This window comes from Salmo salar, chromosome ssa22, assembly GCF_905237065.1.
Source record: "Salmo salar chromosome ssa22, Ssal_v3.1, whole genome shotgun sequence".
In the NCBI taxonomy this organism is placed as follows: Eukaryota; Metazoa; Chordata; class Actinopteri; order Salmoniformes; family Salmonidae; genus Salmo; species Salmo salar.
The window spans coordinates 58,047,253-58,119,341 of record NC_059463.1 but is presented as its reverse complement, the minus strand read 5'-3'; the positions used below and the strand labels follow the sequence as shown (position 1 = coordinate 58,119,341).

The 72,089-nt window shown below is 43.3% G+C and overlaps 1 protein-coding gene across 3 annotated transcripts; it reads right to left on the bottom strand.

Annotated features, from left to right (window-relative positions):
• Positions 1–13,436: 13,436 nt before the first annotated feature.
• LOC106583767 (homeodomain-interacting protein kinase 1) lies at positions 13,437–71,213 on the bottom strand. 3 transcript variants are annotated; one of them, XM_014168326.2, is made up of 18 exons: positions 70,856–71,213; positions 66,325–67,085; positions 55,597–55,788; positions 53,975–54,156; positions 47,107–47,230; positions 46,826–46,945; positions 45,281–45,367; positions 43,319–43,503; positions 43,002–43,158; positions 42,451–42,637; positions 39,256–39,374; positions 38,557–38,700; positions 31,287–31,444; positions 30,888–31,031; positions 28,281–28,454; positions 23,874–24,070; positions 17,861–17,979; positions 13,437–17,631 (listed from the first exon to the last, which is right to left on the bottom strand). In XM_014168326.2, the coding sequence occupies exons 2-18, from the start codon at positions 67,081–67,083 to the stop codon at positions 17,179–17,181; spliced, it is 3,501 nt and encodes a 1,166-aa protein (XP_014023801.1). In that variant the 5' UTR covers positions 67,084–67,085; positions 70,856–71,213; the 3' UTR covers positions 13,437–17,178. The 3 variants fall into 3 exon arrangements, with proteins under 3 accessions (XP_014023801.1, XP_014023803.1, XP_014023804.1); XM_014168328.2 differs by lacking the exon at positions 38,557–38,700; XM_014168329.2 differs by lacking the exon at positions 38,557–38,700 and having other exon boundaries at positions 31,287–31,441.
• Between the last annotated feature and the right edge of the window lie 876 nt (positions 71,214–72,089).

Genomic DNA, 72,089 nt, shown 5'->3' with positions numbered 1-72,089 from the left:
AACTCCTGATAGAAAACGCCAATCTCGTGTGTGCCACATTAACATGTTGAAAGCATACCACACCCGACCCATCACCCAGGTAGATGGTTCAACCACAGCGGAAGTTACTGCTATTTCTGCTGCTTCTACTGCTATGATAGTGGACTGTCATATTGATGATGTTGATGGAGATGGATTAGAGTTGCGCAATACTCAGCAGCAGTGTGTTAGATTGCCCAACTCAGAAATGCTGATGTCTCTCCAGTCAGGTCTGGTTCATTTAACGGACGGACAGGCCGACGATATTGTGAGGTTACTCCACAGTTTTCCATGTCTCTTTAATGACGTTCCTACTCGCACAAATGTGTTGGAACATGACATTAATGTTGGAAATGCTGCCCCTATCAAGCAACACCCATATCGTGTCAATGCTTCTAAGAGGAAGATAATGAGGGATGAAGTGAGATATTTGTTGGAAAATGACCTGGCTACGCCAAGTTCAAGCCCTTGGAGTTCTCCTTGCCTTCTGGTTCCTAAACCTGATGGTACGTCCAGGTTATGTACGGATTATCGAAAGGTAAATTCTGTCACATTGCCAGATTCGTTCCCGTTACCCAGACTGGACGACTGTATTGACACTGTTGGTGCTGCTACTTATGTAACTAAGTTGACCTCTTAAAAGGTTACTGGCAGGTTCCGTTAACCTCACGTGCTTCTGAAATTTCTGCTTTTGACACCAGACAACTTCCTCCAATACTCTGTCATGGCTTTTGGGATGCGAAATGCACCAGCCACTTTTCAACGACTGGTTAACACCGTATTAGCTGGCGTTCCCAATTGTAGTGCATATCTTGATGATCTAGTGATTTATTCATCTGAGTGGACAGAGCAGGCTCTGGCTGAAAAAAAGTAGCGCGTTTGGGTAGTGGCTGGTTACAGTACTGTGAGACTCAAGCGCGTGCCTGCGTCGACCGAATGCTTTGTTTTCTTTCCTCTGTTTACCTAAACGCAGATTCCCGGTCGGAATATTATCGCTTTTTTACGAGAAAAATGGCATAAAAATGGATTTTAAACAGCGGTTGACATGCTTCGAAGTACGGTAATGGAATATTTAGATTTTTTTTGTCACGAATTGCGCCATGCTCGTGACCCTTATTTACACTTCAGATAGTGTCTTGAACGCACGAACAAAATGCCGCTATTTGGATATAACGATGTATTATTTTGGACCAAACCAACATTTGTTATTGAAGAAGCAGTCCTGGGAGTGCATTCTGACGAAGAACATCAAAGGTAATCAAACTTTTGTAATAGTAAATCTGACTTTGGTCAGGGCTAAACTTGGTGGGTGTCTAAATAGCTAGCCGTGATGGCTGGGCTATCTACTGAGAATATTGCAAAATGTGCTTTCACCGAAAAGCTATTTTAAAATCGGACACCTCGATTGCACAAAGGAGTTCTGTATCTATAATTCTTAAAATAATTGTTATGTTTTTTGTGAACGTTTATCGTGAGTAATTTAGTAAATTCACCGGAGGTTTGCGGGGGGTATGCTAGTTCTGAACATCACATGCTAATGTAAAAAGCAGTTTTTTGATATAAATATGAACTTGATGAACAAAACATGCATGTATTGTATAACAGAATGTCCTAGGTGTGTCATCTGATGAAGATCATCAAAGGTTAGTGCTGCATTTAGCTGTCTTCTGGGTTTTTGTGACATTATATGCTAGCTTGAAAAATGGGTGTCTGATTATTTCTGGCTGGGTACTCTGCTGACATAATCTAATATTTTGCTTTCGTTGTAAAGCCTTTTTGAAATCGGACAGTGTGGTTAGATTAACGAGAGTATTGTCTTTAAAATGGTGTAAAATAGTCATATGTTTGAGAAATTGAAGTAATAGCATTTCTAAGGTATTTGAAAATCGCGCCACGGGATTACACTGGCTGTTGCGTAGGTGGGACGATTTCGTCCCGCCTAGCCCAGAGAGGTTAAGGCTTTACTCACCACCGGAGCTGTAATCCTTCTCAGAGGAATGGCTTCGGGGTATCTTGTTGCCATACACATTATCGTTAACAGAAACTGGTTACCCGATTTTGTCTTCGGTAACGGTCCAACACAATCAACCACCACATGTTCAAATGGTTCACCTATGACAGGTATAGGACAAAGAGGAGCGGGAGGAATAACCTGATTTGGTTTTCCTGTAACCTGACATGTGTGACATGTCCGACAGAACTGAGCCACATCTTGTTTTAAACCTGGCCAAAAGAAATGTCGAAGGAACCGATCATAAGTCTTTGTGATTCCTAAATGACCAGACCACTGGTGATCATGAGCAAGGGATAACACATTGTGTCGAAAGGCTGTAGGAATCACTATTTGGTAAACAGCATTCCAATCTCCCTCCGCGTCACCATGGGATGTCCATTTACGCATGAGGAGATTACCATCAAGAAAGTAAGCTACGTTCTTCTTCTTTACCTCTTCCAATGAGACAACACTATAAAAACATTTAGCAAGCTTGTTGTCAACCTTCTGGTTAGCAATCAGCTGCTCACGAGTGACTGGTAACTATTGCCTCAGCAATAAGTTCAACATACTTCGATTCTTCCCTTGTCTGTTTGTCAGAGGTGATCAGCTTCTCAGAGGTAGCACACAACCCATCCTCTTGATCATCTTCTTTGAACAGAACAGTGCTCGACAAATCTATCACGCCACCCACTTGTCTTGCCTGAGCACGAGTGACAGCACAAGCGGGGAACACATGGGGATAACTCTGTGCCAACTCATTGGAGAGAGAGTGGTCACTTTTATCCAACACTTCCAATACGGGTACTACCTTTCCTCCAGCAATATCGTTACCCATTATAAAGGTCACACCTTTTACTGGCAACATAGGATGTACCCCCACTCTGAATATTCCACTGATTAACTCAGAGTGTACATTCACAAAGTGCAACGGCACTGGGACAAAACCCATTTCAATACCCTGAACTAACACACTGGAACCACAGTATGTATTGTCGGATAAGGGCAACACATCAGACAATATAAACGACTGCGCCGCACCAGTATCTCTAAGGATTTTAACCGGGCGCTGAGATGCTTCGTCATTCGCTATGGACACAAACCCCTCGAAAATGAACGGTTCGTAACTGCGGTCGGGTACTGAGACTTTCAAACTACATTTACCCTGAGGCACTGGTTTTGTTTCAGACCTCACAACAGTACGAATTAGCCCAACACATGTTGGCGGCTTGGCACGAATAGGCATCCCTTGTTTGCGTTTCAGTAGGAAGCAATCATTAATCACATGTCCCACTTTATGACAATAGAAACAGGGACGCTCATTTTTCTGGCGTGCTTGATTTACTGCTGGCCGACTAGGACTAAAAGTAGGCAACTCAGTAGTTCTACTCTCAGATTGAGCTGAAAACACACTCTTGTGCGTCAACACAAACTCGTCTGCCAACACAGACACTTCTGATAGGGAGGATACTTTCTGTTCATTTAGGTATACTACAATGCGTTCAGGTAAACAATTTTTAAACTCTTCCAACAAGATTAACTCCCGGAGAGAGTTGAAATCAGTTACCTTACTAGCAGCATGCCATTTATCAAACAGATTTCCCTTGTCTCTAGCAAATTCCACATAAGTCTTATTAGAAGACTTTCTATGAGACCTAAATCTCTGTCGGTATGCCTCAGGCACAAGCTCATAAGCACGAAGAACGGTAGCTTTGACCACTTCATAGTTCAAACTATCTTCCAGAGGTAGCGCTGACAAAACCTCTTGGGCTTTACCAGTTAGTTTACACTGAAGTAATAAGCACCATACTTCTTCAGGCCATTTCAAGGCTACAGCTATACGTTCAAACACACAAAAATAGGAGTCAACCTCTGACTCTCTGAACAAAGGTACTAAGGCAATCTGCCTACTAATGTCAAACGTGTTGGAAGCTACAGCTGGTGAGGACGACTCACTAACAGGTACAGTAGGAACGAAGGCTAGCCTCGCTGTCTCTGCCTCCAGTTCCATCTGGCGCATTTTGAAATCCATCTGCCGCTGTTCTCTTTCTTTTTCTGCCTCAAGTTTACACATTTCTAACTGGAGATTTTCCCGCCTAATTTGGGCCCTCTCTTCCGCTTCCAGTTGAAACTGTATAGAACGGACATCCCTTCTGGCATCACCAGTTGACATTGGGGAGAGCGGATCAAAACGGGGCAATGTGGCTGGAGCTTTAGCCTCGCCCTCGGTCTCAGACACCGACGGGCTTACAGGAGGAGCAACATCCCCTACAGGGGTAGTAGGTTCAGGCAGCGGTAATACTAGCACTTGTTCTTCCAACAAAACATTTAACACCAGTTGTTTAACCTCCGCTTTAACTAAACTGTGCGAAATAGACAACGAATAATGGTCAGCCAAGGTCATTAAATCAACTCTTCGACACTTGTCAAAAAGCTCCCACGAAGGGTTATCCAAAAAGGAATTCAACTCAAAAGTAGCCATCTTGAACTACTACCAAACACAAGAGCCAACAAATAGCAAACACTAATGCTATGACGCTCAACACCGAACTAACCACACAATAACTTGCACGAGTGGCATGGGTGTCAGTAATGACAGATCCCGGATGAGCCCCCACTTATGTTACGAATCCCTTTGGCCCAGCAGTCTAGGGGGGATGGATACGAGACCCGTAACATAAATCATGCAAATTATTATAGTGATAAAGAACAGAGAGAACCAAAAACCACAGACAACTGAAATCTACCGTCAAACTCAAAAGGTTTATTTTAAGCACACGGTAATGGGGTGTGAGAAAAGGGGCTGAGCTGGACCCAAGCAAAGAAACAATAATCGAAAACACCCCTAAGCTAGACTAGCCTATTTCCACAACAGCTAGCTAACTAACCAAAAATACAGAGGGTGGTCCGCCCAGTTCTAACTAGGGTACTTGACAAAGTATTCCTACGGGTAATGTATGCCCATGGGCGACTTGTCTTGGTACCCCCTTTTCTCACCAAACAAACAAACAGTCAACACTTTAACAAAAACAATACTCACAGGTGGGATGGACAAAGTGACATGTAGTTTCAAAACAAAAGAGATCAACACAGAGATGTAGAGCTAGGGACAGAGAGAGCTTGAACACAGAGAGAATGAACACAAAGATTGATCTACACAACTCTGCCAGGACCTAGGATCAAGGGAGATACTAAAGTGTTTTAGTACTATATCTCTTGACACAATGATGAAAATAATCATGGCCTCCAAACCCTCAAGCTGCATACTGGACCCTATTCCAACTAAACTACTGAAAGAGCTGCTTCCTGTGCTTGGCCCTCCTATGTTGAACATAATAAACGGCTCTCTATCCACCGGATGTGTACCAAGCTCACTAAAAGTGGCAGTAATAAAGCCTCTCTTGAAAAAGCCGAATCTTGATCCAGAAATTATAAAAAACTATGGGCCTATATCGAATCTTCCATTCCTCTCAAAAAAATTTGAAAAAGCTGTTGCACAGCAACTCACTGCCTTCCTGAAGACAAACAATGTATACGAAACGCTTCAGTCTGGTTTTAGACCCCATCATAGCACTGAGACTGCACTTGTGAAGGTGGTAAATGACCTTTTAATGACGTCAGACCGAGGCTCTGCATCTGTCCTCGTGCTCCTAGATCTTAGTGCCGCTTTTGATACCATCGATCACCACATTCTTTTGGAGAGATTGGAAACCCAAATTGGTCTACATGGACAAGTTCTGGCCTGGTTTAGATCTTATCTGTCGGAAAGATATCAGTTTGTCTCTGTGAATGGTTTGTCCTCTGACAAATCAATTGTAAATTTCGGTGTTCCTCAAGGTTCCGTTTTAGGACCACTATTGTTTTCACTATATATTTTACCTCTTGGGGATGTCATTCGAAAACATAATGTTAAATTTCACTGCTATGCGGACGACACACAGCTGTACATTTCAATGAAACATGGTGAAGCCCCAAAATTGCCCTCGCTAGAAGCCTGTGTTTCAGACAAAGAAGTGGATGGCTGCAAACTTTCTACTTTTAAACTCGGACAAAACAGAGATGCTTGTTCTAGGGTGCTTTTCACTTTACAATCCATGTGTGTGTGCTGTATTTTATGTCTCCTCTTCTCTATCTCTCTCAAAACTTTTTCTATAGAGTTGTCTTTTGATCAGACATTAGGTCGCATACGTATGCAACTATAAGCTATTTTCCAGGGGTCGTAAAGCCCTAGTTAACGGCCTATTTATCTGTTGCTCCTTGTAACTTTTGACTTTAATATCTCGTATCTCACTCCGCTATATTAGGTTTCTCTTCTTTAATGGCTAATCAGACCTATATGTGCGCCTCCTTAAGATCTGACCATCCCTTTCTATCGTCGTTATTTAGATAGGCGATCTATATTAATACAATCATGACTCTGATCTTCTCCCTCATAATTCTATTACTATATTTCGCCCTCCAATTTACGAATCTCTCCCTATGTCTTTCGACCTTTTTTTAACGTTTTCAGGTCTCACCATAAGCTAGTTTTGTTTTCTGCAGTGGCCACAGTTGCACAGGGTCATTTCGGACCCTGCCTCATCATTTTTGAATTTACAACTAATTCCTGTCTTCCATTTGCATAGAATACTTGGTTGCCTTTAAAACATTTTTCTCTACCCAAACTTATAAAGACAGGTCACCAGCAATAAACTCCGTCCGGATATTTCCAGCGTCTAACACCCAGAGTACATTAAAATCCTCCAATTGCTCCCGCCTTTCACTCTCACATCATTTCGCTGTCTCCCAGGACCGACAGGAGCAGATATTGAGATCCGAGCTCGAAGGACCAAGCTGTCGAAGGAATTGTATATCCTAATGATAATAATTAACAATCAATAAACCTTGACTAATCCCCAGGGTTTGTAAGACACTGGGTTAAGAATAATTAGGCAAGGACTCAGCTTTCTGCAAAAGGTTCATACGGCTTTATTCAGAGAACATTCTGCCCAACACGCACAAAGAACTTCATTTTATCCTCTCTCTCCGCTTACGCACACACCTCCACACCAACAGTAGATAACCTATGCACACAAAACAGTAGGTGAACAGTATCGCTCCCTTGACCTAATCACTATCCAGCACTGCCTATTCCTTTCCCCAGAGATTAGGAGAACCTTGAAGGCTACTTCCGGTATCTCACACACACATGTCTACTGCTCCCTTGGGGCCACTAAATACACACACACACACACACACATTTCTCTCCAGCCTCTACTAGACTTTATGGGACTAACGTTCAGTACATTGATTATTCATTATCCATGCTACATAACTACTAATTCATAATGGATTATTGATTCATTTACCTTTTATTAGATAATTCTCTTATCATATTTACAATGACGGCTTACCCCGGTCAAACCCGGACGACACTGGGCCAATTGTGCACTGCCCTATGGGACTCCCAATCACGGCCGGATGTGATACAGCCTGGAATCGAACCAGAGACTGTAGTGACGCCTTTTGCACTGAGATGCAGTGCCTTAGACCACTGCACCACTCGGGAGCCCCTTTGGAAACTACAACTCCCTACTACATTGCACAGTTCTGTCTGAATCTCCACAGTTTCTCTAGAGATAAATCAATGTGCGCATTGAGCTCACAGAAGAAAATAAACAGAACAAAATGAAATTCTAATAATTGAACCGACGTCAGTCAATTAGTTGTTTAAAAAAACGAAAAATAACAGACATTTCGGTTAATCTCTCGCCACTAACGTTTCTGAAAACAATCAATGTACATGTGAAAACACAGATATTGCAACAAACCATTTATTTTTTTTAATCAACCTGCAACAGACCATGCTGGGAAATATGACAGAGGCCCCTCCGATATCTGTGGATTATTCCGTAGATTTAACTCCCTGTTTCTGGTTACTCTTAATGGAGTTAAAAGTACTCCGTCATAATCAACACTAACTCCAGGGAGCGTATGTCACGTCCTGACCAGTATAAGGGTTATTTGTTATTGTAGTTTGGTCAGGACGTGGCAGAGGGTATTTTGTTTATGTGGTTCGGGGTGGTGTTTTATGTAGTAGGGTGTTTGATTTATTATTTCCGGGTTTTTGGGGTTATGTTCTAGGTTTGTATTTCTATGTGGTCTCTAGTCTTTTGTATTTCTATGTCTAGTTTATTGGGGTTGGACTCTCAATTGGAGGCAGGTGTTTTCTAGTTGCCTCTGATTGAGAGTGCTATATATGGGTATGTGTTTGGTTTGGTGTTTGTGGGAGATTGTTTCTTGTTTTGCCTGTGTGAGCATTACAAGACTGTTTTGTTGTTCGTGAGTTCTTCGTTTTGTTATTTTGGTGTTCTCTTTATTTAAAATAAATTACAAGATCAGCATCCACATTCCTGCTGCGTTTTGGTCCTCTATTCCCGACGACAACCGTTACAGCATATCACTTCCTTGACGGTTAAGATAACTCCCAATAAAAGTCAATTTAACCCTCATTTATTTTTAACACTGATTTCAACTATCCTTGATTTACTGTCTAGGTTAAAGGGCAACTACACCACTTTTCAACCTCATGTTTGTTATCTCCAGCTCAATACCATTGCCAACATATTAGAAAACTGGATTTCTACATTTTGTAGAAAAATATGTTAACTTTTTAACATTTATACAGTGATTTTCAAACACTGACATTCGCAGTGACATGGGGAGCGAGAAAATACCCTCCTTTGGGCTAGAAACTTGTAGCAGGTTGTTGAAAATCACTGTTTTTTACTTTTAATTCTACCCTGTGATGTCACAGAAGCATTTTTTTAGGACCTCCTTCTCTTTTTAACCACAGATCATAGAAACTTGCTGTTTTCACATATGTAGAAAGTGGCGAAATTGCCCATTTAATTCAATCGTGTTTATTACAAGTTTCAACAGGGAGAATGTTATTTTACTTGTTAGGTTGGTTGTTTTACAAGATGTCCGCTGAAGTTGCATGACTTTGACCTGATTTTAATAGAAATACTAATGACTTAATCAATCTGGCATAAAAAAAACATCTGCCAGAAACTCCCATGATGGTGAATGAATTAATCCATCCATACACTAATGTATCATTTGTATTTATTTAACCAGGATAGCCCACTCATTCAATAACAGCTGTTTTCCATGGAGTCCCGGGTGTCATGTAAAAATGTTCCCAGTGAAAATATACTGAGCAAAAATATAAACGCAACATGCAACAATTTCAAAGATTTTACTGAGTTACAATTCATAAAAGGAAATCAGTCGATTGAAAGAAATTTATTAGGCCCTAATTTATGGTTTTCACGTGACTGGGATTACAGATCTGCATCTGATGGTCACAGATACCTTAAAATAAATGGGTCTCAGGATCTCGTTTCACGGTATTTCTGTGCCTTCAGATTGCCATCGATAAAATGCAATTGTGTTCGTTGTCCATAGCTTATGCCTTCCCATACCATAACCCCAACGCCACCACGGGGCACTCTGTTCACAACGTTGACATCAGCAAACCTCTCGCCCAAACAACGCCATGCATGTGGTCTGCGGTTGTGAGGCCGGTTGGACGTACTGCCAAATGATCTAAAACAACGTTGGAGGCGGCTTATGGTAGAGAAATGAACATTCAATTCTCTGGTAACAGCTCTGTTGGACGTTCCTGCAGTCAGAATGCCAAATGCACACTCCCTCAAAGCTTGAGACATCTGTGGCATTGTGTTGTGTGACAAAACTGCACATTTTAGAGTGGCCTTTTATTGTCCCCAACACAATGTGCACCTGTATAATGATCATGCTGTTTAATCAATTTCTTGATATGCCACACCTGTCAGGTGGATGGATTATCTTGGCAAAAGATAAATACTCACGAACAGGGATGTAAACAAATTTGTACACAAAATTTGAGAGCAATAAGATTTTTGTGCGTATGGAAAATTTCTGGGATCTTTTATTTCAGCTCACGAACAAAGGGACCAACACTTCACATGTTGCGTTTATATTGCTAGTGACTATATTCACGTCACCAAATAATTGATTAAAACACATGGTTTTGCAATGGTCTACAATAGCCTCAACAGACCTCTGTAGGATAGCACCATGGTGTAGCCGGGGGACAGCTAGCTTCCATCCTCCTCTGGGTACATTGACTTCATGATAAGAGAATTATATAATAAAGGTAAATGAATAAAGAATCCGACCCTGTCACGTAACTAATTAGTAGTTATGTAGCATGGGTAATGAATAATTAAAGTACTGAACGGAAGTCCCATAAGGTCTAGTAGAGACCCTGAAGGGAGAGAAATGTGTATGTGTGTGTGTGTGATTATTGGGCCTAAGGGAACTGTAGACGTGTGTGTGAAGAAACAGGGAGTAGCCTTCAAGGTTCTCCTAATCTCGGGGGGAAAGGAACAGGCAGCGCTGGATAGTGATTAACAGTGGTGGGAAGTCCGGGGAGAGATACTATTCACCTACTGTTTGGGTGTATGGGTGTGTGTAGGATATCTATTGTTTGTGTGGAGGTATGTGCGTAAGCGGGGAGGGAGAATAAAATGAACTTCTTTGTGTAATGTTCGGCAGAACGTTCTCTGAATAAACCGTACAAACCTTTTGCAGATGCTGAGTCTTTGCCTAATTATTAACCCATTGTCTTACAAACCTTGGGAATTAGTCAAGGCTTATTGATTGTTAATTATTATCATGTGGATAAAATAATTCCCTCAACACTTCAATACAAAACCTAGGAGGCTCTTGGTTCTCACCCCCTCCATAGACTTACACTGTAATTATGACAACTTCCGGAGGACGTCCTCCAACCTATCAGAACTCTTGCAGCATGAACTGACATGTTGTCCACCCAATCAAAGGATCAGAGAATGAATCTAGTTCTGAAAGCATAAGCTACAGCTAGCTAGCACTGTAGTGTATACAATGTGGTGAGTAGCTGTGGTGAGAAAGACAGTAGTTGCGCAGTTTTAAACAAATTCATTTCTTCAGAAATTAAGAAGTGAGAGAGCTAGCTATATATTTTTTAATTTTTTATTTTTACTTTCACTTAGCTAGCAAACGGAGCTAGCTAGGTAAGCTTACTCAAACACCCGGCTCAAACAACAAGGGATTACATGTTTGCTAGCCTGCTATCTAACACTGGAACTTTTCCAAGTCAAGGTAAGCTTTTATTCATTTATTGGTGAGAGAGTGCCAAGAGTGTGCAAAGCTGTCATCAAGGCAAAGATTTGAAGAATCTCAAATATAGAATATATTTTGATTTAACACTTTTTGGGGGATTCCATATGTGTTATTTCATAGTTTTGTTGTCTTCACTATTATTCTACAATGTAGAAAATAATAAAAATTAAGAAAAACCCTTGAATGAGTTGTTCTAAAACTTTCGACCGGTAGTGTATAATAATACCAAATACCCCACCGAAGACATTCTTTAAAAAAATATACTTTATATGGGCAAATAAAACTGATAGAATAAAGGAAAGTTTTACATCTCCCTAAGAGGAAACAATGGGTACATATTGAAGATACACAAACCCGACAATCTTTTCACGTGTCTATTTCCAAAGGATAAAGCGAAGACCATTAACAACTTAATAGTTTAGAACACGATAACAATATGGAAGAAAATGAAATGGATTCTACAAGAACCAATATCCCTCCCTAAAAAACACACCCCTATGGAACAATCCTTGGATAGCTTTTTAGAATTCACATATAAATTGGTCCACATGGAAAAGGCATAGAAACTGTAAATTACTTGGTAAGGGAAAAATAAATCGACTTAAATGACAGAGTAAAAAAGCAATTTTGGACTGACGAATGTAGATATTTTCAAATACATGCAACTTAAAAGTTTCATATCCCAAAATTTTGATTTGAAATATTTTGGACATCAGAGCAATGTTGAGGGAATCCTTTTTGAGTCAGAAAAGGATACTAATATAATAGGTAAGGTATACAAAACACTGAAGAGTGCCTATCCAATTTACAATCTCTTAGATAAAAATATGAACTATTGGTACCAAAACGTAAAAATAACTGATATTGGCACAAGATGGAGGTGTTGGGACGTAACTAACGAAATTGTAAACTTAATCCACTAACGGAAATGTTAATTAATCCAGTCATGTTTTAAGTGTAAAACTAACAATGACTCAATAATTCATGCCTTCTGGGAATGCTATGAAGTCCAAAAGTTAGAAAGTTGGCTGTTAGACGGACTAAAAGTAATCTTTAAATTTCTATCTGCATATTTCAAGGCATGGCAAATGAGGGTGAGGTGAGATTCCCAATGGGTTGGACCATACTTTTCTAGTCAATCATTTTGAAAAAAAGTTTACATAAAAACTGGAAATCATTAAGACAGTGGATGAATCAAATGCATTATTATTGAAATTTTGCAAAAAAAATGTGGGCCCACATCGAGAAATAAAATAACACAATTTGAGGCCATGTGGCATAGAGTGTTAAACGAGCTGGAAACGCCCCAGGTATAAAAGATGAGAGGGAACGTTGGACTGAGACAAACGGAATAGATATGGGTGCGGTAGGAACATGGGTTTGAGCAGGTGTGATGTTATTGATTTTTTTTGGAATTTGTGTGCGTCTGTCTATTAGATTCCGACATGCATATATTATCTATATTCGTTTTTGCCACGTGTATTAACTTACAGACACCTTAATGCATACTTTTAAAATGTATTATGTTTTCCCCTTAATGTATAACTGTCCCCACTAGAACAACCAAAATACTTAAATTCATCCTTGAAACATTTAATTGAAATACTGTAGAATTCCATTCATTCTTATGGAGGACTGCTCCTGGCTTCAAAGTCCCTTAATGGCCGATACATAGCATCATCAATCCAGGGTTTATATACATCATTGGTTCAAATTCTCATTCTTAGTGGAAAGACTGAAGTGCCTTGTTCATTGAATAAAATCCTGAGACTGTGGCACTGATTATACAACACAGGAAGGAGTAGTGCTCACTAGTGCACAGCGGTAGAAAAAAACAAAAACGTTTTATTGGAGTTTCTTATTGGACAAGTTGAGGTAGTCCCTCCCCATTTACATCCATTTTGGTTTCTATTGAATATGGTTGACGGCAAGGTCTTGCTGGTAACAGGAGATCTGCTGTGGCAGGTTGGAGCTTCATGTTCACGTTGAGTTGTAGTGGAAACACTGTGACAGGATTAAGACCTGTGTGTAAAATTAATTCAAATATAAATAATCTAGTAAATTACTATATACTGTATGTAAAACATAGGTCTATTTCCTTTCAGTTTAAACTAAATGTTTGAGTTCACTATCAATATGAGAAGTTTAGCTAACTATTGAATGAATGTTAGTCTGACACCAAAGCCTGTTAACTATGATTAGCGTTGCTTAGAGTCAAGAGACAAGACACATGGACTTCTGGGTAATTTATTTGAAAACAGTGATTGGGTTGATTTGATGTTGACATTATCCTCACCAATAACCTGATTACTAAATGCATTGTGCTACATAATGACAAGACAAGACAGTACAGTATCAAGAAAAAGACCAGTGAGTGTTTTGAAAACAATAAACAACTCCACCCAGGTGAAAATATTCTGACGTTCTCTGCAGAACCGGTAAAATGATCCCTTTAACAGCAGTAGGAACCTTCCGTCACAATAGAACACCGGGAGAGTTCCGTCCGAGAGTTATAATGTACTTCTATCTAAAACCACAGGTGACAAAATGAACCAAATCGTTTTTCAGTAGGTCAGTTTAAGTTGTAAAGCAGTTTCCTGGCTGATCGATGAGCGATGTGACTTTCCATCGTTCAGCCTCATTATTACAGTCCAAACAAACATTAAAACGCTCAGTTTGTCATGTGAAAACCTGGGTTCAATTACTAATTGAAATCATTTCAAATATTTTAAACTGTGCTCAACTGAATGTGCCTGTTGCAATTGAATTAATAATAAGTCGCAATAGTATTTTAAACCAGGTCTGGCGGTGTGAAGACTAGAGCGTGACTGTCTCCCTACATCATTACCAGGCTGTGACAGAACAGCCTACGTACAACATACTCATGATTTAAATGAAATGATTCATCGCATCAGTGCCAAACAACCATACATTTCTGTCTCCCTCTCCTTCCATTCAAACGTCTTACCATCCATCCGGTGGGGCATGAGCCACCAACAAGACCGCCTTGTGTGACAGCTCACATTAACGACAAAACATCATTTAAACTCACAATAGAGAAGTTTAGAACTTAGAACATGTAGAACTAAAAACACAGGGGTTAGGCTATATGTAAAATAATATAATACAAATATCATCGGACCATATTATGGATGTCACTGGATTAGTTTGGGTTATATAAGGGTGCTAAAGACACAAGGATTACCGTTAGAAGTTATTTAGGTTAGCATATAGCTAGCATCTCTAGCTAGTTAGCCAGCCATGCTAAAGACACACAAATCACCTTTAGGTAAGCTAGAAGATTCCAACCTTATACGCTCTGCTATATGGTTGGAAAGGGCTTTTGTTTAGATTAAGACACACCGCTGAGACGTTTTCGCCCTCATGCTAGCCAGCATGTGGTTACTGCTAGCTAGCATGAGGACGAAAACGGAATCACCTTAAGTGCTTTGTTTAAATTAGCAAGTAGCTAGCATCTCTCTAGCTAGCCTGCCATGCTAAAGATACTTGAATCACCTTTAGACCGGCCTTGGGTTAGCTAAAAGCTAGCATCTCTCTAGCTAGCTGTGCTAGAGTTAGGCTACAAGGGTCTCCTGTAGGTTTTCTTTAGATTAGCTAGCATATCTAGCTAGCTAGCTAATTAGCTAGCAGTAGCATCTCCCTAGCTAGGTGTGCCGTCTCTCTAGCTACGCTTTTCTAGCCTCTCCTACATTGTCTGACGTCAGATAGCGCTGACGGCCGTCTGCACTCGGTTGAGGGACGAGCGTCGCGTAGGAGTGACACCATCTGACGTGAGACAATGGGCTCTCCTATTGCAAGGAGACACAGCTAGGACCTATTCAGGAGGCTGCAACGCTACAGATAGCTCACAGACCAGCATAGCTGTTATATACTGTACATTTCTGCCATGTAGAACACAGGCTCACGTCATATTCCTACATTTCATATGGAAGTGCATTTCATATGCATCCTGATCCTTACATTTCATATGGTATAGAAACACGTTTTGTATCTCCAGTATTCTGTGTTTTCAGCTCACTGACTGGACCCCTAGAGGAGACTAGTGTCCTTTAACACAAAGCCTTTTAAATAAACACAATTTATAATATATATGATATTAAAAAACCAGAACGCCTCAATCTACATCCAATTAAAACAGGGATAAAACAAAACAATTATACTTTTTCTGCTGGGAAAAATAACAGTACAATATCACATAATAATAATAATAATAATAATAATACTACAAAAGGTCAGAAAGCTGTTAAACCAGTTTGAGGTGAACCACTGCTTAACAGAAAGCTGTTAAACCAGTTTGAGGTGAACCACTGCTTAACAGGAAGCTGTTAAACCAGTTTGAGGTGAACCACTGCTTAACAGAAAGCTGTTAATAACCAGTTTGAGGTGAACCACTGCTTAACAGAAAGCTGTTAAACCAGTTTGAGGTGAACCACTGCTTAACAGAAAGCTGTTAAACCAGTTTGAGGTGAACCACTGCTTAACAGAAAGCTGTTAAACCAGTTTGAGGTGAACCACTGCTTAACAGGAAGCTGTTAAACCAGTTTGAGGTGAACCACTGCTTAACAGGAAGCTGTTAAACCAGTTTGAGGTGAACCACTGCTTAACAGAAAGCTGTTAATAAACCAGTTTGAGGTGAACCACTACTTAACAGAAAGCTGTTAAACCAGTTTGAGGTGAACCACTGCTTAACAGAAAGCTGTTAATAAACCAGTTTGAGGTGAACCACTGCTTAACAGAAAGCTGTTAAACCAGTTTGAGGTGAACCACTGCTTAACAGAAAGCTGTTAAACCAGTTTGAGGTGAACCACTGCTTAACAGTAAATAAAATGCAGTAGTGCAAAAATTCATAGTTACCCCCCCACCACCTTCCATAGCCCTCCCTGATTCATCCACAAGGTGAAGTGGGGGGGTTCTTATTGCCCCTTCAGAGTGTGTGTGTGAGGGCCATAGTCCTACACATTATCGCCCCCCCCTCCCCTCTAGCCCCAGTATCATGACATCATCAGTAGGTATACTGCTCTACCATAGCCACGTTCAGTTGCAAAACGTTGTCCAAACGTTGCAGATAAAAAAATGTCATGAATAGAGCTAGATCTAGAGCTGGGCGATAAGGACAACAACAAAAAATCCATATTGGGATAAATGACCTGAATTTATTTGATAACGATAAATAGAAAGGAGAGTATATAACAATCTGCACCACCATATGGTTTTAATATCCTTTAAAGGCCCAGTGTAGTTTAAAAAGGGTTTCCACCCCCCCCTGTGTGGTTGGAATAATACTGTGAAATTGTAAAAAAAAAAAAGATGATAATGCCCTTTAAGTGTAAAAACTGTTTGAAAAGACCGCCTGAAATGTCTGCCTGTTTTGGTGGGATGGAGTTTTGGGCGTGTCTGGTGACATCACCAGGTGGTGAATTAGTTAATAGACGAATAAGAAAGAGTTCCAAAACTCTCTGCCAATAACAGCTAGTTTTCAGTTTCCCCTCCCCACTCAGACCACTCCCAGACAGTCCTAGCAAAACTCTTGCTTGAGAAATTGCTCTTTGCTATTTAGCTTTCTGTTTATTTTAATTGAAAACAATCACAGTAAGGTACTTAATTGTTACCCAGAAATGACTTGATATTGAGATAAAAACGGCAGCACTGGGCCTTTAAACTACTACTAGTGTGATGGTTGTAGCCATCAGTTGTTCCATTAACAATCACCCATATTAGCAAACTTATTTCATTTAAAACTTCACATTTCTCTAGTACAGGCTACTTATTGTAATGAATGATATTAACAAAATGCCTGCGTTAAGTGATCGGTATAGTCGGTGTCGGATAATTTTTTGGTTTATCATCCCAGCTCTAATGTGATCTGCAATTCACAGACATGTTTGTTCTACATAGGATTTTTCTATCTGAACGTTCCAAAACGTTGCATGCTGCTGAAAGTGCCCCACGTCTCATCATAAGTAGGGATACTGTCCCAACCGTCGAGGGCTGAGCTGGTATGCGCTGTAGGCTTCAGCCCGGGGCCTCACACTAATGTATGGAGGCCCAGCAGTAAACTGGTGCTGATAGGTTGCAGGAAGCCCCACCCCATGGATCATTCCTGACCCCACCGAAGACTCCTTCCTGGTCCCTGCGTCACTCCGGGCCAACCCCGAAGCTCCGTAAGAGACGGTGGAAGGGGCGTAGGTGGAAGGGGTGGGGTGGCCACGCCCCAGGAACTGTTCCATGGCCTGAGAGGCGGAGGCTAGCGCGGCGGAGGCGGGGAAGGTGTAGAGGCTGGGGGCGGAGCTTAGGGAGGGCGCTTCCTGAAAGGTGTAGTGGGAAGCGGGGCTAGGGGGGTATGTTGCCTGGCGACGCAGGTTGCCGTGGGAACGGTCCTGAGATGAGGATGAGACTACAGGCTGTACCTGGAGAAAGAGAGGCAGGCAGACTGCATCAGAACATGTATTTTGCCAAATATCTCAATGAAAATAAACTGTATAAACAAAGGAAAAATCTTACATCACTGTTTAAAAATTAAAATAGACAATCAACTGTTCTGCACAATATATTTCTATCTGAAAGTTCTGTAACATGTCACAGTGGCCTGGGGCACACCTGCTAGTAAGAGAGGATACTATTGGCTGGCCGACTCACCTGGCTGAGGTTGAGAGGATGTGATTGGCTGGGGGCTAGCTTATGGCGGTCGCTGTTGTCACCACTACAGGGCTGTCGATTGGCCCGCTTGGGCTTGATGTATGAGCTCTGGAGTTGCCCTGGAAACCAACCAGGAAGAGACAGAGAGACATGGTTAGAAATACAGCCTTCAATGAAACACTCAAACTGGTTTTAAAGAATTCTGTGCTTCTGTATACTGTTTTTGTGATTCTAAACTGTACAGAGCTCTGTGGGTATGTCCTAGTGTTGTCAAGATACCAGAATTTTGACTTTGATACTGAAACCAGGTTTAGTATCACAATACTCGATACCAACAATACTAAGGCAAAAAAAGGCATTTGAGTTAGTGGAGCTAACATGATGCAGCCCAGACTCCCAGGCTAGCAGTGAGTTAGTGGAGCTAACATGATGCAGCCCAGACTCCCAGTACAGGCTAGCAGTGAGTTAGTGGAGCTAACATGATGCAGCCCAGACTCCCAGTACAGGCTAGCAGTGAGTTAGTGGAGCTAACATGATGCAGCCCAGACTCCCAGGCGCTAGCAGTGAGTTAGTGGAGCTAACATGGTGCAGCCCAGACTCCCAGTGCAGGCTAGCAGTGAGTTAGTGGAGCTAACATGATGCAGCCCAGACTCCCAGTACAGGCTAGCAGTGAGTTAGTGGAGCTAACATGGTGCAGCCCAGACTCCCAGTGCAGGCTAGCAGTGAGTTAGTGAAGCTAACATGGTGCAGCCCAGACTCCCAGGCAGGCTAGCAGTGAGTTAGTGGAGCTAACATGGTGCAGCCCAGACTCCCAGTACAGGCTAGCAGTGAGTTAGTGAAGCTAACATGGTGCAGCCCAGACTCCCAGTACAGGCTAGCAGTGAGTTAGTGGAGCTAACATGATGCAGCCCAGACTCCCAGCGCTAGCAGTGAGTTAGTGAAGCTAACATGGTGCAGCCCAGACTCCCAGTGCAGGCTAGCAGTGAGTTAGTGGAGCTAACATGGTGCAGCCCAGACTCCCAGTACAGGCTAGCAGTGAGTTAGTGGAGCTAACATGGTGCAGCCCAGACTCCCAGTGCAGGCTAGCAGTGAGTTAGTGGAGCTAACATGGTGCAGCCCAGACTCCCAGTGCAGGCTAGCAGTGAGTTAGTGAAGCTAACATGGTGCAGCCCAGACTCCCAGGCTAGCAGTGAGTTAGTGGAGCTAACATGGTGCAGCCCAGACTCCCAGTGCAGGCTAGCAGTGAGTTAGTGAAGCTAACATGATGCAGCCCAGACTCCCAGTACAGGCTAGCAGTGAGTTAGTGGAGCTAACATGGTGCAGCCCAGACTCCCAGTGCAGGCTAGCAGTGAGTTAGTGGAGCTAACATGATGCAGCCCAGACTCCCAGTACAGGCTAGCAGTGAGTTAGTGGAGCTAACATGGTGCAGCCCAGACTCCCAGCAGCTAGCAGTGAGTTAGTGGAGCTAACATGGTGCAGCCCAGACTCCCCAGGCTAGCAGTGAGTTAGTGGAGCTAACATGATGCAGCCCAGACTCCCAGGCTAGCAGTGAGTTAGTGGAGCTAACATGATGCAGCCCAGACTCCCAGTACAGGCTAGCAGTGAGTTAGTGGAGCTAACATGATGCAGCCCAGACTCCCAGTACAGGCTAGCAGTGAGTTAGTGGAGCTAACATGGTGCAGCCCAGACTCCCAGTGCAGGCTAGCAGTGAGTTAGTGGAGCTAACATGGTGCAGCCCAGACTCCCAGTGCAGGCTAGCAGTGAGTTAGTGGAGCTAACATGATGCAGCCCAGACTCCCAGTACAGGCTAGCAGTGAGTTAGTGGAGCTAACATGGTGCAGCCCAGACTCCCAGTACAGGCTAGCAGTGAGTTAGTGGAGCTAACATGGTGCAGCCCAGACTCCCAGTGCAGGCTAGCAGTGAGTTAGTGAAGCTAACATGGTGCAGCCCAGACTCCCAGGCTAGCAGTGAGTTAGTGGAGCTAACATGATGCAGCCCAGACTCCCAGTACAGGCTAGCAGTGAGTTAGTGGAGCTAACATGATGCAGCCCAGACTCCCAGGCTAGCAGTGAGTTAGTGGAGCTAACATGATGCAGCCCAGACTCCCAGGCTAGCAGTGAGTTAGTGGAGCTAACATGATGCAGCCCAGACTCCCAGGCTAGCAGTGAGTTAGTGGAGCTAACATGATGCAGCCCAGACTCCCAGTACAGGCTAGCAGTGAGTTAGTGGAGCTAACATGATGCAGCCCAGACTCCCAGTACAGGCTAGCAGTGAGTTAGTGGAGCTAACATGATGCAGCCCAGACTCCCAGTACAGGCTAGCAGTGAGTTAGTGGAGCTAACATGGTGCAGCCCAGACTCCCAGTACAGGCTAGCAGTGAGTTAGTGGAGCTAACATGGTGCAGCCCAGACTCCCAGTGCAGGCTAGCAGTGAGTTAGTGGAGCTAACATGATGCAGCCCAGACTCCCAGTACAGGCTAGCAGTGAGTTAGTGGAGCTAACATGGTGCAGCCCAGACTCCCAGTACAGGCTAGCAGTGAGTTAGTGGAGCTAACATGGTGCAGCCCAGACTCCCAGTACAGGCTAGCAGTGAGTTAGTGGAGCTAACATGGTGCAGCCCAGACTCCCAGTACAGGCTAGCAGTGAGTTAGTGGAGCTAACATGGTGCAGCCCAGACTCCCAGTGCAGGCTAGCAGTGAGTTAGTGAAGCTAACATGGTGCAGCCCAGACTCCCAGGCTAGCAGTGAGTTAGTGAAGCTAACATGATGCAGCCCAGACTCCCAGTACAGGCTAGCAGTGAGTTAGTGGAGCTAACATGGTGCAGCCCAGACTCCCAGGCTAGCAGTGAGTTAGTGGAGCTAACATGATGCAGCCCAGACTCCCAGGCTAGCAGTGAGTTAGTGGAGCTAACATGATGCAGCCCAGACTCCCAGGCTAGCAGTGAGTTAGTGGAGCTAACATGATGCAGCCCAGACTCCCAGCAGGCTAGCAGTGAGTTAGTGGAGCTAACATGATGCAGCCCAGACTCCCAGTACAGGCTAGCAGTGAGTTAGTGGAGCTAACATGGTGCAGCCCAGACTCCCAGTGCAGGCTAGCAGTGAGTTAGTGAAGCTAACATGATGCAGCCCAGACTCCCAGTACAGGCTAGCAGTGAGTTAGTGGAGCTAACATGGTGCAGCCCAGACTCCCAGGCTAGCAGTGAGTTAGTGGAGCTAACATGATGCAGCCCAGACTCCCAGGCTAGCAGTGAGTTAGTGGAGCTAACATGATGCAGCCCAGACTCCCAGTACAGGCTAGCAGTGAGTTAGTGGAGCTAACATGATGCAGCCCAGACTCCCAGGCTAGCAGTGAGTTAGTGAAGCTAACATGATGCAGCCCAGACTCCCAGTGCAGGCTAGCAGTGAGTTAGTGGAGCTAACATGATGCAGCCCAGACTCCCAGTACAGGCTAGCAGTGAGTTAGTGAAGCTAACATGGTGCAGCCCAGACTCCCAGTGCAGGCTAGCAGTGAGTTAGTGGAGCTAACATGGTGCAGCCCAGACTCCCAGTGCAGGCTAGCAGTGAGTTAGTGAAGCTAACATGATGCAGCCCAGACTCCCAGTACAGGCTAGCAGTGAGTTAGTGGAGCTAACATGGTGCAGCCCAGACTCCCAGTACAGGCTAGCAGTGAGTTAGTGGAGCTAACATGGTGCAGCCCAGACTCCCAGTGCAGGCTAGCAGTGAGTTAGTGAAGCTAACATGATGCAGCCCAGACTCCCAGTACAGGCTAGCAGTGAGTTAGTGGAGCTAACATGGTGCAGCCCAGACTCCCAGGCTAGCAGTGAGTTAGTGGAGCTAACATGATGCAGCCCAGACTCCCAGGCTAGCAGTGAGTTAGTGGAGCTAACATGATGCAGCCCAGACTCCCAGGCTAGCAGTGAGTTAGTGGAGCTAACATGATGCAGCCCAGACTCCCAGTACAGGCTAGCAGTGAGTTAGTGGAGCTAACATGATGCAGCCCAGACTCCCAGTACAGGCTAGCAGTGAGTTAGTGGAGCTAACATGGTGCAGCCCAGACTCCCAGGCTAGCAGTGAGTTAGTGAAGCTAACATGGTGCAGCCCAGACTCCCAGTGCAGGCTAGCAGTGAGTTAGTGGAGCTAACATGATGCAGCCCAGACTCCCAGTACAGGCTAGCAGTGAGTTAGTGGAGCTAACATGGTGCAGCCCAGACTCCCAGTACAGGCTAGCAGTGAGTTAGTGGAGCTAACATGTTGCAGCCCAGACTCCCAGTGCAGGCTAGCAGTGAGTTAGTGAAGCTAACATGATGCAGCCCAGACTCCCAGTACAGGCTAGCAGTGAGTTAGTGGAGCTAACATGGTGCAGCCCAGACTCCCAGTACAGGCTAGCAGTGAGTTAGTGAAGCTAACATGATGCAGCCCAGACTCCCAGCAGCTAGCAGTGAGTTAGTGGAGCTAACATGATGCAGCCCAGACTCCCAGCAGGCTAGCAGTGAGTTAGTGGAGCTAACATGATGCAGCCCAGACTCCCAGTACAGGCTAGCAGTGAGTTAGTGGAGCTAACATGGTGCAGCCCAGACTCCCAGTGCAGGCTAGCAGTGAGTTAGTGGAGCTAACATGGTGCAGCCCAGACTCCCAGTGCAGGCTAGCAGTGAGTTAGTGAAGCTAACATGATGCAGCCCAGACTCCCCAGTACAGGCTAGCAGTGAGTTAGTGGAGCTAACATGGTGCAGCCCAGACTCCCAGTCAGGCTAGCAGTGAGTTAGTGGAGCTAACATGATGCAGCCCAGACTCCCAGTACAGGCTAGCAGTGAGTTAGTGGAGCTAACATGATGCAGCCCAGACTCCCAGGCTAGCAGTGAGTTAGTGAAGCTAACATGATGCAGCCCAGACTCCCAGTACAGGCTAGCAGTGAGTTAGTGGAGCTAACATAATGCAGCCCAGACTCCCAGTACAGGCTAGCAGTGAGTTAGTGGAGCTAACATGATGCAGCCCAGACTCCCAGCAGGCTAGCAGTGAGTTAGTGAAGCTAACATGATGCAGCCCAGACTCCCAGCAGGCTAGCAGTGAGTTAGTGGAGCTAACATGGTGCAGCCCAGACTCCCAGTACAGGCTAGCAGTGAGTTAGTGGAGCTAACATGGTGCAGCCCAGACTCCCTCAGGCTAGCAGTGAGTTAGTGGAGCTAACATGATGCAGCCCAGACTCCCAGTACAGGCTAGCAGTGAGTTAGTGGAGCTAACATGATGCAGCCCAGACTCCCAGGCTAGCAGTGAGTTAGTGGAGCTAACATGATGCAGCCCAGACTCCCAGGCTAGCAGTGAGTTAGTGGAGCTAACATGATGCAGCCCAGACTCCCCAGGCTAGCAGTGAGTTAGTGGAGCTAACATGATGCAGCCCAGACTCCCAGTACAGGCTAGCAGTGAGTTAGTGGAGCTAACATGATGCAGCCCAGACTCCCAGTGCAGGCTAGCAGTGAGTTAGTGGAGCTAACATGATGCAGCCCAGACTCCCAGTGCGGCTAGCAGTGAGTTAGTGAAGCTAACATGATGCAGCCCAGACTCCCAGTGCAGGCTAGCAGTGAGTTAGTGGAGCTAACATGGTGCAGCCCAGACTCCCAGTGCAGGCTAGCAGTGAGTTAGTGGAGCTAACATGGTGCAGCCCAGACTCCCAGTACAGGCTAGCAGTGAGTTAGTGAAGCTAACATGGTGCAGCCCAGACTCCCAGTGCAGGCTAGCAGTGAGTTAGTGAAGCTAACATGATGCAGCCCAGACTCCCAGTGCAGGCTAGCAGTGAGTTAGTGGATCAGGCAGGTTGCACTTGATCCCTGAGAAACATCTACCGAAAGCAACACATTCTAGTACCGAAACATTTTTCATGATCTAGTATCAAAAAAAGTACATAACTTTCGGTATACCGTGTAACACTAATATGTCCTGTGGGTGTGTGTGTGTGTGTTTGAGAGTGTATTAGACATGTTTGCATGCATGCGTGTGTTAGACGAGTGTGAGCCACCTCACCCGTCTCAGTCGGCTGGGTCTTGACAGATGGTGCCACCACGGCCAGTGACCTGCCCACAGACGTCCCCCCTCCTCGGAGGTGTGTCAGAGTGCTGGAGCCGGCGATGAGGCGGGGGGTGAGGGGGCTGGCCGTGGAGGAGTCAGAGTCGTGGACCGTCAAACAGCTGATTACGTTAGTTCTCTGAGCCGGACCACAGCTGTTAAACAGACAAACACAGAGATTCATACATTAGAAACATACATTAACCTGTTATGGATAGGGGGCAGTATTTTCACGGCCGGATAAAAAACGTACCCGATTTAATCTGTTTATTACTCCTGCCCAGAAACTAGAATTATGCATATAATTGTTTGATTTGGATAGAAAACACCCTAAAGTTTCTAAAACTGTTTGAATGGTGTCTGTGAGTATAACAGAACTCATATTGCAGGCCAAAACCTGAGAAGATTCCAAACAGGAAGTGCCCTCTCTGACCATTTCTTGGCCTTCTTTAGCCTCTTTATTGAAAACAGAGGATCTCTGCTGTAACGTGACACTTTCGAAGGCTCCCATAGGCTCTCAGAAGGCGCCAGAACGTTGAATGATGACTTTGCAGTCCATGGCTGAAAAACAGTAGCGCATTTGGATAGTGATCGATCTGAGAACAATGAGACGGGTGCGCGCATGCACGTGAAGAGTCCATTTTACATTTTTAGTCTTTGAACGAAAACAACGACTCCCGGGCGGGAATATTATCGCTATTTTACGAGAAAAATCGCATAAAATTTGATTTTAAACAGCGTTTGACATGCTTCGAAGTACGGTAATGGAATATTTAGAAATTCTTTGTCACGATACGCGCGGGCGCGTCACCATTCCTTACCCTTCGGATAGTGTCTTGAACGCACGAACAAAACGCCGCTATTTGGATATAACTATGGATTATTTGGAACCAAACCAACATTTGTTGTTGAAGTAGAAGTCCTGGGAGTGCATTCTGACGAAGAACAGCAAAGGTAATCCAATTTTTCTTATAGTAAATCTGAGTTTGGTGAGTACCAAACTTGGTGGGTGTCAAAATAGCTAGCCTGTGATGGCCGGGCTATCTACTCAGAATATTGCAAAATGTGCTTTCACCGAAAAGCGATTTTAAAATCGGACACCGCGATTGCATAAAGGAGTTCTGTATCTATAATTCTTAAAATAATTGTTATGTTTTTTTGTGAACGTTTATCGTGAGTAATTTAGTAAATTCACCGGAAGTGGTCGGTGGGAATGCTAGTTCTGAACGTCACATGCTAATGTAAAAAGCAGTTTTTTGATATAAATATGAACTTGATTGAACAAAACATGCATGTATTGTTTAACATAATGTCCTAGGAGTGTCATCTGATGAAGATCATCAAAGGTTAGTGCTGCATTTAGCTGTGGTTTTGGTTTTTGTGACATTATATGCTAGCTTGAAAAATGGGTGTGTGATTATTTAATGTTTTGCTTTCGTTGTAAAGCCTTTTTGAAATCGAACAGTGTGGTTAGATAAAGGAGAGTCTTGTCTTTAAAATGGTGTAAAATAGTCATATGTTTGAAAAATCGAAGTTTTCGGATTTTCGAGGAGTTTGTATTTCGCGCCACGCCCTATCATTGGATATTGGAGCGGTGTTCCGCTAGCGGAACGTCTAGACGTAAGAAGTTAAGAGATGCAGTACCAGTCAAAAGTTTGGACACACCTACTAATTCAAGGGTTTTTCTTTATTTTACTATTTTCTACATTGTAGAATAATAGTGAAGACATTGAAACTATGAAATAACACATATGGAATCATGTAGTAACCACAAAATGTTTTAAACAAATCAAAATATATTTTATATTTGAGATTCTTCAAAGTAGCCACTCTTTGCCTTGATGACAGCTTTGCACACTCTTGGCATTCTCTCAACCAACTTCACCTGGAATACTTTTCCAACAGTCTTGAAGGAGTTCCCACAAATGCTGAGCACTTGTTGGCTGCTTTTCCTTCACTCTGCGGTCCAACTCATCCCAAACCATCTCAACTGGGTTGAGTTCGGGTGATTTGTGGAGGCCAGGTCATCTGATGCAGCACTCCATCTCTCTCCTTCTTAGTCAAATAGCTGTTACACAGCCTGGAGGTGTGCTGAGTCATTGTCCTGTTGAAAAACAAATGATAGTCCCACTAAGCGCAAACCAGATGGGATGGCGTATCGCAGCAGAATGCTGTGGTAGCCATGCTGGTTTAGTGTGCCTTGAAATCAAAATACATCACGGACAGTGCCACCAGCAAAGCACCCCCACTCCTCCTCCTCCATGCTTCATGGTGGGAACCACACACGCAGAGATCATCTGTTCACCTCCTCTGCGTCTCACAAAGACATGGCGGTTGGAACCATAAATCTCAAATTTGGACTCATCAGACCAAAGGACAGATTTCCACCGGTCTAATGTCCATTGCTTGTGTTTTTCGGCCCAAGCAAGTCTTTTCTTATTATTGGTGTCCTTTAGTAGTGGTTTCTTTGCAGCAATTCGTCCATGAAGGCCTGATTCACGCAGTCTCCTCTGAACAGTTGATGTTGAGATGTGTCTGTTAATTGAACTCCGTGAAGCATTTATTTGGGCTGCAATTTCTGAGGCTGTTAACTCTAATGAACTTATCCTCTGCAGCAGAGGTAACTCTGGGTCTTCCATTCCTGTGGCGGTCCTCATGAGAGCCAGTTTCATCATTGCGCTTGATGATTTTTGCAATTGCACTTGAAGAAACTTTCAAAGTTCTTGAAATGTTACGGATTGAATAACCTTCATGTCTTAAAGTATTGATGGACTGTCATTTCTCTTTGCTTATTTGAGCTGTTCTTGTCATAATATTTTTAAATGTTTATTTAACCTTTATTTAACTAGGCAAGTCAGTTAAGAACAAATTCTTATTTACAATGAAGGACTAACCCGGACAACGCTGGGCCAATTGTGCGCCGCCCTATTGGACTCCCAATCACGGCCGGTTGTGATACAGCCTGGATGGCTTTGGGGTAGAAGCTGTTGAGGAGCCTTTTGGTCCTAGACTTGGTGCGCCGGTACCGCTTGCCGTTCGGTAGCAGAGAAAACAGTCTATAACTTGGGTGACTGGAGTCTCTGACAATTTTATGGGCTTTCCTCTGACACCGCCTATTATATAGGTCCTGGATGGCAGGAAGCTTGGCCCCAGTGATGTACTGGGCCGTACGCACTACCCTCTGTAGCACCGTACGGTCAGATGCCGAGCAGTTGCCATACCAGGCAGTGATGCAACATGTCAGGATGCTCTCGATGATGCAGCTGTAGAACCTTTTGAGGATCTGGGGACCCATGCCATATCTTTTCAGTCTCCAGTGAGGGAAAAGGTTTTGTCGTGCCCTCTTCACGACTGTGTTGGTATGTTTGGACCATGATAGTTTGTTGGTGATGTGGACACCAAGGAACTTGAAACTCTCAACCCTCTCCACTACCGCCCCGTCGATGTTAATGAGGGCCTGTTCGGCCCGCTTTTTCTTGTAGTCCACGATCATCTCCTTTTGTCTTGATCACGTTGAGGGAGAGGTTGGTGTCCTGGCACTATGACCTCCTCCCTATAGGCCGTCTCATCGCTGTCGGTGATCAGGCCTACCACTGTTGTGTCGTCAGCAAACTTAATGATGGTGTCGGAGTCGTGTTTGGCCAAGCAGTCGTGGGTGAACAGGGAATACAGGAGGGGCCTAAGTACACACCCCTGAGGGGCCCCAGTGTTAAGGATCAGTGTGGCAGACGCGTTACCTCAATTACCTCGACTAACCGGTGCCCCGCACATTGACTCTGTACCGGTACCCGCTGTATATAGCCTTGCTATTGTTATTTTACTGCTGCTCTTTAATTACTTGTTACTTACATTTTTGGGGGGTATTTTTTCTTAACTGCATTGTTGGTTAAGGGCTAATAAGTAAGCCTTTCTCTGTAAGGTCTACACCTGTTTTATTCGGCGCATGTGACTAATACAATTTGATTTGATTTTACAATGTACAAAATAGTAAAAATAAAGAAAAACCCTGGAATGAGTAGGTGTGTCCAAACTTTTGACTGGTACTGTACATACATTAGATTCATAACAACAACAGAAATAAAGAATGGTAGATGGTGGTGGATAGGATGATCAGATTTTCATATGTTTTAGGAAAACTTTAATAATTGTTTTACCATCATTTGTGGATGACCTATGCTCCTCACTGAGTTAAAGGGTTTAATTCAAGTAAGTCAGTGAAATTGTTGCATATCAACGGAGATTAGTTAGGCTAGATGATAGTTTTGATAGGCTATCATCTGCAAACCATCTATAAAGGGACTGTCCACATAAAACCAACAGTCGTTTGTGATTGGAAAGGAGAACAGACACAGGAATTGACCTCACCTGGCGGGGTGGAACTTCCTCTCGTCTTCCTCGTCTGAGTCGCTGTGGATGGTGATGACGCTGACCGCCGGGCTGGGCGTGTCTGAGATGATGATTGGCTGAGAGAGAGCTGCCACACTGCAGGTGGGCGGAGTCAGCATGGCGTTGGTGAGCAGCGACACACCAGACACACCCCTGGATACACACACGCAGGGATAAGAAACGTACTTAGGTACACACTGGTTGATAACTGTTACTAGTTGATAACTGTTACTAATTAATAACTACCTATATAGTTGATAACAGTTACTAGTTAATAACTAACTATATAGTTGATAACTGTTACTATATAGTTGATAACTGTTACTATATAGTTGATAACTGTAACTAGTTGATAACTGTTACTATATAGTTGATAACTGTAACTAGTTGATAACTGTAACTATATAGTTGATACCTGTAACTAGTTGATAACTGTTACTAATTAATAACTAACTACATAGTTGATAACTGTTACTAATTAATAACTACCTATATACTTGATAACTGTTACTAGTTGATAACTGTTACTCTATAGTTGATAACTGTTCTTTAACTATATAGTTGATAACTGTTACTATATAGTTGATAACTGTTACTATATACTTGATAACTGTTACTATATACTTGATAACTGTTACTATATAGTTGATAACTGTTACTAGTTGATAACTGTAACTATATAGTTGATAACTGTTACTATATACTTGATAACTGTTACTAGTTGATAACTCTTACTATATACTTGATAACTGTTACTAGTTGATAACTGTTACTCTATAGTTGATAACTGTTACTATATAGTTGATAACTGTTACTAGTTGATAACTGTAACTATATAGTTGATAACTGTTACTATATACTTGATAACTGTTACTAGTTGATAACTGTTACTCTATAGTTGATAACTGTTACTATATAGTTGATAACTGTTACTAGTTGATAACTGTAACTATATAGTTGATAACTGTTACTATATACTTGATAACTGTTACTATATAGTTGATAACTGTTACTAGTTGATAACTGTTACTAGTTGATAACTGTTACTATATAGTTGATAACTGTTACTATATAGTTGATAACTGTAACTAGTTGATAACTGTTACTAGTTGATAACTGTAACTAGTTGATAACTGTAACTAGTTGATAACTGTTACTATATAGTTGATAACTGTAACTAGTTGATAACTGTTACTAGTTGATAACTGTAACTATATAGTTGATAACTGTAACTAGTTGATAACTGTTACTAGTTGATAACTGTTACTATATAGTTGATAACTGTAACTAGTTGATAACTGTTACTAGTTGATAACTGTTACTATATAGTTGATAACTGTAACTAGTTGATAACTGTAACTAGTTGATAACTGTAACTATATAGTTGATAACTGTAACTAGTTGATAACTGTAACTATATAGTTGATAACTGTAACTAGTTGATAACTGTTACTATATAGTTGATAACTGTAACTAGTTGATAACTGTAACTAGTTGATAACTGTAACTAGTTGATAACTGTAACTATATAGTTGATAACTGTAACTAGTTGATAACTGTAACTATATAGTTGATAACTGTAACTATATAGTTGATAACTGTAACTAGTTGATAACTGTAACTAGTTGATAACTGTAACTAGTTGATAACTGTTACTATATAGTTGATAACTGTAACTAGTTGATAACTGTAACTATATAGTTGATAACTGTTACTAATTAATAACTGTTACTATATAGTTGATAACTGTTACTCTATAGTTGATAACTGTAACTATATAGTTGATAACTGTTACTAGTTGATAACTGTTACTATATAGTTGATAACTGTTACTAATTAATAACTGTTACTATATAGTTGATAACTGTTACTCTATAGTTGATAACTGTAACTAGTTGATAACTGTTACTAGTTGATCACTGTAACTATATAGTTGCTAACTGTAACTAATTAATAACTGTTACTAGTTGATAACTGTTACTATATAGTTGATAACTGTTACTAATTAATAACTGTTACTATATAGTTGATAACTGTTACTCTATAGTTGATAACTGTAACTAGTTGATAACTGTTACTAGTTGATCACTGTTACTATATAGTTGATAACTGTAACTAGTTGATAACTGTAACTATATAGTTGATAACTGTTACTATATACTTGATAACTGTTACTATATAGTTGATAACTGTAACTATATAGTTGATAACTGTAACTAGTTGATAACTGTAACTAGTTGATAACTGTAACTATATAGTTGATAACTGTTACTAGTTGATAACTGTAACTATATAGTTGATAACTGTAACTAGTTGATAACTGTAACTAGTTGATAACTGTTACTAGTTGATAACTGTAACTATATAGTTGATAACTGTAACTAGTTGATAACTGTAACTAGTTGATGACTGTTACTATATAGTTGATAACTGTTACTAATTAATAACTGTTACTCTATAGTTGATAACTGTAACTATATAGTTGATAACTGTTACTATATAGTTGATAACTGTAACTAGTTAATAACTGTAATTAGTTGTTGTGCCACGATCTATCCATAGCCTTTCTCTTCCAGTCATTTGTACCTGGTGTTTCTGTTGTTGCCACGGCGACCCTTGGCCCTCTTCCCCGCGCCGCTCCTCTCCTGCTGTGACCTCTGGGTGGCCTGACCCCGGCTAGGGTCAAAGGTCGATTGACTCTGCTGCAGTACTCCCCTGTACTGAGACCCCCTACACACACCACACACATCTGAGTACCCCTGCTTTTCTTCAGACCTGGGGTTCAAATACTGTTTCTGTGCTTGTGAGCTTGCCTGGCTTAAATCAACCAATAGAAAAGTCCCAAAACCGCAAACCCCACCCATCTGGGATAGTTACACCCTGACATGATCTGGGTAATAATCCTATTGGTGGACTGACTTCTGTTCTCTTTTTTTAAGAGGTCTATTCTGACAGACAGCTATGTAACCATGGTGATAACCATACCTCCAGCTGTTTGTGTGCTGGGCTGTGTCCGGAAGGAGCGTCTCTACGGGAGACTCCGCGACAACCGTCTGGTGGGAGGAGCCGTGGATGGCCACACCAGGAACCTGCTGCCATGACGACGGGATGAGGATCTGCTGAGTGCCGGCGGGCCAAGCCTGCTACAGAGAACACACACACACACACACACACACATAAACACACACAAACCAGTTAGCATTCATTCCAGTGTATATCTGTAATATCACATGAAAGCAGTGCCAACCCTGGTCAGAAAGTCATTGTCCAGAAGAGCCAATGAGTCAACCTGGAGCTAGTAATCAATGTCAGGAATAGGGATGAATATTTTACAAATGTTTCATCCCGAGAATAAATCACTTTTCTCCCAGGTAACCCAGTATTTCCCGCCAAAACTGGAAGCGCCATTGAAAAGCATATAAATTGGCCTATATCTGGATTTGATTAGAGCTTTGATTGAAAATTCTAGCCTGATTTTATGATCTCTACAATAACAACATTTAAAGGAGATCCAAGACCAAAAAAGACCAAACAATTATGCCGTTATCTAAGACGTATATAATATATGTAGGCCGTCATTGTAAATAAGAATTTGTTCTTAACTCACTTGCTTAGTTAAATAAAGGTTAAATAAATAAAAAATATTTACAAAAATATATATAGGCTACTGCACATTACGCACAGCAGAAAACATAAAATCCAATAGAGATAGCTAGCTGGATGCTTTCTTGGGTAAAATACACCGAACAAAAATATAAAATGCAACATTTTCAAAGATTTTACTGAGTTACAGTTCATTATAAGGGAATCAGTCAATAGAGTTGACCAGGCTGTTGATTGTGGCCTGTGGAATGTTGGTCCCACTCCTCTTCAATGGCTGTGCCAAGTTGCTGGATATCGGTGGGAACTGCAACACGCTGTTGTACACGTAGACCCAGAGCATCCCAAACATGCTCAATGGGAGGACATGTCTGGTGACTACGCAGGCCATGGAAGAACTGGGACATTTTCGGCTTCCAGGAATTGTGTACAGATCCTTGCGACGTGGGGCTGTGCATTATCATGCTGAAACATGAGGTGATGGTGGTGGATGAATGGCACGATAATGGGCCTCAGGATCTCATCACGGTATCTCTGTGCATTCAAATTGCAATAGATAAACTGCAATTGTGTTCGTTGTCCGTAGAATATGCCTTCCCATACCAATAACCCCACCTCCACCATGGGGCACTCTTTTCACAACGTTGACATCAACAAACCGCTCACCCACACGATGCCATACACGGTTTCTGCCATCTGCCCGGTACAGTTTAAACCGGGATTCATCCGTGAAGAGCACTTTTCTCCAGCGTGCCAGTGGGGCATCGATGGTGAGCATTTTCCCACTGAAGTCAGTTACGACGCCGACCCTGGTGAGGAGGACAAGCACGCAGATGAGCTTCCCTGAGACGTTTCCGACAGTTTGTGGAGACATTTTTCAGTTGTGCAAACCCACAGTTTCATCAGCTGTCCAGGTGGCTGGTCTCAGACGATCCAGCAGGTGAAGAAGCTGGATACTAAAGCGCTGCTCAGCCTTCTTAACAACACTATCAACAAGGCAGGAGAGCTAACATTAATAATATGCATCTCAATCTCTCATGGCTCAAAGTAGAGGAGAGGTTGACTTCATCACTACTTGTATTTGTGAGAAGTATTGACATGTTGAATGCACCAAGCTGTCTGTTTAAACTACTAGCACACAGCTCAGACACCATGCATACCCCACAATACATGCCACCAAAGGTCTCTTCACAGTCCCCAAGTCCAGAACAGACTTGGGAGGTGCACAGTACTACATAGAGCCATGACTACATGGAACTCCATTCCACATCAAGTAACTGATACAAGCAGTAGAATCAGATTCATAAAACAGATAAAAAATACACCTTATGGCACAGTGGGGACTATGAAGAGACACACACGCACATAAGACACGCATTCTATACACATATGGATGTTGTATTGTAGATATGTGGTTGTAGAGTAGTGGTCTGAGGGAACACACAATGTGTTGTGAAAAGGGTTATGAAATGTAATATTTTAAATTATATATAACTACCTTAATGTTTATGGACCCCAGGAAGAGTAGCTGCTGCTTTGGCAGGAACTAATGGGGATCCATAATAAACCCCAGGAAGAGTAGCTGCTGCTTTGGCAGGAACTAATGGGGATCCATAATAAACCCCAGGAAGAGTAGCTGCTGCCTTGGCAGGAACTAATGGGGATCCATAATAAACCCCAGGAAGAGTAGCTGCTGCCTTGGCAGGAACTAATGGGGATCCATAATAAACCCCAGGAAGAGTACCTGCTGCCTTGGCAGGAACTAATGAGGATCCTTAATAAACCCCAGGAAGAGTAGCTGCTGCCTTGGCAGGAACTAATGGGGATCCATAATAAACCCCAGGAAGAGTAGCCGCTGCCTTGGCAGGAACTAATGGGGATCCATAATAAACCCCAGGAAGAGTAGCTGCTGCCTTGGCAGGAACTAATGGGGATCCATAATAAACCCCAGGAAGAGTAGCTGCTGCCTTGGCAGGAACTAATGGGGATCCATAATAAACCCCAGGAAGAGTACCTGCTGCCTTGGCAGGAACTAATGAGGATCCTTAATAAACCCCAGGATAATAAATTAATAATTAATAATAAATTCCAATACCAGACTCTTATGATTGCTAAATACTGCACAATTTAAACACCAATCCCCCCTTCCCAAAAACATGTGTAAATATTGGACTATAAACTGTGCCTTCCTGTATCATACTGATGATCATATGTTTATTCTATTCTTCTGAGACATTAACTTTGTTAGTATTCTTATCTTTATTATTATAATTGTTGCATCGTCCAGAAGGAATCTGTATGTAAGCATTTGGTTGGACGATGCATACCATGCCTATCCTGTGCATACGACTAATAAAACTTAGATGTGAGTTAGTTACTGATGAGGAAAAGAGACAGAGAGAGAGATAAGCATGATTTATCGACTTCCAAAAAGCATTTGATTCTATTTGGCATGCAGGACTGTTCTACAAAGTTATTGAAAGTGGTGTAGGGGGTAAAACATATGACATAATTAAATCAATGTATACTGGCAATACGTGCAGCATTAAAATTGGAAATAAAAGAACAGAATTCTTTAACCAGGGGCAGGGCCGTCGCCAGGGTTGCAATCTGAGCCCTGCACTCTTCAATATTTACATCAATGAATTGGCCACTATTCTAGAAATATCCTCAGCCCCTGGTGTTTGTCTCCACAATTCAGAGGTTAAATGCCTACTGTTCGCAGATGACCTATGCCTGCTGTCACCCACAGCACATGGCCTACAGCAGAGCCTGGACCTGCTAGAGCAGTACTGCCAGACCTGGGCCCTGGCAGTAAACCCCAAAAAGACAAAAATAAAACTTTTTCCAGAGAAGATCCAGATCTCAGGGAATTAGACCAAAGTTCTCAATTGGTACAAAATATATAGAGTACTGCACACACTACAATTACTTAGGATTAAAAATAAGCTCAACTGGACACCTTAATGAGGCAGTGAATGAACTGAGAGAGAAAGCACGCAGGGCATTCTACGCCATTAAAAAGCAAATTCAAATTGAAATACCTTTGGCTAAATTTGGCTAAAACTAATTGAATATGTCATTGAACCAATTGCACTTTATGGCAGCGAGGGGTGGGGTCCACTTGCAAAACAAGATTTCATCAAATGGGACAAACACCCCATTGAAACCCTGCATGCAGAGTTCTGTAAGATTCTCCTACATGTCCAAAACTACAAACAATGGATGCAGGGCAGAATTAGGACAATATCCACTAATAATAAAAACTCAAAAAAGAGCAATTCAGTTTTGGAAACATCTAAAATACATATCATTACCAAGCCCTGCAATGCCAAGAGCTGAGCAAAGAAAAGAGCCCTCATCCAGCTGGTCCTGGGGCTGAGTTCACAAACCTGTTCTACTAAAACACTGAAGCCTCAGCACCAGAACATCCAATCAATCAGAATAAACCAAATTACAACAGAGTCAAAACAAAACTACATTGCTTATTGGGAAACACAAGCACAAGCAAAATGCAGTGCTATCTGGCCCTAAATCGACAGTACACCGTGGCTAAATATTTGACCATGGTTACTGATCAAAACCTTAGAAAAACCTTGACAAAGTACAGGCTCAGTGAGCACAGCCTTGCCATTGAGAAGGGTAGACACAGGAACACCTGGCTCCCTGTAGAGGAAAGGCTGTGCAGCCACTGCACAACAGCAGAACCTGAGACGGAGCTGCATTTCCTGACAAACTGTCAAAAATATAAACAATTAGAGAGTGTCATTTCCCCAAATATGAAACCCTTAATCAAGGTTTCAAAGACCTCTCTGATGAGGACAGGCTACCCGTCCTGTTGGGGGAGGACGCAGAGAGCTGTGGGTTGGCAGCGCACTACATTGCTGCCTGCCATAAGATGAGGGACAGTTTCTGACAGACCAATCAACCTGCACATGTCCTCTACTGTATGCTTATTGTTATTGTTCAATGTATGGTTATTTTGACCCTTGGTTATTGTTGTTACTGTTGTCCCGTTGACAATTTTGATTCTTATTATTTTCATATTGTAAATATCCAAAGTAAGCTTTGGCAATATGTCCATTGTTACGTCATGCCAATAAAGCAAATTGAATTGAATTGAGAGAGACAGAGAGAGACTGAGAGAGAGACAGAGAGAGAGAGAGAGAGAGAGAGAGAAAGAGAGAGACAGAGAAAGCAAGATGGGAAGAGAGAGAGGGAAATGGAGAGAGACGGACAGAGACAGAGAGAGAGACAGAGAAAGCAAGATGGAAGAGAGGGAGGGAAATGGAGAGAGATGGACAGAGACAGAGAGAGAGACAGAGAGAGACAGAGAAAGCAAGATGGAAGAGAGGGAGGGAAATGGAGAGAGACAGACAGAGACAGAGAGAGAGAGACAGAGAGCGAGAAAGAGAGAGAGAGAGAGAGAGAGAGAGAGAGAGAGAGAGAGAGAGAGAGAGAGAGAAAGCAAGACGGGAAGAGAGAGAAGGAAATGGAGAGAGACAGACAGAGACAGAGAGAGAGAGACAGAGAGAGAGACAGAGAGACAGAGAGACAGAGAGAGAGAGCGAGAGAGACAGAGCGAGAGAGAGAGCGAGAAAACAAGATGGGAAGAGAGAGAAGGAAATGGAGAGAGATGGACAGAGACAGAGAGAGAGAGACAGAGAGAGAGAGATGGAGACCGAGAAAGAGAGACAGAGAGAGACAGAGAGAGAGAGTGAGAGAGACAGAGAGAGAGAGAGAAAGAGAGAGTGAGAGAGAGACAGAGAGAGAAAGAGACACAGATAGAGAGAGAGACAGAGAGAGAGAGAGAGAGAGAGAGAGAGAGAGAGAGAGAGAGAGAGAGAGACGGAGACAGAGAGAGAGAGTGAGAGAGAGACAGAGAGAGAGATAGAGAGACATAGAGACAGAGAGAGAGAGAGAGACATAATAGAGACAGAGAGAGACGGAGCTATATGGCTGCTGACTAGCTCTCCACATCACCGATGTCATGGGAGTCTGGGACCTGATAAACTGGACAACTACATCCAACAAGAAAGGAAGGACGGAGGGAAACACTAACTAGAACCTTCTCATCGTGGTGCCAATACCGTTGAGCTGAAAGGAAAGGAGAAGAATGGATCGAGCGGTTAAGGAAAGATGTGTCTTAGCTGGTGTCTCAAGCAACGACAGGAAGCTTCAAGTAAAGTGAAGTCAGGCATCACTCCTCCATGTCCTCAGAACAGTAGAACTACAGAAAGGAGGGGAAGAGGGTGTGTGTAGGCGCCACCGCACTGCAAGAGAGAGGAAATGACAGACTGAGAAAAAGGAAACGGGGACAGAGAGAGAAAGAGGTAAGACACAGGGATAATCAGAGTAAAGACAGAGAAAGAGGTAAGAGACAGAGAAAGAGGTAAGACACAGGGATAATCAGAGTAGAGAAAGAGGTAAGAGACAGGGATAATCAGAGTAGAGACAGAGAAAGAGGTAAGAGACAGAGATAATCAGAGTAGAGACAGAGAAAGAGGTAAGACACAGGGATAATCAGAGTAAAGACAGAGAAAGAGGTAAGAGACAGAGAAAGAGGTAAGACACAGGGATAATCAGAGTAGAGACAGAGAAAGAGGTAAGAGACAGGGATAATCAGAGTAGAGACAGAGACAGAGGTAACACACAGGGATAATCAGAGTAGAGACAGAGAAAGAGGTAAGAGACAGGGATAATCAGAGTAGAGACAGAGACAGAGGTAAGAGACAGAGAAAGAGGTAAGACACAGGGATAATCAGAGTAGAGACAGAGAAAGAGGTAAGAGACAGAGAAAGAGGTAAGAGACAGGGATAATCAGAGTAGAAACAGAGAAAGAGGTAAGAGACAGGGATAATCAGAGTGGAGACAGAGAAAGAGGTAAGAGACAGGGATAATCAGAGTGGAGACAGAGAAAGAGGTAAGAGACAGGGATATTCAGAGTAGAGACAGAGAAAGAGGTAAGAGACAGGGATAATCAGAGTGGAGACAGAGAAAGAGGTAAGAGACAGGGATATTCAGAGTAGAGACAGAGAAAGAGGTAAGAGACAGGGATAATCAGAGTGGAGACAGAGAAAGAGGTAAGAGACAGGGATAATCAGAGTGGAGACAGAGAAAGAGGTAAGAGACAGAGATAATCAGAGTAGAGACAGAGACAGAGGTAACACACAGGGATAATCAGAGTAGAGACAGAGAAAGAGGTAAGAGACAGGGATAATCAGAGTGGAGACAGAGAAAGAGGTAAGAGACAGAGATAATCAGAGTAGAGACAGAGACAGAGGTAACACACAGGGATAATCAGAGTAGAGACAGAGAAAGAGGTAAGAGACAGAGATAATCAGAGTAGAGACAGAGAAAGAGGTAAGAGACAGAGAAAGAGGTAACACAGGGATAATCAGAGTAGAGACAGAGACAGAGGTAACACAGGGATAATCAGAGTAGAGACAGAGAAAGAGGTAACACACAGGGATAATAGGAGTAGAGACAGAGAAAGAGGTAAGAGACAGAGATAATCAGAGTAGAGACAGAGACAGAGGTAACACACAGGGATAATCAGAGTAGAGACGGAACATTATTGAAAGGGAGTGAATGAGAAGAGGATTGAACTGGGTGAGCGAGGAGGAGGAAGAACGTGGAGGTGTGTGTGTTTTACCAGCATGGTGGCAGTGTGCTCCAGCAGAGTGGGGTGGCCAGCATCACAGCCCAGCCCCAGGGGAACAGAGTACTGGGGGGCTACGCCCGCTACCGTGGGGGGGTGGGGGTGGAGGGTGGCTACAATCAGGGGTGTGCAGGAGCCCTGGGAGGTGGAGGGGAGGGGGGATGGGTCAGGAAAGGGTGGAGGGTTAAATAAGTTGGCAGAGACTGTTTTTGTCGGGTTGGTGAACACTCTTTTAGACCTGTGGAAGCAGGTGTTTCTGATCGAGGTTAGATAGGATGTGGGTCGGACGATAAAACTGTCAAGGTCGTGACGTTGGTCCATGGATGGGGAGAAGAGGAGATATGAGCCCAACTCAAACAACCTTTCAACCCGGAATATGTTCTAGAATCTTCTGAGCTACAGGACTTGGAGTTCTCAAACCAAACGCACGCACGCACGCACGTGCACACACACACACACACACACACACACACACACACACACACACACACACACACACACACACACACACACACACACACACACACACACACACACACACACACACACACACACACAGAGACACAGACAGACAGACAGACAGACAGACAGACAGACAGACAGACAGACAGACAGACAGACAGACAGACAGACAGACAGACAGACAGACAGACAGACAGACAGACAGACAGACAGACAGACAGACAGACGGACCTGTGTGAGCATGGCAGGCTGCAGCTGCAGTGGCTGTGTTGATTGGTTCTGGTTCACTATGGGGGCTGAACTGTTCATCCTCACTGGAAAACTAGAGCTCTTATTGGATGACTGGAGACCTGCAGACAGAGGAATAGCCTATCAGTGACCACCACTACACCATGACATCACAACAGTGTTACTAAAGTCCCAAGTCATTCAGCGGTTCAGTTGAAGTTGGAAGTTTACATACACCTTAGCCAAATACATTTAAACTCAGTTTTTCACAATTCCTGAAATGTTATCCTAGAACAAATTCCCTGTCTTAGGTCAGTTAGGATCACCACTTTATTTTAAGAATGTGAAATGTCAGAATAATAATAGAGAGAATGATGTATTTCAGCTTTTATTTCTTTCATCACATTCCCAGTGGGTCAGAAGTTTACATACACTCAATTAGTATTTGGTAGCATTGCCTTTAAATTGTTTAACTTGGGTCAAACATTTTGGGTGGCCTTCCACAAGCTTCCCACAATAAGTTGGGTGAATTTTGGCCCATTCCTCCTGACAGAGCTGGTGTAACTGAGTCAGGTTTGTAGGCCTCCTTGCTCGCACACGCTTTTTCAGTTCTGCCCACAAATTTTCTATAGGATTGAGGTCAGGGCTTTGTGATGGCCACTCCAATACCTTGACTTTATTTTCCTTAAGCCATTTGAGCCACAACTTTGGAAGTATGCTTGGGGTCATTGTCCATTTGGAAGACCCATTTGCGACCAAGCTTTAACTTCCTGACTGATGTCTTGAGATGTTGCTTCAATATAACCACATCATTTTCCCACCTCATGATGCCATCTATTTTGTGAAGTGCACCAGTCCCTCCCTGCAGCAAAGCACCCCCACAACATGATGCTGCCACCCCCGTGCTTCACGGTTGGGATGGTGTTCTTCAGCTTGCAAGCCTCCCCCTTTTTCCTCCAAACATAACGATGGTCATTATGGCCAAACAGTTCTATTTTTGTTTCATCAGACCAGAAGACATTTCTCCAAAAAGTTCAATCTTTGTCCCCATGTGCAGTTGCAAACTTTGTCTGGCTTTTTTTATGGCGGTTTTGGAGCAGTGGCTTCTTCCTTGCTGAGCGACCTTTCAGGTTATGTCGATATAGGACTCGTTTTACTGTGGATATAGATACTTTTGTACCGGTTTCCTCCAACATCTTCACAATGTCCTTTGCTGTTGTTCTGGGATTGATCTGCACTTTTCGCACCAAAGTACATGCATCTCTAGAAGACAGAACGCGTCTCCTTCAAGAGCGGTATGACGGCTGCGCGGTCCCATGGTGTTTGTACTTGCGTACTATTGTTTGTACAGATGAGCGTGGTACCTTCAGGCGTTTGGAAATTGCTCCCAAGGATGAACCAGACTTGTGGAGGTCTACAATTGTTTTTCTGAGGTCTTGGCTCATTTCTTCTGATTTTCCCATGATGTCAAGCAAAGAGGCACTGAGTTTGAAGGTAGGCCTTGAAATACATCCACAGGTACACCTCCAATTGACTCAAATGATGTCAATTAGCCTATCAGAAGATTTTAAAGCCATTACATCATTTTCTTAGTGTATGTAAACTTTTGACCCACTGGAATTGTGATACAGTGAATTATAAGTGAAATAATCTGTCTTTAAACAATTGTTGGAAAAATGACTTGTGTCATGCGCAAAGTAGACGTCCTAACCGACTTTCCAAAACTATACGAATCTAGATGGGCTCCGATACGATACAGGAACGATACGGTTTAGTTTGAAACGATTCAGTGGGATTCGGTTTGATTACAGAATGAATCGATGCGACTCGGTTCGATACGATACAGGAACGACACGGTTTAGTTTGAAACGATTCGGTGGGATTCGGTTTGATTACAGAATGAATCGATGCGACTCGGTTCGATACGATACAGGAACGATACGGTTTAGTTTGAAACGATTCGGTGGGATTCGGTTTGATTACAGAATGAATCGATGCGACTCGGTTCGATACGATTCGATCCACTAATATTTGATGCATAAACACATTCATTTATATTCTAAAATCTGCTGCTGCTGGAACTCATGAACTGAATGTCTCTGAACTGGATCTGTCTGAACTGGATCTGTCTGAGCTGGATCTGTCTGAACTGGATCTGTCTGAGCTGGATCTGTCTGAACCGGATCTGTCTGAGCCGGATCTGTCTGAACCGGATCTGTCTGAGCCGGATCTGTCTGAGCCGGATCTGTCTGAACCGGATCTGTCTGAGCTGGATCTGTCTGAACTGGATCTGTCTGATCTGGATCTGTCTGAGCTGGATCTGTCTGAACTGGATCTGTCTGGATCTGTCTGAACTGGATCTGTCTGAGCTGGATCTGTCTGATCTGGATCTGTCTGAGCTGGATCTGTCTGAACTGGATCTGTCTGAACTGGACCTGTCTGATCTGGACCTGTCTGAACTGGATCTGTCTGAGCTGGATCTGTCTGAACTGGATCTGTCTGAGCTGGATCTGTCTGTCTGGATCTGTCTGAACTGGATCTGTCTGAGCTGGATCTGTCTGAACTGGATCTGTCTGAGCTGCTGGATCTGTCTGAGCTGCTGGATCTGTCTGAACTGGATCTGTCTGAGCTGGATCTGTCTGAGCTGGATCTGTCTGAACTGGATCTGTCTGAGCTGGATCTGTCTGAACTGGATCTGTCTGAACTGGATCTGTCTGAGCTGGATCTGTCTGAGCTGGATCTCTCTGAGCTGGATCTGTCTGAGCTGGATCTGTCTGGATCTGTCTGAGCTGGATCTGTCTGAACTGGATCTGTCTGAGCTGGATCTGTCTGAGCTGGATCTGTCTGAGCTGGATCTGTCTGAGCTGGATCTGTCTGAACTGGATCTGTCTGAGCTGGATCTGTCTGAGCTGGATCTGTCTGAACTGGATCTGTCTCAACTGGATCTGTCTGAACTGTCTGTGAACAAAAATAAACGCAACATGCAACAATTGCAAAGATTTGACTTGTCCAATAAGAAACACTAATTTAAATGTTCCAGTTGAAAACATTTTCCGTTGCTCCTAATGATCCTGAACAATGTGTCCTATAAAACATCAAGGACACAGATTAAGTCGGAGGACTTGGATGTCCCTTTAGTGCTCTTAAGAACTCAACCCGTCGTCTCAATACCATAACATCACAGTGTTTGGCTCTTACCCTGTATGGTGTTTGGTGGGCAGACGATGAGAGTCTGCTGGAAGGGCTCAGTCTGGCAGGCCAGGCCGGTGGGGCGTGCCTGCAGGGGGACACTCTGTTGGGCCAGCCCAGGGATGTTAATGGTGGCCTGCTGGTACAGGGCTGGCTGGTAGTTCATGAGAGGAACAGCGCCCCCTGCTGATGGTACCTGTTGGTTTCCGTTCATTTAGAGTTCCACTACTGGTCAGTCAGACAGAAGTTGGAACAAACTGATTTGTCCTGCCATTTTGTTCATAGATCTGGACCCATAATTCTAAAGAGCCTTAGAGTACATATGCTGATCTAGGATCAGATCCCACTTGTCGATATAATCCTATTCATTATGTTCTCAAAAAGGCAAAGCTGATCCTAAATCGCCAATCATTGATACATCTTGCCCCTGGTGACTTGCACTGTGTGTGTGTGTGTTTGTGTGTGTGTTTGTGTGTGTGTGTGTGTGTGTGTGTGTGTGTGTGTGTGTGTGTGTGTGTGTGTGTGTGTGTGTGTGTGTGTGTGTGTGTGTGTGTGTGTACCTGGTTGTGCTGGCTCAGCTGGCTGCTGAAGGTGACAGTGAGGTTGCCGGCGGCACCAGCACTAGGAAGAGCGTTGGTGGAGAAGAGAGTTTTGTTGTTGTCGAACGATGAGCTCCTATGTTTACAGAGTTCCATGTTCTGAAAGCAAGACTTCACACTACAAAGGGGTGAGAAAACAAACAATCAACCTATTGTTCCATCAAATCATTTAATCAATCGATCAAACAATTAAATTCCACCCACAGGGGGAAAATTCAAATCGTGACCCCCCCACCACAACCCAAACATTCTTTCACGCCACAGACAGGTGTACGTACTGGGAGCTGTGAGGGAAGTCCAGCAGGTGACTCATGGTGACGAAGGGATGACCCAGCGTCTTAGTGGGCGTGATCCTCTTGTCAGCGTCCAATCGAAGCATCCGCTTCAGCAGGTCGATGAATTCCCGCCTATCAGCTTTCTCCGCAAGCATGTCCGTCCCCTCCAGGTGAGACGATAGGTTGACCTGCACCAGGAAGAAGTGATGCAACAGGAAAAAGTCAGGTTGGATGAACGTGCCGCTGGAAAGATCTTTTTTCAGTTTAGGATTATCTAATTGTTAAAGTTAGGATTTAGGGAGAGGGAGTAGAGGAAAAGCAGAATCAATGAATTAGCCAGCTAACTTGCCTAAATGTTGAGAAATAACTTGCTTATTTAAAAAAAAGATGAAATAGTTTTTTCCCCTCATCAATCTACACATAATACCCCATAATGACAAGGCAAAAAAACATTGTAGAAATGTTTGAAAATGTATTAAAAATAAAACACCGAAATATCACATTTACATAAGTATTCAGACCCTTTACTCAGTACTTTGTTGAAGCACCTTTGGCAGCGATTACAGCTTCGCGTCTTCTTGGGTATGTCGCTACAAGCTTGGCACACCTGTATTTGGGGAATTTCTCCCATTCTTCTCTGCAGTTTCTCTCAAGCTCTGTCAGGTTGGATGGGGAGTGTCGATGCACAGTTATTTTCAGGTCTCTCCAGAGATGTTCGATCGGGTTCAAGTCCGGGCTCTGGCTGGGCCACTCAAGGACATTCAGAGACTTGTCCCGAAGCCATTCCTGTGTTGTGTTGGCTGTGTGCTTAGGTTAGAAGGTGAACCTTCACCCCAGTCTGAGGTCCTGAGCGCTCTGGAGCAGGTTTTCATCAATGATCTCTCTGTACTTTGCTCCGTTCATCTTTCCCCCGATCCTGACTAGTCTCCCAGTCCCTTCAGCTGAAAAATATCCCCACAGCATGATGCTGACACCACCATGTTTCATCATAGGGATGGTGCCAGGTTTCCTCCAGACGTGACACTTGGCATTCAGGTCAAAGAGTTCAATCTTGGTTTCATCAGACCAGAGAATCTTGTTTATTATGGTCTTAGAGTCCTTTAGGTGCCTTTTGTCAAACTACAAGCTGGCTGTCATGTCCCTTTTACTGAGGAGTGGCTTCCGTCTGGCCACCGTTGGACCACTCCCTGACCAAGGCCCTTCTCCACCCGCCACCCGATTGCTCAGTTATAAATAAACAAATGAAAAAACGAATGTAGACAATAATGGCATTTGGATAGCTTCCAGAATCAGTCATCTGTCAGTCATCCAGGGTGACATCTTTGAGTATAGCCCTCTGATCATAGAGTATCTCGATTAATCCCAGCAAAAAAACTAACGAACACCCTACCGATGTACTAACCGGAACATTTATTGCACTAAAAACACGTGCCTCGTCTTACTAGCACCGACTTTGCATGATAAGCTTCTTTATTGAGTTAAGTTTCGACTTCACGTTTCCATCCCAACCATTTCATGTGGATTAATTTACCTGACGCATGAAAAAAGTGACGACCGGGCTGATGGAAACATGAAATGTCTGTACAATTTTATAAATGCATACAATTTGTTCATTTGACATGGTGGAAATTTTTTTACATTTTTTTAAATTGATTATTAATCATTCAAAATATTGCCGTTTGAAGCTGGTGTATAAAACCAAAAGTAAACATTTTTTAAACTAAACTTAAGAATGAGAAGCATAGAAATAGCACACATAGAACAGATCTACCGCTTCTTAGACTTGATTTCAATGCAAATGACAGATCTATAACTCCCATTTCTATGTTTAAAAAAAAATCTCAACGAGACTAACCTGATTAAATAAAGGTTAAGTAAAAAAAATGTATAAAAAATGGCGGATGTTAAAAGGGGGTTTATAAACATAAATGTGACATACTAGATGATGTCATATAGCGGACTAACCTGCATCATGTCGTCCAGACAGTTGAAGATGTATTTACGGGCCTCCTTCGACTTAATGCCCATCTCAGCCTCGTGGTCCGAAGGGGCCTATTGAACAGACACATCAGAAATGTTACACTTGTTGTTATCACCAAAATACTTATATTAATAAAACTAATAAGGAAGTGCCTAGGAAAAACGTACATTTCTATTTGCCCATGAACCCCACTAAAAGCCCTTTTCACAGCAGTGTGTGTTGAGATCCATGTGCTGATTCTGGCAGGAACAACTAGGTGAGCGTCCAAAATGGAAACCTATTCCCAATATAGTGCACTACTGTTGACCAGGGCTCTGTAGTACACTCCTGTTGACCAGGGCTCTGTAGTACACTACTGTTGACCAGGGCTCTGTAGTACACTACTGTTGACCAGGGCTCTGTAGTACACTACTGTTGACCAGGGCTCTGTAGTGCACTACTGTTGACCAGGGCTCTGTAGTACACTACTGTTGACCAGGTGTACTGTAATACCTTAATCCTCCAGAGGGGTATATTTTTTATTTTATTTTATATTTGAGATTCTTCAAAGTAGCCACCCTTTGCCTTGATGACAGCTTTGCACACTCTTGGAATTCTCTCAACCAGTAGTCACATGGAATGCATTTTAATTAACAGGTGTGCCTTGTTAAAAGTTAATTTGTGGAATTTCTTTCCTTCTTAATGCGTTTGAGCCAATCAGTTGTGTTGCGACAAGATAAGGGTGGTATATGGAAGATAGCCCTATTTGGTAAAAGACCAAGTTCATATTATGGCAAGAACAGCTCAAATAAGCAAAGAGAAACGGAAGCCCATCTTTACTTTAAGAGACATGAAGGTCAGTCAATATGGAACATTTCAAGAACTTTGAAAGTTTCTTCGCAAAAACCATCAAGCGCTATGATGAAACTGGACCGCCACAGGAAAGGAAGACCCAGAGTTACCTCTGCTGCAGAGGATAAGTTCATTAGAGTTACCAGCCTCAGAAATTGCAGCCCAAATAAATGCTTCACAGAGTTCAAGTAACAGACATCAACTCTGTTCAGAGGAGACTGTATGAATCAGGCCTTCATGGACGAATTGCTGCAAAGAATCCACTACTAAAGGACACCAATAAGAAGAAGAGACTTGCTTGGGCCAAGAAATGTGAGCAATGGACATTAGACAGATGTAAATTTATCCTTTGGTCTGATGAGTCCAAATTTGAGATTTATGGTTCCAACCGCCATGTCTTTGTGAGACGCAGAGTAGGTGAACGGGTGTGATGGTGTGGGGGTGCTTTGCTGGTGACACTGTCTGTGATTTATTTAGAATTCAAGGCACACTTAACCAGCATGGCTACCACAGAATTCTGCAGCGATACTCCATCACATCTGGTTTGTGCTTAGTGGGACTATCATTTATTTTTACACAGGACAATAACCCGAAACACACCTCCGGGGATGTGTAAGAGCTATTTGACCAAGAAGGAGAGTGATGGTGCGCATCCGTGCGTGACGTCAGTGTGTCGTGTACTGGAAAAGAGTCGATACCTTGATTCTCCAGACGGGGTAGCTGGAGTCAGGTCCTCTCTTGAAGAAACGGCTGGTCTTGGTGCCGGCACTCAGCAGGTACTCTGCAGGCAGGCCCTGGGTCTGGGAGATGTACCGGATCTAACGGACGAAGAGAGGCCATGTTAGAGTCCATCATAACAGTTTAAGATAAAATTATGTTTTTTTGTGTCTGTGTGTGTGTGTGTGTGTGTGTGTGTGTGTGTGTGTGTGTGTGTGTGTGTGTGTGTGTGTGTGTGTGTGTGTGTGTGTGTGGTTCCTACCTGGTCGTACTCCGAGGCCCCGGGGTACAGGGGCCACCCCAGGAACAGCTCAGCTATAACGCAGCCAAGAGACCACATATCTATAGCCTCACAGAACGGCAGACCCAGGATGATCTCTGGAGCCCTGAGAGAATAATAACTCATCAACAACAACACATGATAACATGCTCACACACTTAGTATTAAGCAGTATATTGGGGAAGTGTTCTACTGTTGTGAAAAAACTCATATATATATATATATATATAAAATCATGTTATATATACCTGTACCAGTCATCATGTTATATATACCTGTACCAGTCATCATGTTATATATACCTGTACCAGTCATCATGTTATATATACCTGTACCAGTCATCATGTTATATATACCTGTACCAGTCATCATGTTATATATACCTGTACCAGTCATCATGTAATATATACCTGTACCAGTCATCATGTTATATACACCTGTACCAGTCATCATGTTATATATACCTGTACCAGTCATCATGTTATATACACCTGTACCAGTCATCATGTTATATATACCTGTACCAGTCATCATGTTATATACACCTGTACCAGTCATCATGTTATATATACCTGTACCAGTCATCATGTAATATATACCTGTACCAGTCATCATGTTATATACACCTGTACCAGTCATCATGTTATATATACCTGTACCAGTCATCATGTAATATATACCTGTACCAGTCATCATGTAATATATACCTGTACCAGTCATGTTATATATACCTGTACCAGTCATCATGTTATATATACCTGTACCAGTCATCATGTTATATACACCTGTACCAGTCATCATGTTATATATACCTGTACCAGTCATCATGTTATATACACCTGTACCAGTCATCATGTTATATACACCTGTACCAGTCATCATGTTATATATACCTGTACCAGTCATCATGTTAGATACACCTGTACCAGTCATCATGTTATATATACCTGTACTAGTCATCATGTTATATATACCTGTACCAGTCATCATGTTAGATACACCTGTACCAGTCATCATGTTATATATACCTGTACCAGTCATCATGTTAGATATACCTGTACCAGTCATCATGTTATATATACCTGTACCAGTCATCATCTTATATACACCTGTACCAGTCATCATGTTATATACACCTGTACCAGTCATCATGTTATATACACCTGTACCAGTCATCATGTTATATATACCTGTACCAGTCATCATGTAATATATACCTGTACCAGTCATCATGTTATATACACCTGTACCAGTCATCATGTTATATATACCTGTACCAGTCATCATGTAATATATACCTGTACCAGTCATCATGTAATATATACCTGTACCAGTCATGTTATATATACCTGTACCAGTCATCATGTTATATATACCTGTACCAGTCATCATGTTATATACACCTGTACCAGTCATCATGTTATATATACCTGTACCAGTCATCATGTTATATACACCTGTACCAGTCATCATGTTATATACACCTGTACCAGTCATCATGTTATATATACCTGTACCAGTCATCATGTTAGATACACCTGTACCAGTCATCATGTTATATATACCTGTACTAGTCATCATGTTATATATACCTGTACCAGTCATCATGTTAGATACACCTGTACCAGTCATCATGTTATATATACCTGTACCAGTCATCATGTTAGATATACCTGTACCAGTCATCATGTTATATATACCTGTACCAGTCATCATCTTATATACACCTGTACCAGTCATCATGTTATATACACCTGTACCAGTCATCATGTTATATACACCTGTACCAGTCATCATGTTAGATACACCTGTACCAGTCATCATGTTACAGTGGGGCAAAAAAGTATTTAGTCAGCCACCAATTGTGCAAGTTCTCCCACTTAAAAAGATGAGAGAGGCCTGTAATTTTCATCATAGGTACACTTCAACTATGACAGACAAAATTAGAAAAAAAATCCAGAAAATCACATTGTAGGATTTTTTATGAATTTATTTGCAAATTATGGTGGAAAATAAGTATTTGGTCAATAACAAAAGTTTATCTCAATACTTTGTTATATACCCTTTGTTGGCAATGACACAGGTCAAACGTTTTCTGTAAGTCTTCACAAGGGTTTCACACACTGTTGCTGGTTTTTTGGCCCATTCCTCCATGCAGATCTCCTCTAGAGCAGTGATGTTTTGGGGCTGTCGCTGGGCAACACGGACTTTCAACTCCCTCCAAAGATTTTCTATGGGGTTGAGATCTGGAGACTGGCTAGGCCACTCCAGGACCTTGAAATGCTTCTTACGAAGCCCCTCCTTCGTTGCCCGGGCGGTGTGTTTGGGATCATTGTCATGCTGAAAGACCCAGCCATGTTTCATCTTCAATGCCCTTGCTGTTGGAAGGAGGTTTTCACTCAAAATCTCACGATACATGGCCCCATTCATTCTTTCCTTTACACGGATCAGTCGTCCTGGGCCCTTTGCAGAAAAACAGCCCCAAAGAATGATGTTTCCACCCCCATGCTTCACAGTAGGTATGGTGTTCTTTGGATGCAACTCAGCATTCTTTGTCCTCCACACACGACGAGTTGAGTTTTTACCAAAAAGTTCTATTTTGGTTTCATCTGACCATATGACATTCTCCCAATCCTCTTCTGGATCATCCAAATGCTCTCTAGCAAACTTCAGACGGGCCTGGACATGTACTGGCTTAAGCAGGGGGACACGTCTGGCACTGCAGGATTTGAGTCCCTGGCGGCGTAGTGTGTTACTGATGGTAGGCTTTGTTACTTTGGTCCCAGGTCTCTGCAGGTCATTCACTAGGTCCCCCCGTGTGGTTATGGGATTTTTGCTCACCGTTCTTGTGATCATTTTGACCCCATGGGGTGAGATCTTTTGTGGAGCCCCAGATCGAGGGAGATTATCAGTGGTCTTGTATGTCTTCCATTTCCTAATAATTGCTCCCACAGTTGATTTCTTCAAACCAAGCTGCTTACCTATTGCAGATTCAGTCTTCCCAGCCTGGTGCAGGTCTACAATTTTGTTTCTGGTGTCCTTTGACAGCTCTTTGGTCTTGGCCATAGTGAAGTTTGGAGTGTGACTGTTTGAGGTTGTGGACAGGTGTCTTTTATACTGATAACAAGTTCAAACAGGTGCCATTAATACAGGTAATGAGTGGAGGACAGAGGAGCCTCTTAAAGAAGAAATTACAGGTCTGTGAGAGCCAGATATCTTGCTTGTTTGTAGGTGACCAAATACTTATTTTCCACCATAATTTGCAAATAAATTCATAAAAAATCCTACAATGTGATTTTCTGGATTTTATTCCTACTTTTGTCTGTCATAGTTGACGTGTACCTATGATGAAAATTACAGGCCTCTCTCATCTTTTCAAGTGGGAGAACTTGCACAATTGGTGGCTGACTAAATACTTTTTTGCCCCACTGTATATACACCTGTACCAGTCATCATGTTATATATACTTGTACCAGTCATCATGTTAGATACACCTGTACCAGTCAGAATGTTATATACACCTGTACCAGTCATCATGTTATATACACCTGTACCAGTCATCATGTTATATATACCTGTACAAGTCATCATGTTATATACACCTGTACCAGTCATCATGTTATATATACCTGTACCAGTCATCATGTTATATATACCTGTACCAGTCATCATGTTATATACACCTGTACCAGTCATCATGTTATATATACCTGTACCAGTCATCATGTTATATATACCTGTTCCAGTCATCATGTAATATATACCTGTACAAGTCATCATGTTATATACACCTGTACCAGTCATCATGTTAGATATACCTGTACCAGTCATCATGTTAGATATACCTGTACCAGTCATCATGTTAGATATACCTGTACCAGTCATCATGTTATATATACCTGTACCAGTCATCATGTTATATATACCTGTACCAGTCATCATGTTAGATATACCTGTACCAGTCATCATGTTATATACACCTGTACCAGTCATCATGTTATATATACCTGTACCAGTCATCATGTTATATATACCTGTACCAGTCATCATGTTATATATACCTGTACCAGTCATCATGTTATATATACCTGTACCAGTCATCATGTTAGATACACCTGTACCAGTCATCATGTTATATAGACCTGTACCAGTCATCATGTTAGATATACCTGTACCAGTCATCATGTTATATACACCGGTACCAGTCATCATGTTAGATACACCTGTACCAGTCATCATGTTATATACACCTGTACCAGTCATCATGTTATATATACCTGTACCAGTCATCATGTTATATAGACCTGTACCAGTCATCATGTAATATATACCTGTACCAGTCATCATGTTATATATACCTGTACCAGTCATCATGTAATATATACCTGTACCAGTCATAATGTTAGATATACCTGTACCAGTCATCATGTTATATATACCTGTACCAGTCATCATGTTACATACACCTGTACCAGTCATCATGTTAGATACACCTGTACCAGTCATCATGTAATATACACCTGTACCAGTCATCATGTTATATACACCTGTACCAGTCATCATGTTAGATACACCTGTACCAGTCATCATGTTATATATACCTGTACCAGTCATCATGTTATATATACCTGTACCAGTCATAATGTTATATATACCTGTACCAGTCATCATGTTATATATACCTGTACCAGTCATCATGTTATATATACCTGTACCAGTCATCATGTTATATACACCTGTACCAGTCATCATGTTATATATACCTGTACCAGTCATGTTATATATACCTGTACCAGTCATCATGTTATATATACCTGTACCAGTCATCATGTAATATATACCTGTACCAGTCATCATGTTATATACACCTGTACCAGTCATCATGTAATATACACCTGTACCAGTCATCATGTTATATATACCTGTACCAGTCATCATGTAATATATACCTGTACCAGTCATCATGTTATATACACCTGTACCAGTCATCATGTTATATATACCTGTACCAGTCATCATGTTAGATATACCTGTACCAGTCATCTTGTTATATATACCTGTACCAGTCATCATGTAATATATACCTGTACCAGTCATCATGTTATATATACCTGTACCAGTCATCATGTTATATATACCTGTACCAGTCATCATGTTATATATACTTGTACCAGTCATAATGTTAGATACACCTGTACCAGTCATCATGTTAGATATACCTGTACCAGTCATCATGTTATATATACCTGTACCAGTCATCATGTTATATATACCTGTACCAGTCATCATGTTATATACACCTGTACCAGTCATCATGTTATATATACCTGTACCAGTCATCATGTTATATATACCTGTACCAGTCATCATGTTATATACACCTGTACCAGTCATCATGTTATATATACCTGTACCAGTCATCATGTAATATATACCTGTACCAGTCATCATGTTATATATACCTGTACCAGTCATCATGTTATATATACCTGTACCAGTCATCATGTTATATATACCTGTACCAGTCATCATGTTATATACACCTGTACCAGTCATCATGTTATATATACCTGTACCAGTCATCATGTTATATATACCTGTACCAGTCATCATGTTATATAGACCTGTACCAGTCATCATGTAATATATACCTGTACCAGTCATCATGTTATATATACCTGTACCAGTCATCATGTTATATAGACCTGTACCAGTCATCATGTTATATATACCTGTACCAGTCATGTTATATATACCTGTACCAGTCATCATGTTATATAGACCTGTACCAGTCATCATGTTATATATACCTGTACCAGTCATCATGTTATATATACCTGTACCAGTCATCATGTTATATACACCTGTACCAGTCATCATGTTATATATACCTGTACCAGTCATCATGTTATATAGACCTGTACCAGTCATCATGTAATATATACCTGTACCAGTCATCATGTTATATATACCTGTACCAGTCATCAGTTATATAGACCTGTACCAGTCATCATGTTATATATACCTGTACCAGTCATCATGTTATATATACCTGTACCAGTCATCATGTTATATACACCTGTACCAGTCATCATGTTATATACACCTGTACCAGTCATCATGTTATATATACCTGTACCAGTCATCATGTTATATACACCTGTACCAGTCATCATGTTATATATACCTGTACCAGTCATAATGTTATATATACCTGTACCGGTCATCATGTTAGATACACCTGTACCAGTCATCATGTTATATATACCTGTACCAGTCATCATGTTATATACACCTGTACCAGTCATCATGTTATATATACCTGTACCAGTCATCATGTTATATATACCTGTACCAGTCATCATGTTATATATACCTGTACCAGTCATCATGTTATATATACCTGTACCAGTCATCATGTTATATATACCTGTACCAGTCATAATGTTAGATATACCTGTACCAGTCATCATGTTATATATACCTGTACCAGTCATCATGTTATATATACCTGTACCAGTCATCATGTTAGATATACCTGTACCAGTCATCATGTTATATATACCTGTACCAGTCATCATGTTATATATACCTGTACCAGTCATCATGTTATATACACCTGTACCAGTCATCATGTTAGATATACCTGTACCAGTCATCATGTTAGATAGACCTGTACCAGTCATCATGTTATATATACCTGTACCAGTCATCATGTTATATACACCTGTACCAGTCATCATGTTAGATACACCTGTACCAGCTATTACTCACTGATGCAAACATGCTGTATCACTCACACACCTGCAAAGAAAACCACAACATGAGGTGTAAAAACAGGTGAATCTACCTGTAGTATCGTGACTGCAGGTACGTTGAGCAGACAGCCTTGGAGACGTGTGAGGCTGAGCCGAAGTCGATGACCTTGACCCTGTAGGGCTGTCTGAGTGGATCCACCAGCATGATGTTCTCTGGCTTCAGGTCAGCATGGATCAGACCCAGAGACTTCAACTTCATCAGCGCCGTCGCCACCTGGTGGGGAAATAGACGTAACACTGAAGGGTTAAACAGCTGTGTGCCAGCTATGAAACACTAAAGGGTTAAACAGCTGTGAGCCAGCTATAAACACTAAAGGGTTAAACAGCTGTGAGCCAGCTATAAACACTAAAGGGTTAAACAGCTGTGAGCCAGCTATGGACACTAAAGGGTTAAACAGCTGTGAGCCAGCTATAAACACTAAAGGGTTAAACAGCTGTGAGCCAGCTATGGACACTAAAGGGTTAAACAGCTGTGAGCCAGCTATGGACACTAAAGGGTTAAACAGCTGTGTACCAGCTATGGACACTAAAGGGTTAAACAGCTGTGTACCAGCTATGGACACTAAAGGGTTAAACAGCTGTGTACCAGCTATGGACACTAAAGGGTTAAACAGCTGTGAGCCAGCTATGGACACTAAAGGGTTAAACAGCTGTGAGCCAGCTATAAACACTAAAGGGTTAAACAGCTGTGAGCCAGCTATAAACACTAAAGGGTTAAACAGCTGTGAGCCAGCTATAAACACTAAAGGGTTAAACAGCTGTGAGCCAGCTATAAACACTAAAGGGTTAAACAGCTGTGTACCAGCTATGGACACTAAAGGGTTAAACAGCTGTGAGCCAGCTATGGACACTAAAGGGTTAAACAGCTGTGAGCCAGCTATAAACACTAAAGGGTTAAACAGCTGTGTGCCAGCTATAAACACTAAAGGGTTAAACAGCTGTGAGCCAGCTATAAACACTAAAGGGTTAAACAGCTGTGTACCAGCTATGGACACTAAAGGGTTAAACAGCTGTGTACCAGCTATAAACACTAAAGGGTTAAACAGCTGTGAGCCAGCTATGGACACTAAAGGGTTAAACAGCTGTGAGCCAGCTATAAACACTAAAGGGTTAAACAGCTGTGAGCCAGCTATAAACACTAAAGGGTTAAACAGCTGTGAGCCAGCTATGAACACTAAAGGGTTAAACAGCTGTGAGCCAGCTATAAACACTAAAGGGTTAAACAGCTGTGAGCCAGCTATGGACACTAAAGGGTTAAACAGCTGTGAGCCAGCTATAAACACTAAAGGGTTAAACAGCTGTGAGCCAGCTATAAACACTAAAGGGTTAAACAGCTGTGAGCCAGCTATGGACACTAAAGGGTTAAACAGCTGTGAGCCAGCTATAAACACTAAAGGGTTCACTCTTTTCAAAGAACATTTTAATAGGACTTTAATGACAATTTAAAGACACAAACACACATTAAGGCTGACACACAGATCAAGTAAGGTAACATGCAATCGTATTGTTTTGGAGAGTTATTTGAGTACAATGTATGGTGAGGTAATAGCCAGGTAACAGGTTAATATGTAACAAATGACTCATTCAGAATAAGCACCAGGTAATTGTCACATTGTCTCTGTATCAATAAAGTTGTATTGTATTGTATTGTCACCTGTTGCAGTATGGGTCTGATGTGTTGTAGTGGCAGGGGGCTGAACTTGCTGTGTTTCAGGAAGTCATACAGGTTCTGCTCCAGCATCTCAAACACCAGGCAGGTGTGACCTTTGTGTTGGAAACACTCGTAGGAACGCACAAAGTTAAACTCGTCGGCGTTCTCCTCGCTCAGACGGTTCAGGATGCCCACCTGGGAACAGAAAGAAAGACTGTACATTTTAGTAATAGTCTAGCTCAAGTTTTGCTAGAATTTCCTCTTGAAGGACAATAGAACTCTATCAATTAAATTGCTCTAGTAACCTCAACATACTAAACAGTCAGTCCTATTTATTATAGTAGTAGGTGCGTCACAATAACATCTCATTTCTCCTGAAGTGTGCACTCAGTCAATACTTCACACAAATCTAAAAAGCATTGGATTGGTGGAGGCATGGGTTAGTGGGACATTACCCCATATTTTTATTTTTTATACCAGTTATTTCCTTTCAAATCAGTGAAGGAAAAGTTAACAACTTAGAGAGGAAGGAGAGATAAATTGGGACTTGGCCCTGGTCTAGTGCTTGCAAATGGTAATGAATGGGAATTGCATCCGCTGATTGGTACTTGGTTTTTTGGCTTGCTCTTCAAGAAATGCTGGGGGACGAGACCGAAGCCAAACCAGAGTTGGCTTGGGGGTGTGGTTTGATGTGGGTGTGTCCTTGCCACCACCAATACACACCCATCTGTCAGAACCTTGCCCACAGAGGTTTCCTCCCCACTCAATCACAACTAACAAACCTCCTGCAGGTTGACTTCAATAACTACAGGCAGATGTATGGTGAGATGCTGGAGGAAGCTTTGAATCAGTCAGTAGCCTCCAGAGAAAACTAAGTTTCTTTTTATAACGTTTAAATGTAGTAACATGTAGAGTAAACAACCCTTTACGTAATACCATAGAAGCAGTGTTCTGCTAATATAACAATGTTCACCTTTCACCGTCATGTACATTTTACATTTTAGTCATTTAGCATGCTGGCCCCCTGTGGGAATCGAACCCACAACCCTGGCGTTGCAAACACCATGCTCTACCAACTGAGCTACAGGGAAGGCTTCCCAGATGATACAGATACTGTGCCTGTCCGCATTTTGTCTGGTGGTAATGGGGTTACTATGATAACATAATCCTTCCTGTGTAGCTAAACCTTCCTGTGTGGCTATACCTTCCTGTGTGGCTATACCTTCCTGTGTGGCTATACCTTCCTGTGTGGCTATACCTTCCTGTGTGGCTAAACCTTCCTGTGTGGCTAAACCTTCCTGTGTAGCTATACCTTCCTGTGTGGCTAAACCTTCCTGTGTGGCTAAACCTTCCTGTGTAGCTATACCTTCCTGTGTGGCTATACCTTCCTGTGTAGCTATACCTTCCTGTGTGGCTATACCTTCCTGTGTGGCTAAACCTTCCTGTGTAGCTATACCTTCCTGTGTGGCTAAACCTTCCTGTGTGGCTAAACCTTCCTGTGTGGCTATACCTTCCTGTGTAGCTATACCTTCCTGTGTAGCTAAACCTTCCTGTGTGGCTAAACCTTCCTGTGTGGCTATACCTTCCTGTGTGGCTAAACCTTCCTGTGTGGCTAAACCTTCCTGTGTAGCTATACCTTCCTGTGTGGCTAAACCTTCCTGTGTGGCTAAACCTTCCTGTGTGGCTAAACCTTCCTGTGTGGCTAAACCTTCCTGTGTGGCTATACCTTCCTGTGTGGCTAAACCTTCCTGTGTGGCTATACCTTCCTGTGTGGCTAAACCTTCCTGTGTAGCTATACCTTCCTGTGTGGCTATACCTTCCTGTGTGGCTAAACCTTCCTGTGTGGCTAAACCTTCCTGTGTGGCTATACCTTCCTGTGTGGCTATACCTTCCTGTGTGGCTAAACCTTCCTGTGTGGCTATACCTTCCTGTGTGGCTAAACCTTCCTGTGTGGCTATACCTTCCTGTGTGGCTAAACCTTCCTGTGTGGCTATACCTTCCTGTGTGGCTAAACCTTCCTGTGTGGCTATACCTTCCTGTGTGGCTATACCTTCCTGTGTGGTGTCTCGTATACAACAGTAGTTCCCTGGTCCAGAATACACAGGGTTTTTCCCTCCCCATATTGACTGATACCTGATCCTGGTCCAGAATACAAAGGGTTTTTCCCTCCCCATATTGACTGACACCTGATCCTGGTCCAGAATGCACAGGGTTTTTCCCTCCCCATATTGACTGACACCTGATCCTGGTCCAGAATACACAGGGTTTTCCCCTCCCCATATTGACTGATACCTGATCCTGGTCCAGAATACACAGGGTTTTCCCCTCCCCATATTGACTGATACCTGATCCTGGTCCAGAATACACAGGGTTTTCCCCTCCCCATATTGACTGATACCTGATCCTGGTCCAGAATACACAGGGTTTTCCCCTCCCCATATTGACTGATACCTGATCCTGGTCCAGAATACAAAGGGTTTTTCCCCTCCCCATATTGACTGATACCTGATCCTGGTCCAGAATACACAGGGTTTTCCCCTCCTCATATTGACTGATACCTGATCCTGGTCCAGAATACACAGGGTTTTCCCCTCCCCATATTGACTGATACCTGATCCTGGTCCAGAATGCACAGGGTTTTCCCCTCCCCATATTGACTGATACAATTAAATAATTAAAAAAGACAATGCAAGTAAAAGATATCTACTAAAAGTTTAATGCAGAGTGACAGGTTTCTTTTCATTTCGAGACATCAAGCCCCTCAGGCCGTCATGTTGCAAATCTCCATAGATCCATCTGTGAACAGTCGCTGTTCTATGACCAATGGCAGTTAGGATCGATGCTATCTGACAAACAAACAAACAAACAAGTCCTCTGTTGAAGTTTGAACAGGTCAGACTAAACCTAACTAAAATTCTGTTCTCCCCACTGAAAACCGCTGGTGAGCAGGCAAAGAGACTGGCAGCGTAGATCAGCTCCTGGCACCTCAAAGATACTGGTCGGTCACACAACAACAACAAAAAAAATCCACTTTGTCATTATGGGGTAATTGTGTGTAGATAGGTGAGAAAAGATATACTTCATGCATTTTTTTATTCAGGCTGTAACACAACATTTGGAATAAATCAAGGGGTATGAATACTTTCTGATCACGAATTATAATCCATCCAAACTAGGCCCATCTCAAATGTATATGTAACCGGTGTGAAATGGCTAGCTAGTTAGCGAGGTGCGCGCTAATAGCGTTTCAAATCAGTGACGTCACTCGCTCTGAGACCTTGAAGTAGTTGTTCCCCTTGCTCTGCAAGGGCTGTGGCTTTTGTGGAGCGATGGGTAACGATTCTTCGTAGGAGGCAGTTGTCGATGTGTGCAGAGGATCCCTGGTTCGAGCCCAGGTAGGGGCGAGGAGAGGGACGGAAGCTATAACTGTTACATATAAACGATAAATGAAATAAACCAGGAAGCCTAATAGTATTGTTCTGGGGGAAAAAATGCCTCTGTAGTGGATTAATACACTGTATATATGGATAACATGAACGTAGGTAGGCTACTTGTTTATGCCAGACAAAACCAGAGGTAATTAAAACAAGCGCTTTCTGGTCACTAATGTCGATATGTGTGCCAATGTTGATGAATTGTCATTGATCAACATTCAAGGTGCGGAACTTTTTGGTTCTGAAGCACAAAGATGTTTTTTTGAAAGAAGAATTTGGTGCAACGCCGTAGGGTCTATGTTAGCTACCACATCGAATATGTAAAGGTATAAATAGAAAATACAAATGGTAGGCTAACAGCCTACCATTTTCACACTGGTGACCCCAAAAACATTCTCACTAGGCTAGCTCATCCGAAATGTGTTGATTGACAGTCTGCTGGTCCAATCAGAGGGCTGAATGTGCGTTTCACTAGCCAGTTAGTTGAACTGGTTTTTTTTGTTGTAAGTGCAATGCTGCAGCTACTGTCTCCGGCTGCTTGGAGTAACCACGTAGACTTTTGTAAAAAAAATACATTACAAAACCTGGTCAGATAATTTCAAGTCATCAGTCTCAAATCATTATATTTTCTAAGAAGCCGAGTTTTCAGTCATCAAATTTGTGACTCGAGTCCAAGTCATGTGACTCGAGTACACACATCTACATCGAGGCTATGTCTGCGTGATGCAGTGGGTTCCCTTGCTGGTCTTCTCCCTGTCGCATGTTGTGCTGCAAACTGGACCTCTCTGAAACAACTGAAGCAGGCCAGCCTCATATACAATGTACTTCCTCATCTTATGAGGTGGTGTTGACTGGAAGGGCCTGTGACAGGGTGATACAACAGACAGACATGTGGTTAAATTGCATTTTGTTAGAAAAGGACAAAGCTTTTTGATAATGTACTTCACAACCAAAATGACTCTACTGCTTGTATCTGCTGGGTTGAGGAATTAACCTACTAACCTGTAACTAGCTTGCAATCGCTAGCATTATCAAATAACAAAGTTACATAACCAGCAGTATCTAGACAATACACAAACCTGGTATGAGCACGACCTAACTAAATTGTAATGGAGGTAGCTGGCTAGCTAGTTAGGTTTATGTTAGTTAAAAATGTCAGCTAGCCTGCCCAGTTTGATCTAAAAAGATAGCTACCTACATAACCAGCAATAACGTTATCGAACGTCGTTAACTAAGTCATACCAGGGAGGTCATTATCTCTGGTTATACTCACCACCAACAGACGGACGTCAACCACCTATTCCGCATACCCAGGATCCTTCGGCAGGGCATGAAAACCACATCACTTTGGCTGTGGAGGCATGGCTTCCGTTGAACGTGTTGGGGGGGGGGCGATGGAAGAATAGAGCCCCATTCAATGAAAGGAAGCAGGCAGAGGGGGCAAATTGCACGTGGAGCTTGGCAAAAGGGGGCATGATTTTGTTAACAATTTAAATCCAAACCCCAATCTTCATTTGGCCCATAATTCCACCCATACAACGACAAAGGCCTAGGGATATATACACAGAGTATATTAAACATTAGAAACACCTTTCCAGGACAGACTGACCGGGTGAATCCAGGTGAAAGCTATGATCCCTTATTGATGTCACTTGTTAAATCCACTTCAATCAGTGTTGATGAAGGGGAGGAGACATGATTAAAGAAGGATTTTTAAGCCTTGAGACAATTGAGCCATGGATTATGTGTGTGTCATTCAGAGGGTGAAGGGGCAAGACAAAAGATTTAAGTGCATTTGAACAGGGTATGGTAGTAGGCGCCATACGCACCGGTTTGAGCAAGAACTGTCAAGAACTGCAACATTGCTGGGTTTTTCACGCTCAACAGTCTCCTGTGTGTATCAACATTAGTCCACCACCCAAAGGACATCCAGCCAACTGTGGGAAGCATTGGAGTCAACATGGGCCAGCATCCCTATGGAACGGCTTTCGACACCTTGTTGAGTCCACGTCCCGACGAATTGAGGCTGTTCTGATGTTTTGTAGACTGTGTACATCCTTTAAGGAGGGTTCATACAGACATTGGCAAGTCCATTTCAATGACTTTTTCAAGCAATTAAAGAGTTTTTTTTTAAGTACCTCAATGTTCTACAACTGTATAATTTATATAAATTGTACATTATGGTGACAAAACTACAAACTCTGTTATATACGTGTGCTGTATGAGCTTTAAACCTGTACATTTCCACTGTCCCCGTTTCTCTCATGTAAGAAGAAGCCAGTGTTTTCCTCTCTTGTTTCTGAGTAACTTGGGTCACGCGGCCAAAGACAAAGAACCTCAGAGTGACCACGGTTTTTGGTCCATCCTGTTCTTTTAGTGACCTTCAAGGACACAGCTGAGATATGAAGAGAACAGAGGCTAGCTTGAGCAGCAGTTATCACTTGCTATGTTCCCATTATGATCTCACACACACACACACACACCTGCTAAACTGCCAGGTAGACAAGAGGTTGTATTTTTCCCTATAAAGGCTGAGACCCAAATCTTGTTTGTTGGGCTCTTAACGCTGCACTGTTGAGTGGATTGTTAACAAGCTCCAGATTTGCAAATCTTATAATAAATATATTATAATAGACAACATATAGGGCGTAACATAGAACCACTTTAAGAACACCACATTTTTGGGGGGCCAAGCAAATGCATTGATATTAAACTTGTTATTCAATTAAAAAAATAACAGAATAATGGACTTGCCTGACTAAATAAATTGGATGCATGCATGACCATTTTCCTTCAGCCGATGAGACCGACACAGGAACACATAACAAAGCCATGAATAGCGGTAACATTAAATCACACCATCGCAGTTTTTATAATGACAAAACGACCCCAAAAAGTTCCTTTTGTAATAGAAGGATTTGTATAGAAAGCCAAGTTGAAGACAGAATTAGGATGTTATTATGAGAACGACAACGTGGTTTATAAAAACAACAGAGTAGTGAAACACCCTTTTAGAATATTCTCTTATCCAGAGCGACTTACAGTTTAGTGAATTCATCTTATGATAGCTAGGTAGGAGAACCACATATCAGTCAGTCAGTCATAGTAAGTACACTTCCCCTCAATAAAGAAGCTATCAGCAAAGTCATAGCTAGTAAAGGTCCCGTGTGGCTCAGTTGGTAGAGCATGGTGTTTGCAACGCCAGGGTTGTGGGTTCGATTCCCACGGGGGACCAGTACGGGTGGAAAAAAATGTATGAAATGTATGCATTCACTACTGTAAGTCGCTCTGGATAAGAGCGTCTGCTAAATGACTAAAATGTAAATGTATGGGCTGAGCGGGGCTTGCCCTCCCTTAAAGATGGGAAGGGTTTGAGCATAGCCTGAAAGTAAAGAGGGGCAGTTCCACTTGCTGTGGTGGCTATTCAACAGCCTGACGGTCTGGGGGTAAATACTATCGGCCAGCAGGTAACCTAGTGGTTAGAGCGTTGGGCCAGTAACCAGCAGGTAACCTAGTGGTTAGAGCGTTGGGCCAGTAACCAGCAGGTAACCTAGTGGTTAGAGCGTTGGGCCAGTAACCAGCAGGTAACCTAGTGGTTAGAGCGTTGGGCCAGTAACCAGCAGGTAGCCTAGTGGTTAGAGCGTTGGGCCAGTAACCAGCAGGTAACCTAGTGGTTAGAGCATTGGGCCAGTAACCAGCAGGTAACCTAGTGGTTAGAGCGTTGGGCCAGTAACCAGCAGGTAGCCTAGTGGTTAGAGCGTTGGGCCAGTACCCAGCAGGTAACCTAGTGGTTAAAGCGTTGGGCCAGTAACCAGCAGGTAGCCTAGTGGTTAGAGCGTTGGGCCAGTAACCAGCAGGTAGCCTAGCGGTTAGAGCGCTAGGCCAGTAACCAGCAGGTAACCTAGCGGTTAGAGCATTGGGCCAGTAACCAGCAGGTAACCTAGTGGTTAGAGCGTTGGGCCAGTACCCAGCAGGTAGCCTAGTGGTTAAAGCGTTGGGCCAGTAACCAGCATGTAGCCTAGTGGTTAGAGCGTTGGGCCAGTAACCAGCAGGTAGCCTAGTGGTTAGAGCGTTGGGCCAGTAACCAGCAGGTAGCCTAGTGGTTAGAGCGTTGAGCCAGTAACCCGAAAGGTTGCTTAGAACGAATCCCCGGGTTGACAAGGTAAAAATCTGTCGTTCTGCCCCTGAACAAGGCAGTTAACCCACTGTTCCTAGGCCGTCATTGTATATAAGAATTTGTTCTTAACTGACTTGCCTAGTTAAATAAAGCTAAAATAAAAAAATTCAGTCTGATAGTTTTTGCCATGACGCTGCTATACTGCCCATGTCTGAGTGATGGAAGCGGGGAGAACAGGCCATGGCTCGGGTCCCTGATGATCTTCTTGTGTACTGGAGGCCAGGCAGTGAGCACCCAAATGGTACATTGGGCTGAGCGTACCACCCTCTGTAGCACCTTGCGGTCCGCGGCGGAGCCGTACCAGGCGGTGTTGCACCCCCGAAAGTATGCTCTCGATGGTGCTTCTGTAGAACACTGAGGGGCCTCACGGACATGACGATTTTCTTCAGTATCCTAAGTTGAAGAGTCGCTGTCGTGCCTTCACCACGGTGTCCATGTGATTTGACCAGTTCAGCTCATTCGGAGATGTGTACGTAGAGGAACTTAAGTTTTTGGCCGTCTCCACAGCAGCCCCGTTGATGAGAATGGGGGAATGCTCAGCCTGGATTGTCCTGAAGTCCACAATCAGCCCCTTTGTTTTTCTGACATTGAGTGAGAGGTTGTTTACCCGGCACCACGCCGTCAGAGTGCCTACCTCCTCCCTGTAGACAGTTTTGTTGTTGTTGGTAAGCGAACTTGATGGAGTTGGAACTGTGTGAGGCCACGCAGTCGTGGGTATACAGGGAGTACAGGAGGGGACTGAGGACACACCCTTGTGGGACACCACCCCGAGTTGAGGATCAGTGTGGAGGAGGTAATGTGGCCTACCGCCACCACTTGGGGGGGGGGCGTCTCGTCAGGATGTCCAGGACCCAGCTGCATAGGGAGGAGTTCACTCCCAGGGACGTTAGTTTTGTGGTGAGCTTAGAGGGCACTATGGTACTGAAGGCTGAGCTGTAGTCGATGGAACTGCACCCTCACATATGCATTTCCTTTTATCCAGGTGGGTGAAGGCAGCGTGCAGTGCAATGGCGATTGCGTCATCCGTGGATCTGTCAAGGGCCGGCAGGCAAATTGTAAAGGGTCGAGTGTGTCGGGGATGGAGGTGGTGATGTGGACTTTGAATCATTTCATGATGAAGGAAGTGAGTGCTACTGGTCAGTGGTCATTCAATTCAGTTACTTCCTCTTTCTTGGCCCCCGTGATGATAGGGGACATCTTGAAGCAGGTGTGGATGGCGTCTTGAGCTAGAGAGAGATTGATAATGTCAGAAAACACAACAGCCAGCTGGTTTGAACATACTCTGAGGACGTGGCTTTGGATGCAGTCTCGATCAGCAGCCTTACGAAGGTTAACTTGTTTGAATGACCTACACACGTCCTCCGTGGAGACCGTAAGTACGTATCCCTCCTTGCCCCCAGGGGATTTTCCTCGGCCGCTCAAAGTCCTCATTGTGCTCGAAAAAGATGTTCAGCTCGTCCGATAGGGCGGCGTTGGTGTCCGCGACGTGGCTGGCTTTCTTTTTGTAATCCGTGATCGTTAGGGACACCTGCTCTGGGAGAACTTGTGAAAGTTGAACACCAGGCTGTCCGCAGCATTCTGAATAAGTTTGTAGGGATTTGACAACATTAATTCGTTAGGGATATTAAATCCAACGTGGATCCAGGCATAACTGTTTTCACCGGCATAACAAATGAGACACCAAAATGGTTCTGGACACCTGTTTTTCAGCACTTGGGCTGTTGTTGCCTTGCATAGACTATCACAACAGCTGTTCTTCACTTGACTGTCAGTCAGAAAATTCCTTCCTGGATCAGACGATGTGTGAAAATATCAGAGTAATTAAAAACAGCTCGACACCAAATGCGCACCCAACAAGTATAATAGCATAATTAGAAATATTCTATTTCATTAAACTAGGAAATGATTATTTTACAATGACGGCCAAACCCGGACTACGCTGGGACAATTGTGCGCCGCCCTAATGACAGTATCGATTTAGGTTTTAAGTATCATGGTTAGGTGAGTCGGTTTGAGACATTCGATTTCGTAATGCAGACATTATTTTGGGATTTATGTGCCCATGAAAATAGTTTTCACCCCGTTAACATAAGGAGACAGGAAATGTTACGTAGTTACACTGCATTACTGAGATCTCTATACAACAACAATAAAAATGTCTGACAGATTGAACCTTGTAAGAATCCTGGAATCTATGGTTAATTTAACTGACTAATTAAATGCAAGGACAGAAAAGTAAATGTTTTATGTCACACGAATTTGGACCAATCCGTCAAGACGCCAACCGTGAGAAAGGCTTAAACGTCAACTTGTGAGTTATATTGAATATAGCTATGATCCCCCTTATAGAATAATGTAATGAAATGAAAATAAATTGGCTGATTATTATCAATGACTTTATCAACAGATTTTGCAAGTTGTCCAGTGTAGAAAATCCTCAGTGCTACCCAGTTTCTAGACAGAACCATTTACTAGCTGTGACACACTCACGTTCCAAACTCTGTTTTAGACCAGACTGACTTTAAGACCAAAATGATCCAATTTACACTTCCTGGTACATTTTTGACACTAGACTAAATGAGTCTGATTCATATCGATGCAACATAGGCTGTTTTCAAGGGGATTGGTTGCTTTTTAGAGGCTGTCGCTCTAAGGTCTATGGAACATTTCCTCTTGAAAGGCAATAAACGTCTAGCCAGGTATCCAAGCTCATATGCTCTCACGTCACAAAACTATGAAGGTGAAACAGATCACATTAGTTAATCCCTAAGTCACAGTATCAAGTGATATGCTCTCACGTCACAAAACTATGAAGGTGAAACAGATCACATTAGTGTGGAATCCAGGCTAATAAACGTCTGCCAGTTCAAGCTATATGCCCCCAAGTAATCACATTAGTGTGGAATCCAGGCTAATAAACGTCTAGCCAGGTATCCAAGCTGATATGCTCTCACGTCACAAAACCATGAAGGTGAAACAGATCACATTAGTGTGGAATCCAGGCTAATAAACATCACCAATTAAATCAACCATCCGTAACAGACTAACGTAGTACCACACAACCTGAAGGGCGATAAACATGAATTAACCAAATCAATTCAGATCAAATAAATGACTCACCTCGATCTGGCCCTGTCGTGCGTACGAAGGGTGGTTCTTGAGGATCTTGATGGCCACGATCTCATTGGTTCCCCTCTTCCAACACTTGGCCACCTGACCGAAGGTCCCCCTCCCCAGGAACTCCAGCACCTCATAACTACAGGAGACTGAACACAGAATCTCATGCTGCACCAGCTGGTAGTCCCCCTCTCCGTTGGAGCTGGAGCTCTTGGTGGTGGGGGCCGAGTGGGGGATGGACTGGCCCGTACCCCCTCCTCCTCCTCCTCCCCCCCCCGTACGCGTGGAGAAGACGGGAGGAGGGGCAGAGAGCTCCTCCAAGATCTGAACACTCCCACAGCCACTCCCGCTCCCTTTGACGACGACGTCGTCGTTCTTCCTCTTCTGGCCCTGTCGTCGTATCCCGTTCCCCATGCTGGCCGTCTCAGAGTTTGTGTGCGAGGAGTGTGTGTAGTGGTCGTTGAGGCGGCGACTGGAGCCCCGGGGGAGGTTGCCCGTGCTGTCTGCTGGCCTGACCACCACCTGGCCACGGGAGCCTGGGGCGGGAGGGAACACTAACGCAGAAGGGGCGAAGGGGGGCACCGCCATGCCTAGTGCAGGGGTGAAGGAGTAACCCCCTACTCCCTGCTGGCCCCCCACGGAACCGTATGGGCAGTCAGAGGAAGCGTCCCAAACACAGTTCTCCACCTTCATCTTCTTGACACGGCAAAATGCGCTGGAGGAGCTGGAGGGAGCTGAGAACACCTGGAGCTGGGAGGACATACCTGAGGAGAGGAGGGGACAGAGACAAGCAGAGATCCTATCAATGAGGGACTTATCTTGTACAGTATTTACCATGTCATCACGACCTTGATGAAAGCTCTTAGCAAAAAAACATTACATGTTACAGAATGCTCATTTAGCTAGAAATACATACTGTGAATATGTGACGTGTCCATTTCATCTGTCTGCTAAATTCTTCTATCAGCCAAAGACTGACTCCTGAGCCTTTGTTCATGAAGCATCTCAGAACAGGAATACTGAACTAGTATGTGTTTTCTCTTTTAGATAAAGATGACATGGGCACGAGAGATCTGGGCTCTGGGCCCGTATACACAAAGCATTTCAGAGTAAGAGTGCTGATCTGGGATCTGTAATTATGAAATAAAAGGGCAAAACTGATCCCAGATCCAGCACTCTTACTCTGAAATGCTTTGTGGATACGGCCCCAGATCTCTCCTTGTCTATTCATTACAATCTAAAAGAGAGAACTGATCCCAGATCCAGCACTCTTACTCTGAAATGCTTTGTGGATACGGCCCCAGATCTCTCCTTGTCTATTCATTACAATCTAAAAGAGAGAACTGATCCCAGATCCAGCACTCTTACTCTGAAATGCTTTGTGGATACGGCCCCAGATCTCTCCTTGTCTATTCATTAAAATCTAAAAGAGAGAACTGATCCCAGATCAGCACTCCTACTCTGAAATGCTTTGTGGATACGGCCCCAGATCTCTCCTTGTCTATTCATTAAAATCTAAAAGAGAGAACTGATCCCAGATCAGCACTCCTACTCTGAAATGCTTTGTGGATACGGCCCCAGATCTCTCCTTGTCTATTCATTAAAATCTAAAAGAGAGAACTGATCCCAGATCAGCACTCCTACTCTGAAATGCTTTGTGGATACGGCCCCAGATCTCTCCTTGTCTATTCATTAAAATCTAAAAGAGAGAACTGATCCCAGATCAGCACTCCTACTCTGAGACACTTGGTGAATACAGGCCCAGGAGTTTATCCAACTTCTTACAATGTGTAATCATAATGTCCTCATCTCCTCTCTCACCTAGGCTGCATCTCGTCTCCTCTCACCTAGGCTGCTAGCATACATCTCATCTCCTCTCTCACCTAGGCTGCTAGCAGGCATCTCATCTCACCAAGGCTGCATCTCGTCTCCTCTCACCTAGGCTGCATCTCGTCTCCTCTCACCTAGGCTGCATCTCGTCTCCTCTCACCTAAGCTGCATCTCATCTCGTCTCCTCTCACCTAGGCTGCATCTCATCTCGTCTCCTCTCACCTAGGCTGCATCTCGTCTCCTCTCACCTAGGCTGCATCTCGTCTCCTCTCACCTAGGCTGCATCTCGTCTCACCTAGGCTGCATCTCGTCTCACCTAGGCTGCATCTCGTCTCCTCTCACCTAGGCTGCATCTCCTCTCACCTAGGCTGCATCTCATCTCCTCTCACCTAGGCTGCATCTCCCCTCTCACCTAGGCTGCATCTCCCTCTCACCTAGGCTGCATCTCTCTCTCACCTAGGCTGCATCTCATCTCCTCTCACCTAGGCTGCATCTCATCTCCTCTCACCTAGGCTGCATCTCATCTCCTCTCACCTAGGCTGCATCTCATCTCCTCTCACCTAGGCTGCATCTCATCTCCTCTCACCTAGGCTGCATCTCATCTCCTCTCACCTAGGCTGCATCTCATCTCCTCTCACCTAGGCTGCATCTCATCTCCTCTCACCTAGGCTGCATCTCATCTCCTCTCACCTAGGCTGCATCTCATCTCACCTAGGCTGCATCTCATCTCACCTAGGCTGCATCTCATCTCACCTAGGCTGCATCTCATCTCACCTAGGCTGCATCTCATCTCACCTAGGCTGCATCTCATCTCCTCTCACCTAGGCTGCATCTCATCTCCTCTCACCTAGGCTGCTAACATGCATCTCTTCTTCCATTGCCTGGCTGCACTATAGAAGTCTTTGGAGAGTTGGTTGAAGCTAGTTGTGATGATTCTAACTGCATTGTGGGTTAAGGGCTTGTAAGTAAGCATTTCACGGTAACGTCTACTACACCTGTTGTATTCGGCGCATGTGACAAATACAATTAGATTTGAACTGTGTCGAGGAGAAACCTGCGTCCCAAATGATCGAACGTAGTGCACTAAATGGGCTGTAACAAAACCCTCCAAGGTAGTTTGCTAGCTCTCCTGGAGTACAAAACTGGACAGTTTTATCTCAATCTCTTCATTCAAAGACCCAATCATGGACACTCTTACTGACAGTTGTGGCTGCTTTGTGTGATGTATTGTTGTCTCTACCTTCTTGACCTTTGTGCTGTTGTCTGTGCCCAATAATGTTTGTACCATGTTGTGTTGCTGCAATGTTGTCATGTTGTGTTGCTACCGTGTCGTCATGTTGTGTTGCTACCGTGTTGTCGTCATGTTGTGTTGCTACCGTGTTGTCGTCATGTTGTGTTGCTACCGTGTTGTCGTCATGTTGTGTTGCTACCGTGTTGTCGTCATGTTGTGTTGCTACCGTGTTGTCGTCACGTTGTGTTGCTACCGTGTTGTCGTCACGTTGTGTTGCTACCGTGTTGTCGTCACGTTGTGTTGCTACCGTGTTGTCGTCACGTTGTGTTGCTACCGTGTTGTCGTCACGTTGTGTTGCTACCGTGTTGTCGTCACGTTGTGTTGCTACCGTGTTGTTGTCACGTTGTGTTGCTACCGTGTTGTCGTCATGTTGTGTTGCTACCGTGTTGTTGTCACGTTGTGTTGCTACCGTGTTGTTGTCACGTTGTGTTGCTACCGTGTTGTCGTCACGTTGTGTTGCTACCGTGTTGTTGTCACGTTGTGTTGCTACCGTGTTGTTGTCACGTTGTGTTGCTACCGTGTTGTCGTCACGTTGTGTTGCTACCGTGTTGTTGTCACGTTGTGTTGCTACCGTGTTGTTGTCACGTTGTGTTGCTACCGTGTTGTTGTCACGTTGTGTTGCTACCGTGTTGTTGTCATGTTGTGTTGCTACCGTGTTGTTGTCATGTTGTGTTGCTGCCATGCTATGTTGTTGTCTTAGGTCTCTCTTTATGTAGTGTTGTCTCTCTTGTCATGATGTATGTTTTGTCCTATATTTATTTCAAATGTTTAATCCCAGGCCCCGTCCCCGCAGGAGGCCTTTTGGTAGGCCGTCATGGTAAATAAGAATTTGTTTTTAACTGACTTGCAAAATAAAAACACAGACCACAGCCCTTATCTAGTGTCTGACTGTCAAGTTGTTGACAACAACGTTGTTCAAAAACAGCAATCTAGCTAGTGTGCTCAAGACAACTGCACTTATCAACATTATACATGTTATACTAGCCATTTATGATACAAAGAAAAGAGAAGGAGCTTCTCCATCTAAACTGTTTTCCATCTAGGTTGACCATTGCAATGTTTAGGCCAAGACAGTGGACTCTCCTGAGACCAAGGCCTAGCTAGATAACTATCAAAATGTATATATATATATAGATAGTTTGGGAACCCCTGATCTATTCAATATGATCAAGTTTAATTGTATTTGTTACCCATTTCTCAAACAATACAATCGATCAAATGCAGAAAAGTAAAAACAGAGCTAGCCGAGATTGTCGTTCCTGAAGACATAGACAACTACAGTGGCTAGCTGGCTAACTTGAGCTACTTATCCCATTAAGCCTAGTTAGCTAACGTAGTTAGAAACGTCAATATACCACTCGGATGTAACCCAAACGAAAACATCGTGTTTGAGACATAAAACCATATACATACCTGATTTGATTTCACAGTCTAATGTCGATGATAAATACAGTCATCAATTGAAATCCCACACAGGCCAGCAGAATGATCTTGATTTAGCTAGCTGACGTTCGCTATTTTGCCGATTAACTCGTAACGCTAGGCCTTCATTTCATTGTTTTCCAACGACAGAGAAGTAGATAAGCTGACACACACAACTCGCGAGGGGTTTCGGTCGGAAACAGTCGACTCGGTTGTAATAAAAATTAAATAAAAAGTAGTTACATAATAAAACGTATTTCTGTAAATTAAAAAAACACTTCTTTTATAAGCTAAAAACCCCGATCATAAGACCACTTAACAGCAGACCGCTGTGAAGCAAGCCGGAAATAATAAGTACTTCTGGGTCACGGATTCTTCTTCTGCGGTGGGGTTTATCGGTGGTTGGCATCCAACGTTATGGTGCATTACAGCCACCTACTGTACTGGGGTGTGGGCCAGAGATCAGGACAAACTAAATCCTACCTGCCAGCCCCGTTGCGCTCAAAAAATAAAAAATATTTGAGACTATATCTAATGACGTTCTACTCAATATACTCTTTAAACTAATTTCCTGTATCCCCTTCTCCCTCATACTAGATCTCAGCCTCTCTCTTTCCCTCTGATACTGCCCAAACTGTAGCGATACATGTTCCACGGTCCCTGTTTCCTGGTAATAATCACACTTTCCCGTTGGATGCTTTCCCATCACATTTAAGGTCTTATTCGACTGGCTGTGTCCCACCCTTAATCTTGTAAAAATAGCCTCATCTCTCCTATCCCATCTTGCTGTCCTCCCCTCCCTGACTTTCCTCTGTACTTGAAATAAATGCCTGCCCTTAGTATCACTATTCCACTGCTCCTGCCATCTCTGCACCATCACTGTCCATATCAGGCTTTTAACCTGCTCCTGCCATCTCTACACCATCACTGTCCATATCAGGTTTTTAACCTGCTCCTGCCATCTCTACACCATCACTGTCCATATCAGGCTTTTAACCTGCTCCTGCCATCTCTACACCATCACTGTCCATATCAGGTTTTTAACCTGCTCCTGCCATCTCTGCACCATCACTGTCCATATCAGGCTTTTAACCTGCTCCTGCCATCTCTACACCATCACTGTCCATATCAGGCTTTTAGCCTGCCATCTCTACCACCATCACTGTCCATATACAGGCTTTTAACCTGCTCCTGCCATCTCTACACCATCACTGTCCATATCAGG

Coding starts and splice junctions, on each gene's coding strand:
- LOC106583767 (XM_014168326.2), bottom strand. CDS start 67,083: ATGTCCTCCCAGCTCCAGGTGTTCTCAGCTCCCTCCAGCTCCTCCAGC. Junction 45,368..46,825: donor ACCCCGTCTGGAGAATCAAG/GTATCGACTCTT, acceptor TCTGTTCAATAG/GCCCCTTCGGACCACGAGGC. Junction 38,701..39,255: donor AGCCTGCCATGCTCACACAG/GTCCGTCTGTCT, acceptor TCCACCTCCCAG/GGCTCCTGCACACCCCTGAT.